At 43.2% G+C, this 71,701-nt stretch overlaps 2 protein-coding genes and 2 pseudogenes across 8 annotated transcripts; 1 reads left to right on the top strand and 3 right to left on the bottom strand.

The window, feature by feature from the left end:
• The first annotated feature begins 35,861 nt into the window (after positions 1–35,861).
• LOC147911516 (methyl-CpG-binding domain protein 3-like 1) lies at positions 35,862–37,318 on the top strand (annotated as a pseudogene).
• Positions 37,319–38,463: 1,145 nt separating this feature from the next.
• On the bottom strand, positions 38,464–56,978 carry LOC147911515 (mucin-16-like). Of its 7 annotated transcripts, none has more exons than XR_015551158.1 (7): positions 56,735–56,972; positions 55,905–55,996; positions 53,384–53,419; positions 51,514–51,635; positions 51,347–51,413; positions 50,927–51,188; positions 38,464–47,282 (listed from the first exon to the last, which is right to left on the bottom strand). XR_015551158.1 is itself a non-coding variant. In XM_087428142.1 (7 exons), the coding sequence occupies exons 4-6, from the start codon at positions 51,558–51,560 to the stop codon at positions 50,546–50,548; spliced, it is 342 nt and encodes a 113-aa protein (XP_087284268.1). In that variant the 5' UTR covers positions 51,561–51,635; positions 53,384–53,419; positions 55,905–55,996; positions 56,735–56,978; the 3' UTR covers positions 38,464–47,282; positions 50,511–50,545. The 7 variants fall into 7 exon arrangements, 4 of the variants coding, with proteins under 4 accessions (XP_087284268.1, XP_087284267.1, XP_087284269.1 ...); XR_015551159.1 differs by having other exon boundaries at positions 50,927–51,057; XM_087428142.1 differs by lacking the exon at positions 51,347–51,413 and adding an exon at positions 50,511–50,578 and having other exon boundaries at positions 56,735–56,978.
• A 5,594-nt stretch (positions 56,979–62,572) lies between these two features.
• LOC147911514 (vomeronasal type-2 receptor 116-like) lies at positions 62,573–63,549 on the bottom strand. The gene is given in 1 exon segment (XM_087428036.1): positions 62,573–63,549. A coding segment is annotated over 1 exon segment (912 nt). The 5' UTR covers positions 63,485–63,549.
• A 5,740-nt stretch (positions 63,550–69,289) lies between these two features.
• Positions 69,290–71,701, bottom strand: part of LOC147911513 (vomeronasal type-2 receptor 116-like) — a 2,445-nt pseudogene continuing 33 nt past the window's right edge.

Here is a 71,701-nt window from a genome sequence, read left to right as displayed (position 1 = left end):
AGTTCAGCAAACATTTTTTACCTGACTTGGGAGAAAGAGCACGGATGAAGGTTATTTACTGCAATGTTGGAAAAGGCAATTTTCAGAATAGTCCTATACAGATACACGCAAAAGATTTTCTCCACACCTGAATTTCAATTGATGGATGTTATAGAGACCCTTTGCCAGCTGTACTGACATTTGAAAACCACTCATATGAAGATGTTACTTACAGATATTGGCCAACTGTGATAAGCAATAGTGTTCATCATGATACGTTACTGAGAACCTGAAGGCAGACTGAACTGCAGTGTAGTCCAAGTCTCTTCTCAAGATCATCCCAAACAGCTGCAAGCAGAGTTTCTCTGAAGAGTCCGCTTTCGTTGAATGTAGGGTAATGATAATCTGCACCACATGTAGTGATAGTTTGAAAGCTCTCCTAGGAGTGTTTCAAAGAGTTACTGGTCAACATCGTTGAGCAGTGGTATTTTGTCTTTCTTGTGGGAAAGAAACCTCAGTGCAGGACATGAAATACAAAGAGGAAAAGGCACTTTACTATGTGATCCGAAAAACTAAAAGGAAGACTTTTCCACCACACAGTATGTTCATGTAATGGATGTTATAGATATTCTCTCCCAGCTGCAATGGAAAGTTTAAAAGCTCTCAGAGGAAGGTGCTCTTTAAACATACTTGCAAGCAAGTTCAGCAAGGACTTTCTGGCATTACAAGGAGAGAATTCCTATGTGTAGGTCGTTAACAGCAATGATGTAAGAGGCAATTTTCAGGATAATCCTAGACAGATATAAACAAGAGATTGTCTCCAAACTGGAATTTCATTTTATGGATGTTACATATACTGTCTCCCAGCCGTACTGAAATTTTAAAACCTCTCCAATGAGGATGTTACTAACAGGTTTTCGTCACCTGTGTTAAGCAATAGTGTTCGTCATGACATGCTAGTGAGACCCAGAACGCAGATTGAACTGCAGTGTATTTGAAGTCACTTATGAAGATGACCCTAAACAGTTATAAGCAGAAGTTATCTTCACAGTGTACTTTCATTAAATGGATGTGATAGAGCTTTTTTCTGAGCTGTGGTGAAAAGTGTAAACTCTCATGGGAAGGTGTTCCTAATCGCTACTGGCAGAGTAGGTTTAGCAGTGGTGTTTTTTCTTTACATCGGGGAGGGAGCCTAGGGCAGGCAATGAAATTCAAAGATGAGAATGTAATTGACAATGAGATCCAAAGAAGCTAAAAGCAAGTGTTTTCCTCCACAGAGTACTTACTTGGAATGGATGTAATGAATAGGTTCTCCTAGCTGCAGTGAAAAGTTTACAAGCTCTCAGAGGAAGATCGTCCTTAAAGATTCCTGCAAGGCGAGTTAAGAAACACTTTCTTGCATTACATGGGATAGAGAGCCTGAGCGAAGGTCGTTAACTGCAGTGATCTAAAGGCAATATGAGGGCCGGCCCCGTGGCTTGGTGGTTAAGTGAGCGCACTCCACTGCTGGCGGCCCGGGTTCGGATCCCGGCCGCGCACCGACGCGCTGCTTCTCCGGCCATGCTGAGGCGGCGTCCCACATACAGCAACTAGAAGGATGTGCAGCTATGACACACAACTATCTACTGGGGCTTTGGGGGGAAAAAAAAAATAAATAAAATCTTTAAAAAAAAAAATAAAAAATAAAGGCAATATGAAGGCTGATCCCAAAAAGAGACAAGCCACAGATTTTCTGCATATTTCACTTTCATTTTATGGATGTTATAGATACCCTCTCCCAGCTGTACCGAAATTTTAAAACATCTCAGATGAAGATGTTACTTACAGATATAGGCCACATGTGTTAAGCCATAATGTTTGTCATGATATGTTCATGAGAGCCTGAAAGTGGATTGAACTGTAGTGTATTAAATCTCTCTTCTCAAGATGATCCTAAACAGCTACTATCAGGAGTTTCTCTGAAGATTCAACTGCAATGGAATGGATGTTAAATATAATCAGCAAAACCTGTAGTCATACTTTGAAATCTCTCATACGAAGATGTTCCTTACAGCTACTGTCAAAATTGGTTGAGCAGTGGTGTTTTTTCTCTGTATAGTGAAGGAAACATCATTGCAGACAATGAACAGCAAAGAGGAAAAGGCAATTTACCATATGACCCTAATACCTAAAAGGAGGACTTTTTCTGCACAAATTATGTTCACGGAATGGATGTTGGAGATATTCTCTCCCAGATGCAGTGAATTGTTTAATAGATCTCAGAGGAAAATCCTCCTCAGAGATACTTGCATGCTGAGTTCAGCAAACATTTTCTTGCATGTCTTGGGAGAGAGAGTCTGAGTGAATGTCGTTAACTGCAAAGAGGGAAAAGGCAATTTGCAAGAAGATTCTATATAGCTGCAAGAATGAGATTTTCTCCACACTTGACTTTCATTTTATGGATGTTATAGATACTCTCCTCTAGCTGCAGTGAACCTGAAAAACCTCTCATATGAAGATGTAACCTATGATATTGACCACCTGTGTTAATCAAGTGTTCATCATAATATGCTACTCAGACCCCGAATGCAGATTGAACTGCAGTAATTAAAAGACTCTTCTCAAGATGATCCTAAACACCTACAAGCAGGACTTGCTCTGAACAGTCAACTTTTATTGAATGGATGATAATGATCATCTGCACCACCTGTAGTGATAGTTGGAAAGCTGTCATAGGACGTTGTTCCTAACAGCTACTTTCAAACTTGTTTGAGCAGTGGTGAGTTGTCTTTCGGTTGGGAAGGGAGACTCAGTGCAGGCAATGAGCGACAAAGAGGAAAAGGCACTTTAACATATTCTGAAATTCTAACTTTAAGAGTTGCTCACCACAGAGTAGGTTCATGGAATGGATGTTAGAGTAATACTCGCCCCACTACAGTGGAAAGTTTAAAAGCTCTCAGAGGCAGATCCTCCTGTAAAGTACTTAGAAGAAGAGGTCAGCAAGAACTTTCTTGCTTTACGTGGGGAAGAATTCCTGATTGAAAGTAGTTAACTGCAATGTTGATAAAGGCAATTATCAGGATAGTCGTATACAGATAGAAGCAAGAACTTTTATACATACTGGACTTTCGTTTTATGGATGTTATAGATACACTCTCCCAGGGTTACTGAAATTTTAAATCCTCTCATATGAAGATGTTACTATCAGATACTGGCAAACTGTGATAAGCAATAATGGTCATCATGATATGCTAGTGAGACCCTGAATACAGATTGAACTGCAGTGTAGTTAAAGCCACTTAAGAACATGGTCATAAACGCTTACAAGAGGAGGTTTTCTTCATGGTGTACTTTCATTGAATGGATGTGATACAGCTTCTTTCCGAGCTGTGGTGAAAAGTGGAAACTATCCTAAGAAAGTGTTCCCAACAGCCACTGGCAAAGTAGGTTTAGCAGGGGTGTTTTCTTTTATATCAGGAAGGAAGCCTGAGTGCATGCAATCAACTGCAAAGATGAAAGGCACTTTACAATATGATCCTAAAACGCTAAAAGGAAGTGTTTTCCTCCACAGAGAACTTACATGGAATGGATGTTACAGATATTCTCTTGCAGCTGCAGTGCAAGTTTACAAGCTCTCAAAGAAGGATCCTGCTTAAAGCTCCTTGCCAGCTGAGTTCAGCAAGTAGTATCTTGCCTTACATAGGAGAGAGAGCCTGAGTGACGGTCGTTAATTACAATGATGGAAAAGGCAATTTGCAGGAGGATCCTATAGACATACCAGCCAGAGATTTTTCTGCACACTTGACTTTCATTTTATGAATGTTACAGATACTCTCTCCCAGCTGTAGTGATAAGTTTAAAAGCCCTCCAAGGAAGAGCTGACTTACAGCTACAGGGCTGTTGGGTTCAGAACGGGTCTTCTTTCATTATATTTGTGGGAAAGCCTGAGTGCAGGCCATGAAAATCAATGATTGAAAAGTTCACTCATCAAGATGATCCTCAACAACTAAAATGAGTTTTTTTCCACCGTGTATGTTATTTCAATGGATGTTATGGATATTTTCTCCCAGCAGTAGTGAAAAGCTTAAAAGCTCTCTTCGGAAGATCTTACTTACAGCTAATGGCAACCTTTGCTCAGTAAGAACATTCTCTCCTATACTGTGAGAGAGAGCCTGAGTAAATGTCGCGAGCTGCAATGTTTGAAAAAGTACTTTCCAGTGCAAATGCTAAATAGGTACAAGCAAGAGTTTTTCTCCACACTGTGCTTTTCATAAATGGATATTATAGATATTCTCTTCCTTGTGTAGTGAAAAGTTTAAGCCCTCTCATAGGAAGATATTCCCAACAGCTACTGGCAAAGTGAAATTAACGAGCACATTCTTTCGTTCCATGTAAGAGAAAGCCTGAATGAAAGACGCCAACTGCAACCTTTGAAAAGGGACTTTTCAAGACGATCATAAACAGATTTAAAAAAGGAGTTTTTCTTCAGACTGTACTTTCATTGAATGGATGTTACAGATAATCTGTACCAGTTGTAGTGAAAAGTATAAAAAGTCTCATTAGAGTATGTTCCCTAGAGCTACTGGCAAGCTGAGTTCAGCAGAAATGCTCTTTCAGTACATTAGATAGAAGCCTGAGTGTAGACTATTAACAGGTTATGTGTGATATCAGTCATGTGTCCTTTGTGAGATTACTCATATATTTATGTGTGAAATCACACCCATTGTTAAGAGTGACATCACATCAATAGTGACATCACTCCCACTGCTCTCTAAGTGACATGTAAATTGTGACATCACTCCCATTGTGTGAATGTGATATCACACCCAAAGTTATGTGTGATGTGACACACTTGTTTATGGGTGACATCACAGCCCTTTGTGTGTGCCAACATCCTCATTGCATGTCACATCACATCAATTGTGAGTGACATCAACCTTAATTGTCATATGATATCAAACCATTATTATGTGCAGTGTCACTCCCAGTATTATGTATGACATTACACCACTTGATTGTGACATCACTCTGATAATGTGTATGACATCACTCCAACAGTGTGTGACATCGCTCACATTTTGTGTGTGATATCATTCCAATCGTTATGTGTGACATCACACCCATTTTGAGACATCACACACTTTGAGCAGGATAAAACTAGGTTAGCCTGTCACATCTCTCAAATTGTGTGATATCACTCCCGTTGTGTGAGGGCAGTCATATTGTTAACTTTGATATGACATCCACAGTTTGTATGAAATCACTCCCAGGTTTCTGTGAAATCTTTCACATTTTACTCTGACTTATATCCTTATTGTGTGTTTTATGTAACTCTCATTGTTATGTATGAATTCACACTCATTTTCCTTAGAGATACCACTCCAAATGTCCATGACAGCACCAGATTGGTGTGTGCTTTCACACACTTTGTGTGTCTGACCTGACTCAATGTCTGTATGACATCACACCAATGGTGTATGTGTGATAGTGCTCACATTTGTGTGTGAAAACACACACAATGATATGTCTGACACCATTCACATTTTTGTGACATAATTCACATTTTTATGTATGACATCACACCTATTGTGTGTGTGTGACAACATTCACATTTGTTGACATCACACCGATTGTGTGTGACATCACTCGAATTTACCATATGAAATGGCTATTGTTAAGTGTCATGTCACTCCCAATATTCTGTGTGATGTCACATTAATTCTAGAGGACATCACTCTACTAGTGTTGTGACATCACTCCCATGGTGTTTCTGTGACTTCACTCATATATTTTGTTTTTTTTTTTTTTTTTTTTTTTTTTGTGGTACTAATACTTACATTTTAATTTTTTGTTTATTGCAGTAACATTGCTTTATAACATTGTAAAAATTTCAGGTGTACATCATTGTACTTCTATTTCTGCATAGATTACATCATGTTCACCACCAAAATACTAATTACAACCCATCACCACACACATGTACCCAATTATCCCTTTCACCCTCCTCCCTCCCCCCTTCCCCTCTGGTAACCACCAATCCAATCTCTGTCCCTATGTGTTTGTTTATTGTTGTTATTATCTACTACTTAATGAAGGAAATCATACGGTATTTGACCTTCTCCCTCTGACTTATTTCACTTTGCATCATGCCTTCAATGTCCATCCATGTTGTCACAAATGGCTGGATTTCGTCGTTTCTTATGGCTGAGTAGTATTCCATTGTGTATATATACCACAGCTTTTTTATCCATTCGTCCCTTGATGGGCACTTAGGTTGCTTCCAAGTCTTGGCTATCGTGAATAAGGCTGCAATGAACACAGGGGTGCATGTACCTTTGCAAATTGGTGTTTTCAAGTTCTTTGGATAAATACCCAACAGTGGAATAGCTGGATCATATGGTAGTTCTATCGTTGATTTTTTGAGGAATCTCCATACTGTTTTCCATAGTGGCTGGACCAGTTTGCACTCCCACCAGCAGTGTATGAGAGTTCCCTTCTCTCCACAACCTCTCCAACACATGTTGTTTCCTGTCTTGTTAATTATAGCCATTCTGACGGGCGTGAGGTGATATCTCATTGTAGTTTTGATTTGCATTTCCCTGATAGTTAGTGATTTTGAACATCTTTTCATGTGTCTGTTGGCCATCTGTATATCTTCTTTGAAGAAATGTCTGTTCAGGTCTTTTGCCCATTTTTTAATTGGGTTGGTAGTTTTTTTGTTGTTGAGATGCATGAGTTCTTTATATATTTTGGAGATTAAGCCCTTATCAGATGTATGGTTTGCAAATATCTTCTCCCAATTGTTAGGTTGTCTTTTCGTTTTGTTGATGGTTTCCTTTGCTGTGCAGAAGCTTTTTAGTTTGATGTAGTCCCATTTGTTTATTTTTTCTATTGTTTCTCTTGCCCGGTCAGATGTGGTGTTTGAAAAGATGTTGCTAAGACTGATGTCGAATAGCATACTGCCTATGTTTTCTTCTAGAACTTTCACAGTTTCAGGTCTTACATTCAAGTCTTTAATCCATTTGGAGTTAATTTTTGTGTATGGTGTAAGGTAAGGGTCTACTTTCATTTTTTTGCATATGGCTATCCAGTTTTCCCAACACCATTTGTTGAAGAGACTTTCTTTTCCCCATTGTATGTTCTTGGCTCCTTTGTCAAAGATTAGCTGTCCATAGATGTGTGGGTTTATTTCTGGGCTTTCGATTCTATTCCATTGATCTGTGTGTCTGTTTTTGTGCCAGTACCATGCTGTTTTGGTTACTATAGCTTTGTAGTATATTTTGAAATCAGGGAGTGTGATACCTCCAGCTTTGTTCTTTTTTCTCAGGATTCCTTTAGCTATTCGGGGTCTTTTGTTGTTCCATATAAATTTTAGGATTCTTTGTTCTATTTCTGTGAAAAATGTTGTTGGAACTTTGATAGGGATTGCATTGAATCTATAGATGGCTTTAGGAAGTATGGACATCTTAACTATGTTAATTCTTCCAATCAAAGAGCACGGAATATCTTTCCATTTCTTTGTGTCTTCTTCAATTTCTTTCAGCAATGTTTTATAGTTTTCGGTGTACAGATCTTTCACCTCTTTGGTTAAGTTTATTCCTAGGTATTTTATTCTTTTTGTTGCAATTGTAAATGGGATGGTATTCTTAATTTCTCTTTCTGCTACTTCGTTGTTAGTGTACAGAAATGCAACTGATTTTTGTATGTTGATTTTGTATCCTGCAACTTTCCCATATTCGTTTATTACTTCTAAAAGTTTTCTGGTGGATTCTTTAGGGTTTTCTATATATAAAATCATGTCATCTGCAAATAGTGACAGTTTCACTTCTTCCTTTCCAATTTGGATCCCTTTTATTTCTTTCTCTTGCCTGATTGCTCTGGCTAGGACTTCCAATACTATGTAAAATAGGAGTGGTGACAGTGGGCATCCTTGTCTGGTTCCTGTTCTTAGAGGGATAGCTTTCAGTTTTTCACCATTGAGGATGATATTAGCTGTGGGTTTCTCATATATGGTCTTTATTATGTTGAGGTACTTTCCTTCTATACCCATTTTATTCAGAGTTTTTATCATAAATGGATGCTGGATATTGTCAAATGCTTTCTCTGCATCTATTGAGATGATCATGTGATTTTTGTTCTTCATTTTATTAATGTGGTGTATTACTTTGATTGATTTGCGAATGTTAAACCATCCCTGCATACCTGGAATAAATCCCACTTGATCATTTTGTATAATCTTTTTAATGTATTGTTGTATGCGATTTGCTAGTATTTTGTTGAGGATTTTCGCATCGATGTTCATCAGTGATATTGGCCTGTAATTTTCTTTTTTTGTGTTGTCCTTGTCTGGTTTTGGTATCAGGGTAATGTCAGCTTCGTAGAATGAGTTAGGGAGCTTCCCCCCCTCCTCAATTGTTTGGAAGAGTTTGAGAAGGATAGGTATTAACTCTTCTTTGAATGTTTGGTAGAATTCACCAGGGAAGCCGTCTGGTCCTGGACTTTTATTTTTGGGGAGGTTTTTGATTACTGTTTCGATCTCCTTACTGGTGATTGGTCTATTCAAATTCTCTACTTCTTCTTGATCCAGTTTTGGAAGGTTGTATGATTCTAAGAATTTATCCATTTCTTCCAGATTGTCGAATTGGTTGGCATATAGTTTTTCATAGTATTCTCTTATAATCTTTTGTATTTCTGAGGTGTCTGTTGTAACCACTCCTCTTTCATTTCTGATTTTACTTATTTGTGCCTTCTCTCTTTTTTCTTGGTGAGTCTAGCTAAAGGTTTGTCTATTTTGTTGATCTTTTCAAAGAACCAGCTCTTGGTTTTATTAATTTTTTCTATTGTTTTTTTGGTCTCTATTTCATTTATTTCTGCTCTGATTTTTATTATTTCCCTTCTTCTACTGATTTTGGGCTTTGTTTGTTCTTCTTTTTCCAGTTCCTTTAGGTGCATTGTTAGATTGTTTATTTGAGATTTTTCTTGTTTGTTGAGATAGGCCTGTATTGCTATAAACTTCCCTCTTAGAACCGCTTTTGCTGTATCCCATAAATTCTGGCATGTCGTATTTTCATTTTCATTTGTCTCCAGGTATTTTTTGATTTCTTCTTTGATTTCTTCATTAACCCAGTCGTTGTTCAGTAGCATTTTGTTTAATCTCCATGTATTTGTGGCTTTTCTGATTTTCTTCCTATAGTTGATTTCTAGTTTCATACCTTTGTGGTCAGAAAAGATGCTTGGTATTATTTCAATCTTCTTAAATTTATGGAGACTTGTTTTGTGGCTTAATATGTGATCAATCCTGGAGAACGTTCCATGTGCATTTGAAAAGAACGTGTATTCTTCGGTTTTTGGATGGAATGCTCTGTATATATCTACTAGGTCCATCTGTTGTAGTGTGTCATTTAAGGCCAATGTTTCCTTATTGATCTTCTGTTTGGATGATCTATCCGTTGGTGTAAGTGGAGTGTTAAAGTCCCCTACTATTATTGTGTTACTGTCTATTTCTGTTTTTATGTCTGTTAATAATTGCTTTATATATTTAGGTGCACCTACATTGGGTGCGTAGATATTTACAAGTGTTATATCCTCTTGTTGGATTGTTCCCTTGATCATTATGTAATGCCCTTCTTTGTCTCGTTTTACAGTTTTTGTTTTAAAGTCTATTTTGTCTGATATGAGTACTGCTACCCCAGCTTTCTTTTCATTGCCATTTGCGTGGAGTATCTTTTTCCATCCCTTCACTTTCAGTTTGTGAGTGTCTTTAGGTCTGAAGTGTGTCTCTTGTATGCAGCATATATATGGGTTTTGTTTTTTAATCCAGTCAGCCACCCTATGCCTTTTAATTTGAGCATTTAGTCCATTGACATTTAAAGTAGCTATTGATAAGTATGTACTTACTGCCATTTTTTAACTTTTTTTTTTTTCTCAGTGTTTTAGTAGTCCTTCTCTGTTCCTTACTTCTTCTATACAGAATTGATGGTCACTTTAGTTTGACCTGTGTCTGAAAGCTGTACTCTTTAACTACCCTCCTCCCTCCTTTTATGTTTTTGATATAATATCCAACCTCTTTTTTGTGCATTTGTATCCATTACGTTCTAATCGTGGAAATAGATAATTTTTCCTATTTGTGGTCTTCTCTTTTCCCCTTAAATCAGTCCCTTTAACATTTCTTGTAACACTGGTTTCTTGGTGACAAACTCCTTTAATTTTTGCTTATCTGGGAAAATTATGATCTCTCCTTCCATTTTGAATGATAACCTTGCTGGGTAGAGTATTCTTGGCTGTAAGTTTTTTCCTTTTAGCACTTTAAATATATCATGCCATTCTCTTCTAGCCTGTAAGGTTTCTGCTGAGAAGTCAGCTGATAGCCTTATGGGGTTTCCTTTGTATGTAACTTGACATTCTCTTGCGGCTTTTAGGATTCTCTCTTTATCTTTAATTCTGGACATTTTGATTATGATGTGTCTTGGTGTGGGCCTCTTTGGGTTTATCTTGTTTGGGGCTCTCTGTGCCTCCTGTACCTGGATGTCTGTTTCCTTCCTTAGGTTAGGGAAGTTTTCATCTATTATTTCTTGAAATAGATTCTCTGCCCCCTTGTCTCGCTCTTCTCCTTCCGGGACACCTATAACACGGATGTTAGTGCGCTTGATGTTGTCCCAGAGGTCCCTTAGACTGTCCTCACTCTTTTTAATTCTTTTCTCTTTTACCTGTTCACCTTGGGTAATTTCTTCTAGTCTTTCTTCCAGCTCACAGATCCGTTCTTCTGTATCCTCTACTCTGCTTTTGAGTCCCTCTAATGAGTTTTTCATTTCCAGTATTGTATTCTTCATTTCTGATTGGTTCTTTTTTATATCTTCCATTTCTTTGTTGACATTCTCACTGAGTCCATCTATTCTTCTCCCCAGATCAGTGAGCATCCTTAACACTCTTAGTTTGAACTCTCTGTCGGGTAGGTTGCTCATTTCTGTTTCATTAAGTTCCTTTTCTGGGGTTTTGTCCTGTTCCCTTACTTGGAATGTATTCTTTTGCCTCTTCATTTTGCCTCTTTCCCTGTGCTTGTGTCTACGTATTAGGTAGGTCAGCTACGTCTCCTGCTCTTGGATAGGTGACCTTATGTAAGTGATGGCTTAGGAGGCTTCCAGTGTGCTTCCCTCAGTTCTCAATGTTCCAGGGGTGACCCCTATGTGGGCTACGTGTATCCTTCTGCTGTGGCCTGTTTGCTCTCCCTGTAGGCGCCCAGGGAGGCTGAGTTATGCTCCTGGCCAGCTGTTGTAATGCTCAGCTGCTTGTAGTTGTTGTGGGCCCTTCAGTCTCTTTATCAGGTGTGGGGAGCCCCAGCACAGTTGGCTGCAAGTTCTAATACCACATTTGTGTTGCAGTATTTCTTTTAAGTGAGTAGGCCCCCACCGTGGCAGGTTGTTAGGCTCAGGGCCTTAGAATTGCTGTAAACCTCTAGCCTATTAGGTCTCTTGTCAGCTCTCTGAGGATTGCAGCTGGGTGGGGCTGGCCTCAGGCACAGGAGCACCCAATTGTTTCAGGTTTTGGAAGGTGGGGCAAACCTCCTATGTGGGTCTTTGAGAAGTACAAGTCTTCTGTGGCTGAGAAGCCCTGCCGCCCACAGGTCCACACACACAGTCAACACAGTCCTGCCCCGTGTGAGCGCCCCGACCTCCCCAAGTGGACCCAGTCTCTCCAGGGCGGGAGCCCCACACACTCTGCCACAACCCGACACTCTCCACCCGCTCCTTGTGCACACCCTGCCCCGCTCAAGTCAGCTCAGTTGCCAGGCTGCAGAGAATCCAGTCACCAATCTATGCAGGCCCACACGTTGCCTGAGGGCTTGTTGTTGGGTGGGGCTAGTCTCTAGGGTGGGCTGCCTGCCCTGGCTGAGCTGGATTAGATGGGCGCTCTAGCGGGTGGAGCAGACCCTGGGCTAGCAGGCCTCAGGGAGAACTCCAATGGCGTCTGTGTCAGCACGCTCACACCAGGCCACAACAATGGCCGCCGCCAATGTCCCAGTCCCTGGAGAGGTCTCACCCCTCACCGAGATGCACTCAGGGCCTATTAGGTGAGTCTCTTGTCACCGAAGCACTGTGCACCTTTCTTTCTGGTGATTTTAGGATGCTTTCTGGAACGGGTGAGTTTGTGCGCGGGCCCTTTAAGAGCCAGTTTTAGTTTCTTTGTGAACCGGGTTTTCTGGGGGTGCTACCCAATGCTTTAGTAGCAGGCAAAGTCAGATATTATGCTGCTGGTCTCAGTTGTGCTGGGTCCACAAAATGCCCACAGCGGGGGCGCTCCCCGGCTCAGGGCCCCGCGCCTCCAGGGAGGCTGCGTACCTGTGAGCTGCTCCCGGCGGCCGTGAAGCTGGCGGCTTGTGAAGGCGGCGTTTTTCCTCTCCAGAAGGGAGTCTCTGCCTCTTCTACCCCAGTTAGGATTGTCCGTTGTTGCAGGAGTTCCTCTTATCCAGTTTTCAGTTCTGTCTCAGGGGTAATTTTTCCACGAGTAGTTGTAAATTGGCTGTGTCCACGGGAGGAGGTGAGTTCAGAGTCTGCCTACGCCGCCATCTTGACTCCGCCCATCTCACTCATATATTTTGGATGACATCTTTCTGTTATGTGTGATATCACGCCTGTTGTGTTGTATGACATCAGACCAATAGTGTGACATCACTCCCACGTATGTGTGACATCAGTCACATGTCCTTTGTGATATTACTCACATGTTTATGTGTGAACTCAGTCTCATTATGTGTGACATCACATCAATAGTGTGACATTACATCCTCTATATGTGACATCAGTCACATGTCCCTAGTGACATAATTCACATTTTAAAGGGTGACATCACTCCCATTGTGTACATGTGATATCACTCCCACTATTTTGCGTGGCGTGACCACATGCTTCTTGGTGACATCACATCAATTGTTTGAGTGTGACAACATCCTCATTGTGTGTCACACCACAACATTTGTGTGTGACATTAACCTTAATTCCCGTATGATATATGAACCATTATTATGTGTGGTGTCACTCCCAGTATTATGTATGATATCACACCAATTGAGTGTGGCATCACTCTGATAGTGTTTGACATCGTTCCAATGGATTGTGACGTGTTTCACATTTTGTGTCTGACATCACTCCAATCGTTATGTGGGACATCACCCCCATTTTGGGACATCACACAACATGAGTGTGCTAAAAATAGGATAGACGGTCACATCTCTCAAATTGTGTAATATCACACCCATTGTGTGTGATGGCAGCCATATTCTTAACAGTGATGTGCCACCCACTGTTATGTATGACATCACTTCCAGGCTTCTGTGAAATCTCTCACATTTTACTCTGACATATCACACTGGTGTGTTTTGTGTAACTCTCATTGCTATGTGTGAATATTCACTCATTTTCCTTAGAGACACCACTCCCGTTGTCTGTGACATAGCAAGGTTGGTGTGAGCCTTCACACACATTTTGTGTCTGACATCACACCAATGGTGTACTTGTGACAGGGCTCACATTTGTGATTGAAAACATACCCAATGATATGTGTGACACCATTCACCTTTTTTGTGACATAATTCACATTTTTATGTATGACATCACACCTATTGTGTGTGACAACTTTCACATGTGTTGAAATCAAATCAATTGTGTGTGGGTTAGGGTTAGTGTTAACATTAGGTTTAGAGTTTTGGTTAGGGTTAAGGTTAGGGATAGGGCTGGGTCTAAGGCTAGGGTTAGGTTTAGCATTAGGCTTATGGCTAGGGATAGGGTTAGGGTTATGGCTAGGGTTAGGTTTGCAGATAGGGTGAGGTCTAGGGCTATGTTTGTGTTTAGGGCAAGGCTAGGGTGAGGGCTAGGTTTAGGGTTATTTCCAGGGTTATGGATAGGTCTAGGGTGTGTGTTAGGGCTATTATTAGGGTTAGTTTTAGTGTTAGGTTTAGGGCTAGGGTTAGTGTTAGGGTTAGGGCTAGGGTTAAGGTGAGGGTGAGGGTTAGAGTTAGGGTTACTGCTAGGGCTAGGCTTATGGTTAAGTTTATTGTTATGGTTAGAGTTAGTGTTAGGGATAGGGTAAGTGTTACAGCTGGGGTTATGTCCAGGGGTAGGGTTAGGATTAGGTTTAGTGCTAGGTTTAGGGCTACGGCTACTGTTAGCTCTAGACTTAGAGTTAGGGCTAGTCTCGGGTTAGTGTTAGGTCTAGAGCTAAGTCTAGGCATAGTGTTCTGGCTAGGGTTAGCCTTAAGTTTACAGTTATGGTTAGGGCTTGGTCTAGGTCTAGGTCTAGGGGTAGAATTAGGGCTAGGGTTAGAGTTAGGTTGAGGGCTATGGTTAAGGTTAAGTTTATGTTTAGGGTTAGTCCTAGTGTTGGGGTCAAGGTTAGGGCTCTTGTTCGTGTTCAGATTCAGGTTTGTGTTCGGGTAAGGGTTTGGGTCCGTGTTTGGGTTCTGGTTCGGTGAGGTTTAGGGTTAAGCTTATGGCTTAGGGTCAGTTTTAGGGTTAGAGTGAGGGTTAAACTCAGGATTAGGATTAAGTCTGTGCTATGGTTAGGGTTAGGTTACAGATTAGGGTGAGGATTAGTGTTAGCTTTAAGGTTGTTAGTGATAGCGCTAGGGCTAGGCTTAGGGTTAGGTTTATGGATAGGATTTGGGTTAGCGTTAGGATTAATACTCCATTTAGGGCTAGGGTTACACATAGTGGTAGGTGTTGGTTTTGGGCTACAGTTCGGTTTACTGTTAGTGTTATGGCTAGGTCTAGATTGAGCATTAGGGTTAGTGCCATGGTACAGGTTAGGGCTAGGGTTAGGGTTAGAGTTAAGTCTAGGTCTAGCGTTATGGTTAGGGCTATGGCTAGGATCATGGTTCGGTTTAGGGTCATGGTTTGTGTTAGACTTAGTGGCAGGGGTACTGTCAGGTTTAAGGTTAATGGTTGGGCTATTGGTTGGGAATGGGAGAGATCGGTTTAGGGTCATGGTTAGGGTTAGGATTAGCATTAGTCTTGTGGCTACAGTTAGGGATAAGGTTAGGGTTAGGGCCAGGGCTCGGGTTAGGTCTGGGGTTAGACTTAGGGCTAGGGATAGGTCTGTGCTTAGGGTTAGTGTTAGGGCTAGTGTAAGGGTCCGGTTTAGGGCTGGGTTAGAATTAGGTCTAGGACAAGTGTTAAGGTACCGTTACACTTAAGGTTAGGATTTGGCATAGGCCTAGGTTTAGGCTTAGGGTTGTTTTAGGCTTAGGATTGGGATATGGGTAGCGGTTTTGGTTGGGGTTGGGGATAGGGTTACTGTTAGGGCTTGGGGTTGGGTTAGGAACAGAGTTCTGGTTAGTCTTAGGGCTAGGCTTAGGGCTAGGGCTAGGGTTAGGGTTAGGGTTACGCTTGGGGTAGGTTTAGTGTTTGGATGATGGTCAAGTGTCTGGTTAGCATTAGGATTAGGTTTTGGGAAATGCTTAGGTTTAGGTCTAGGGTTAGAGCTAAGGTTAGGTTTATGGTTAGAGTTCAGTTAGGTTTATGGTTATGGTTAGTGTTAGGGCTAGGTTTAGTGCTAGGATGCTGGTTAGGGCTAGGGCTGCGGCTGGCTTTAGGCTTATGGCTATGGTTAGGATTAGGGTTAGTGTTAGGGTTAATGTTGTGTGTGTTAGAGTTTGGGTTATGGGTAGGGTCAGGGTTAACTTTAGGTTTATGTGTAAGGTTAGGTTTTTATTTAGGGTAAGCGTGGGGCCGGCCCTATGGCTTAGCGGCTAAGTGCGCGGGATCTGATGTTGGCGACCCAGCTTTGTATCCCAGGTGCACACCCACACCGCATTTCCTGCCATGCTGAGGCCATGTCCCACATACAGCAACTAGAAGGATGTGCAGCTGTAACATACAACTATCTACTGTGGCTTTGGGGGAAAAAAATAGGGTAAGCGTTAAGGTGATGGGTAGGAGTAGTGGTAGATTTAAGGGTAAGGTTAGAGTTGGGTTAGAGTTAGGGTTATGGTTGGGGTAGGGTTAGGGTTTGGGTTAGGGCTAATGTTAGTGTTAGCATTAAGGTTAAGGCTAGGGCTAGGGTTAGGGCTATGGTTAGGGCTAGAGTTAGGCTTAGGTTTAGGGTTAGCATTATTGTTAAGGTTAGTGTTAGGCATAGGGTTAAGGGTAGGGTTAAGGTTAGCACTAGGTCTAGGGATAAGGCTAGGGTTAGTGTTAGTTCTAGGGCTAGGTCTAGGGTTACTGTTAGGGTTACAGTATGGGTTAGGGCTAGGCTTAGGGTTAGGGTTAAGTCTATGTTTAGGGTTAGGCTTATGTTTAGAGCTAGATTTATATCCGTGGTTAGGGTTAGGGTTAGGACTAGGACTTGTGTTGGGGTTAGGGCTAGGGCTATGATTAGGTCATGGTTAGCATTAGGGTTAGGGCTACTGCTGGGTTACAGTTAGGGTTAGGGTTGTGGTTAGGGTCAGGTCTATGGCTAGGGTAGAAGTTAAGCCTATGGCTAGGGTTATGGTTAGTTTCATGGTTACAGTCACGGTTATGGTTAGAGGTAGGTCTCGGGTTAGGCTCAGGTCTCTGTCTAGGGTTTGGCTTAGCCCTAGGTCTATGGCTAGGTTTAGGGTCAGGGTTAGGTTTGGGGTTAGTACTAGAGCTACGTTTAGGTTTACGTTTAGGGGTACGGTTAGAGTTACTGCTAGGTTTAGGGTAGGGTTAGAGTTAGGGCTAGGGTTAGGGTTTGATCTATGGTTATGGTTAAGGTTATGGTTGTGTTAGGTTTAGATTTAGTGCTAGATTTACGGGGAGGTCTAGCGTTAGGATTACTATTAGGACAAGGGTTAGTGTTAGGACTAGGTTTAGGCCTTGGATTAGCCTTAGGTTTAAGCTTAGGGTTTGGGTTAAGTTTATAGCTACATTTAGTGTTAGGTCTAGAGTTAGTGCTACAGTTAGGATTAGGGCTAGGGCTGGTCTTCGGTTTACGGTTAGGGTTAGGGCTAGGGTTTCGATTACAGTAGGGTTAGGGTTAGTTTTGGGTTAGGGTTAGGACTAGAGCTAGAGCTAGGGCTATCATTAGGGTTACGACAAAGTTAGGGATAGTGTTAGGGCTAGGGCAATGCTTAAGATAAAGGCTAGGGTTAGGATTAATGTTATGGTTATTGTTAGGGATTGTTTAGGTTTTCGGTTAGGGGTAGGTGTAGGGTAAGGGTTAGGTTAGGATTAGGGCTAGTATAGTGGTAAGTGTTGGGTTAGGGTTAGAGTTAGAGGAGTGGTAGGCTTAGGGGTAGGGTGAGGGTTGGGTTCGGGTTAACGTTACGATGAGTGTTAGGGCTGGTGGTAGCATGAGAGTTAGCGTTAGGGCTAGAGTTAGGGTTAGGGCTAGGATTATGCTGAGGGTTAGGGTTGGGCCTAGCATTAGGAGTAGGGTTAAGAGTAGGGCTAGGACTAGCGTTATGGTTAGCATTATGGGTAGGGGCAATTTTAGGGCTACAGCTAGGGTTAGTGGTAGGTTACGGTTATATTTAGAGTTAGGGTTTGGGCTATGTCTAGACTTAGGGTTAGTGTCAGGTTTAAGGTAGTATCATCTTTAGGAGTAGGATTAAGACTAGGGTTAGGGTTAGGGTTTGGACTTGAGCTAGTGTTGGCATTAGGGTTAGGGGTAGGATTAAGACAGAGTTAACGTTAGGGTTAGGGTTAGTGTTGGGTTATGATTAGTGTTGGGTGATGGTTAGTGTTAGCATTAGGGTCACCTCTAGGCTAGGGTTGGGGTTAGGCCTAGAGCTAGAGTTAGGATAAGTTTTAGGTTTAGGGTTAGTCCTAGAGCTAGGATTAGGTTTACTTTTAGTGGTAGAGTCATTGTTAAAGGTAAGTTTAGTTTAGGGGCAGGGCTAGGGCAATTGCTGGGGCTCTGTTTTTGTTAGGGACAGAGTTACGGGTAGTGTTAGTGATCAAACTAAGGTTAGGGCTGTGGCTTAGACTAGGGTAAGTGTTAGGGTCAAGGTTAGCCTAGGGCTGAGTTAGAGTTAGGGTTAATGTTAGGCTTAGGGGAATGGGTAAGATTGGGGTTAGAGATGGTTTAGGATTAGGTTTAGGGATAGTTTTAGGGTTAGGGTTAGTGATAGGGCTAGTGTCAGGGTTACGGTTAGAGCCAGGGCTATGGACAGGGTTAGGGTTAGCGTTAGTGCTAGGACTAGGTCTAGATTTATGATTAGGGTTAGGGTTAGGGTTAGAGGTAGGGTTAGTGTTAGGGTTCGAGTTATGGCTAGGGCTAGGGCTAAGTTTAAGGTCACATCTATGGCTAGGATTTGTGTTGGGTTAGGGCTACCGTTGAGGGTTAGGGTTAGGGATATTGTTAGGGTTAGAGTCAGGTGTAAGGGTAGAGTTTGGCATAGGGTAGTGTCAGGGTTTGTGTTAGGGTTAGGACTAGTGTTATGCTTAAAGGTAGGTCTAGGGCTAGGGCTAGAGTTAGGGTTAGTGTTAGGGTTAGTGTTAGGTCTAGCACTAGCGTGAGGGTAGGTCTAGGGCTAGAATTAAGGTAAGATTAGGAGTTATGGTAGGGTAAGGATTTGCTTTAGGGTTAGGTGTAGTGCAGGGTCACGGTTAGGGCTAAGTTTAGGGTTAAGGGTATGGTTAGTGTTAGGGGTATGGGGATGGGTTTATAGTGGGGAATGGGGATGGTTTTTTACTGTTTGGTTAGGTTCAGGGTTAGTATTAGTGTTTGTGCTAGGGTTGTGGATAGTGTTAATGTTAGGGTTAAGGTCAGGGCCATGGCTAGGGTTAAGGATAGGTCTAGATTTAGGGCTAGGGCTAGACCTGGCTTTATGGTTAGGACTAGGACTATGGTTAATTTCATGTGTAGGGCTGGGTTAGTGTTAGGTCTAGGTCAATGGTTAACGTTAACCTTACAGATAGGGTTAGTGCTAGGGTTAGTGTTACGGCTAGGGTTATGGTTACTGTGAGCGATTGTGCTAGGGTTAGGTTTAGAGTAGAGGTTGGGTTGTGGTTGGGTTAGGGTGAGAGTTAGGGCTCAGGGTGGCGATGGAGTGTTAGTGCAATGGTTAGGGTAGGACTACGGTTAGTGCTAGGTTTAGGGCTAGGGTTAGTGCTAGGTCAGGTTTAGGGCTAGGGCTGTTGGTTTTATGTTTAGGGCTATGGCTAGGATTAATGTTGGCATACGAATGGGTTAGGGTTAACGTTAGGGGTAGCATTATGTGTAGAGCTGGGTTAGAGTTCACGTTAAGTTTAGGTGTAAGGGTAGAGGTCGGGGGGTTAGGGATCGGTTTGGATTAGGGTTATGTTTAGAGTTAATAGTAGGTGTAGGTGCAAGGCTTGGATTAGTGTTAGGATAAGGTTTAGGGTTAAGGTTAGGTTTGGTACAGAGTTAATGTGAGTTTTATGGTGAACGTTAGGGTTATGTTTGGGGTTAACCTTGCGTTAGGGTTAGGTTTAAGCTTAGGGTTGGGGTAGGGTTTGGATTAAGATTAGGGGAGGTGTAGGTGTAGGGATAGAGTTAGGCTTAGGGTTAGGGTTTGTGTTAGTGCTAGGACTGGGGTTAAGGTTAGTGTTAGGCTTGGCTTAAGGTTAGGTTTAGCAGAGCGGTACGTGTAGGGATAGTGTTAGGGTTAATGTTAGCGTTAGGGTTAGGTGTAAGTTTAGGGCTAGGGCTAGGTTTAGGATTAGGGCTGGGGCGAAGGTTAGGATTATGGCTATTGTTAGGAATAGTGTTATTATTAGGGATGGAGTTGGGGTTAAGTTTGGGTTAGGGTTAGGGTTAGTTTTATGGTTAGTGGTAGGGTTGGGGTTAGGGTTGCATTCGAGTTTGGCCTATGGTTATGGAGGGGCTAGGGTTTCGATTAAGGTTATGGTTAGGGGAGGAGTAGGTGTAGGGATAGGTTTAGGGTTAGTGTTCGGGTTAAGGTCAGTGGTAGTTGTAGGGCTTGGGTTAGGGTTAGTTATAAGGTTAGGGTTAGATTTAGGTTTACGGCTAGTGTTAGAGTTGGCATTAGGGTCTAGAGCCATGGTTAGGGTTAAGGGTAGGTTTATGGTTAGGGGTAGGTCTGGGGTACAATTAGGGTTAGGGTTTGGGTTTGTCTTAGGTTTAGGGTTAGGGTTAAGGCTGGGTCTAAGGCTGGTTTTACAGTTAGGGCTAGGGTTAGGGTTAGGGTTAGTGCTAGGTTTAGGGCAAGGGTTTGGGTTAGGGTTAATGCTAGGATTCGTGTTGGCGTTAGTTTTGTGGTTGGGTTAAAGAGTTAATGTTAAGGTTCAGGGTAGTATTAGGGGTAGGCCTAGGGTTAGTGTTAGGGTTAGCGTTAGAGTTAGGGTTAGGGTTAGACTTAGGGGTAGGGGTTATCTAAGATTTAGGGTTATGGCTACAGTTAGGCATAGGGTTAGGGTTAGGTGTAGGGGTAAGTTTAGGGTTATGATTATGCTTAAGATTAGTGTTAGTGTTATCACTAGGGATTGGGTTATTGTTAGGCTTAAGGTTAGGGTTAGGGTTACGGTTAGGTTTGGGTTTAGGGTTGGGTTAGTGTTAGGGTTCGTGTTACCTTAAGTCTTAGGGTCTGGGTAGAGAGTGTTTTAGGGATAGGGGTAGGGTTACAGTTAAGGTTAGGGGTAGTGATACGGTTAGCTGTGGGAATTGCATCAAGATTAACATTAGGGCCAGGGCTAGAGTTAGGTCTTGGGTTAAGTTTATGGCTAGGGCTTGGTCTAGGGCTTAGACTAGGGTTAGGTTCAGTTTTACTGTTAGGTTTAGTGTCAGATTTAGGACTAGGCATAGGGCTGCATTAGTGTTAGTGTTCGGGGTTGGGCTAAGTTTTATGCCTAGTTTTAGGGTTAGGGTTACAGTTAAGGTTAGGTCTAGGGCTGGGGCTCGTTTTAGGATTATGGATATCATTCGGGTTAGTGTTAAGGCAAGGGATAGTGTTAGGGGTCAGGTGAGGACAAGGATTATGGTTAGGGTTGGGGCTGGGTTTAGGGCTAGGGTTAGTTCAAGACTTGGGTCAAGGTTAGACTTAGTGGTATGGTTAGAAGTAGATTTAGGTTTAGGGTAAGGGTTATGGTTAGGGTTAGGGTTAGTGTTAGGGTCAGGTTTATGGCTATGGCGAGGGTTAAGGCTAGGTTTAGTGTTAGTTCTAGGTTTATGGCTATGGTTAGATTTAGAGCTAGGCATTTGTTTAGGGTTAGTCACAGCGGTAGGGTTAGGTTTAGGGTTACGTAAAAGGTACAGTTACAGTTAGCATAAGTTTTAAGATTAGAGGTAGGCGTAAGGATAGGGGTGTGGTTGGATTAGGGTTATGGTTATGGTTAGGTTTTGGGTTAGGGTTAGTGTTCGTGTAATGGTTAAGGTTAGGTCTAGGGACAAGGCTAGATTTAGAGTTATGACTAGTGTTATGGTTAGTGTTAGAACTAGGGCCCTGGTTAGGATTAGAACTTGGGCTAAGATTAGTGTTAGACTTAACATTAGGGTTGTGTTATGCTTGGTGTTACGGATATTGTTAGGGGTAGGGGTAGGTGTTTGGCTAGGTTTAGGTTTAGGGGAGGGGTTGGTGTAGGGGTAGTGTTTGGGTTAGTGTTGCATTAGGGTTAGGGTTAAAGATAAAGTTAAGCCTAGAGTTAGGGTGAGAATTACGGTTCAGGTTAGGGTTAGGGTTAAAGTTAGAGTTAGGTTTGGTTAGGGTTAGGGGTATGGTTAGGGTTAGTATTGGGTTAAGTTTTGGTGTGGGGTAGTAGTAGGTGTAGGTGTTGGGTTAGTGTTTGGCTTAGGGTTAGGGTCAGGGTTAATGTTAGGGTTATGGTGAGAGTTAAGGATAGGTTTAGTGTTAGAGTTAGCATTAGAGCTAGAGTTCAGGTTAGGGTTAGGGCTGATAATAGGCCTAGATTTATGGATAGGTTTAGGACTAGGGTTAGGGTGGGTTAGTAGAAGGGTTTGGGTTAGGGTAGTTTTAGATCTACAGTTAAGGTTAGTGCTGCGTTAGAGTTATAGTTAAGCTTAGTGTTTGGTTTAGGGCTAGGGTTAGGGTTAAGGCTAGTCTTATGTCTAGGCTTAGTGTTAGGGTTAGGACTAGGGCTAGTGTTGGGTTTAGGGCTATGGTTAAGGTTAGCCTTAGTGTTAGTACTAAGTTTAGGAATAGTGCTAGTGTTAGAGTTAGCGTTAGGGCCAGGGCTATGGAAAGGGCTAGGGTTATCATTAGGGCTAAGCCTAGGTCTATAGTTATGGTTTGGTTTAGAATTTGGCCTAAAGCTAGGGTTAGGTTTAAGGATATGGTCATGTCTGGGGCTAAGTTTAGGGTCAGGTCTGGGGCTTGGATTTGTGTTAGTGTTAGGGCTTGTGTGCAGTGCTATGGTTAGGTGTAGTGTTAAGTCTAGTGCTAGGGTTAGGTTTATGGTTAGTGCTAGCTTTAGGGTTAGTGTTATGTGTAGTCCTAGCATTTTGGTTAAGCCTAATGTTAGACTTAGCAATTGGGTTAGGCTTAGGGCTGATATTAGTGTTAGGGTTAGGTGTTAGAGTAGGTTTAGTGTTCAGGTTACCATTATGTTTCGTGTTTAGGTTTGGCTTAGGGTTAGGAATAGGCTTAGGGTTAGGGCAAGAGTTTGTGTTAGGAGTCTGTCCAGGATTAGGTTTAGAGTTACGGCTGGGTTAGACTAAGTGTTAGTGTTAGGGTTAGGTTTAGGGCTATGACTAGTGTCTGGGGTAGTGGTAAGTGTTGGCTTAGGGTTAGGGTTAGGGTTTGGGTTAGGGTAGGGCTAGGGTTTGTGTTAGGTTTAGGGTTAAGGTTAGGGATAGGGCTTGGGCTAGAGCCAGGTTTAGGGTTAGGGCTTGCATTAGGTCCAGGTTAAGCGTTATTTCAAGGCTATGGGTAACATTAGAGTAGGATTAGGGTTAGGGCTATGGGTACGGGAAGGCTAAGTGTTTGGGTTAAGAGTAGGGGTAGGGATAAGGTCACAGTTAGAGTTAGGTTTAAGGTTAAAGTTGGGGTAATGTTAGGGGTGGGTGATGTCTAGTCTTAGTGTTATGGTTAATATTGGTGTTTGTGCTAGCATTAGGGTTCTGCATATGATTTCTGTTAAGGGTAGGGTTAGGCTTAGGCTTCGGATTGGATTAGGGTTAGGGTTTAGGTAGGGTTAGAGTTAGTTTATGGAGAGAAGGAGGGGTAGGGTTGGGGTTAAGGTTGCATTCGGTTTAGGGTTAAGATTAGGGTTCGGGTTCTGGTTAGGGTTAGGGTTAAGGTTAGGTTTAGATTTCAGATTAGGGTTTGTGTACTGTTTTGGTTTAGGATTCCAAACAGCAATCTGTGCCAAATGTTTTTTAGGTATTATGTGATCCTTACTAGCTGGAAGGAAGGGAGATGGGGTATGGATTTATTTCCAGGAATGGGTGCTAGACATGATTTGGCTCAGCTCTACTGTGGATTCCTGTCCTATACAAACCTGTGCCCAGGTTTAAGGATAGGGTTAGGGTTAGGTTTCGGTTACGGTTAGAGTTAGTTTTATAGAGAGAAGGAGGGGTAGGATTGGGGTTAGGGTTGCGTTAGGCTTGGATTTAAGATTAGGGATAAGGATAAGCTTTGGGTTAGAGTTACGGTGAGGGTTAGGGTTAGGGCTAGGGCTAGGGTGGTATTAGTGTTAGGGTTATTGTTAGGATTAAATTTAAGTTTAGTGTTAGCCTTAGTGTTTAGAGTTAGTGTACTAGAGTTAGCATAGTGTTAGGGTTAGGGTTAAGGTTTGGGCAAGGGTTAGGTTTAGACACAGAGGTAGGGTTATGGCTAGTGTAAGGTCTGGATTTTAGGGCCAGGGCTAGGGCTAGGATTAGTTTCAGCTGTAGGTTGGGTTAGGGCTAGATCTAGGGCAAGGGTTAGGGTTAGGGTTACAGTTAGTGTTAGGGTTAGGGCTAGGGCTAGTGTCAGGGTTAGGGTTAAGTCTAGGACTAGGGTTAGTGTTAGGGATAGGGCTAGGCTTAGGCTTAGTGCTAATTCTTTAATTATTGTTATTGTTAATGTTAGTGTTGGGGTTGGAGTTGTGTTGCAGTAAGGGTCAGGTATAGGGTTAGTGGTAACCATAGGTTTAGTGTAGGGGTAATTGTAGGTTTAGATTTAGGGTTAAGGTTAGGGATAAGGTTACGTCTAGGGCTATGGTTAGGGTTAGGGCTATGGTGAGAATTTGGGTTCACGTCCGGATTAATGTTAACATTAGTTTTAGGGCTAGGGTTGGGGTTTGTATCATGAATCCTAACCCAACTTTAGCTCTAACCCTAAACCTACCCCAAGCCCTAAAACTCCCCCTAGCCCTAACCCTAATCATATGCACACTCACTGTAACTGTAACCCTAAGCCAACTCTAACACTAACTTAAAACCTAGTCCTAGCCCTAGCCCTAAAGTAACCCTAACCCTAGCATAACCCTAAATCTAACCCTAGTCTTAAGCGAAACCCACACCCTACGCCTGTTCCTATACTTTCCATTGTCCCCACCCTAAGGCACACACGACACTAACGTCAGACCTAACCCTAATCATACCCCTAGCCCTAACCTCAAAACCCGCCCCGTCTCAAACCATAAAAATGAATCTAGTTATAAACCTAAAGAGAATCCTAACCCTAAATGTAATAACTAAACTTAACCCTAAGCCCACCCTTAACGATAACTCTTGCCATAACACTAACACTGTCACTACACCTACTCCTAACTCTCACCATAACCCTACATGTAATCCAACACTAACCCTACCCATAGTCCTTGCTGTAGCCCTAAACCAGTCCTAACACAAACACTAGCCCTATTCCTAATCATATCCCTATTGCTAAACCTGACCTTAACTGAAACACAAACCACCTCACCTAGCCCTAACCCTAAACATAATCCAGCCCTAGCCCTAAGACTAACACTAACTCTACCCCAACCCTAACCCTAACCCTAATATGAACACTAACTCTAACACTAACAGTGAACCTAACCCAACCCAACCCTAACCTTAAAGCTAGCCTTAAGCATAAGCCGAACCCTAAATTGGGCTCCAAATTTAACCCTAACTCGAAACGTAATCCGACACTAAACATAAACCTAATCTTATCCTGACCCGAAACCTAAACCTTACCCTAATCAGAAGGCAAACCTCAAAATAAAGCTAAGCCTAAACCTCACAATAACCCTAATCCTAATCCTAACATGAACACGAATCGGAACCCTAACCCTAAACAGAACCCTAGACCTAAACTGAACCAGAACCCAACCCTACCCCTAAAACTAACCCTAACGTGAACACTAACCCTAACCCGAACCCGAATCCAAACTCTAAACCTAACTCAAACGCTAACCCGAACCCTAACCTGATACCGACACCAAACACCAACCATAACCCTAAACCAAACACTAACCCTAACACTAAAACTAATGCTAACCCCAAGCCTAACCTGAACCAAAACATAACACTAACTTGAACTCTAAGCCAAAACCTAACAATAACCCTAACCCAAACCCTAACCCTAACCATAACGTTAAGTCTAACACGAAAAATAACCCTAACCGTAACCCAAATCTGAATCCTAAACCTAACCCTAACTCAAACCCAAACCCAACCTGAACCCAGTCCTATCCCTTATACAAAACTAACCCGAACCCCAGCCTTAACCCTAAGCCTAAAGCTAACCCGAACTCTAACAATAACCTGAACCCCAAACTTAACCCAGACTCTAACCCGAACTTTAACCCTAACCCTAAAACTATCACAAACACAAAGCCTAATCCGACCCTAACACTAACACCATCGAGAACCCAAACCTTAACTCTAATCCTAATCCAAACACTAACCTCACCCTAAACCTTAACATAACCTTAACAGTAATCCTAATCCTAACCGTCCCAACAAAGCAAAACATAACCCTAACCCTAACCAGAAAATGAACTCGAACCCTAGCCATAACCCTAACGCAAAAACAACCCTGACCTTAAACCTAACCCAAAACTTAACATGAAAATTAACCCTAACCATATCAGCACTCCTAGCCTGAACTGTAACCCTAACCCTAAACCTAATCTTAGCCCAACTCTAACCCTAACCCTAAGCAGAACACGAACCTGAACCCTAAGCCTAACACTGACTCGAACACTAGCCCTAACACTAAAACTAAACATTACCCTAACCTGAACCCTATTGCTAAGCCTAACCATAACCTGAACTCTAAACATATTTCTAACCATAATGCTAACCCTAACCCTAATCCAAACCCAACGTTACCTCTAACCCTAACCCTAGCCCTAAACCTAACCCTAACCCTAACAAGAAACCTAAAGCTAAAGCTGAGCATTTTTCGAACCCGAAATCTAATAATAACCCTAATCCGAATACTAACCCTAACCTCAGCCTAACCCAAATCCTAACACTAACCCGAATGCTAACCTGAATCCTAACCCTAACAAGAACCCGAACCCGAACCCGAACCCTAACACTAACCCGAAGCCTAACCCAACCAGAACCCTAAGCCTAAACTGATATCAAACCCAAGCCCTGACCCTGACATTAACCCGAATACTAACACTAACACTACACCTAACCGTAACCCTAAATCTAACTCAAACCCTAACGCTAACCCCAACGCTAAACTGAACCTGACCACTGACCCTAACACTAACCCTAAACTCTAAAACTAACCCTACACGTAAAACAAATCTGTACCAAACCCAAACCCTAACACTAACCAGAACCATAACCCTAATGCTAACGATAACCCTAACTCCAATAGTAACAGAAACCCTAACACTTACACTAACCAGATGATAATCCTATGCTAACTGAACCCTAACCTTAACCTGAAATCTAACCCAAACCTGGCAATCAACCATAACAATAACCTCAACCCTAACCCTAACACTAACCTAAACTCAAACATACCATTAACGCGAATCATAACCCTATCCCTAACTAGAACTATAAACTTAACCCTAACCAGAAACATATACCTAAATATAAACCTAACACAAACCAGAAAACTAAACCAAACCATAAAACTGACAGTAACCGGAATCCAAACATAACACTAACGCAACACTAAGAGTACCCCAAGAAATGGCTCTGGGGAGAAAAGCATGACGAAGGACATGTGTGACGCCTTCTGTTTCAGTGCAGAGGTGCCAGGCAGAGGGCGACAGGATGGCTGGATCGGCTCACCTGCTTTCTCCAAAGGAGGCTGGACAACCAGCCAAACATCCTACCTGGGCCAGGCCACTTCCAGAGGGGACAAGTTCAAGAGGACATAGCCCTGGGGATGGCTGCCAAGTTTCCTGGGGCATGTGCTGGGCCCCGTCAGAGGAGAAAGCAGCCTGGCAACGGGTGTGCCAGACATGAGATCAGGACGCCTCCCACAACCGGGTCCCTGTCCTGCCCAGGCCTCACGAGGGAGGACGATGGTCGTGGCAGTGGCGAGTGGGGTGGGGCTGCTGGCTAGCCTGCCCCAGGATGTCCCGGGAGAGGGCGCCTGGGGATGGGCTGCCACTGGAGAGGCTTGAGGGACCGACCCAGCTTGAGGCAGTCAGGGCTAGAGAGAGAATCCCACTCCGCCCTTTTCCTTAAGTCTCTTATGGCTTGCCAAACCATTAACAAGACAGGTTCGCAAGAGAAAATCATACCGAACTGAAGAATATGAGTGCATGGCAGAAACCCGGGAAAATGAGTCTCTCCACACAAAGGCAGAGATTTTCATCTTGCATCCTCTCCTGAGCTTATGAGAAAGGAGGATGTTGGGGGAGGACATGTGGAAGTCAAGACTGGAAGAAGACAATTGTCATGCAGAGGGACATGTAATGTCTTGTTGGAACATTTTCCCCTGCACTGGGGTCAGGTCCAGAAGGGACAGCACGAAGGTGACCAGCAACCCTCCTCTCTGTGGTGGCGCTGGCCCCGGGGCGGGCGTGGGTGTGGTAGGTGGAAGCGGGATGGCGTGTGAGTTGGTACCAGCGGTGGAGGCAGCGATTCAGAGGTCAGGGATCTCTCTTTCTCTCTCTCTCACTCTCTCTGTGTCTCTCTCTCTCTTCTCTCCCTCTGAGACCTGAGGAGAGTAAGGTGGGGCACCCTACCCACCTCGCCTACCTATTCCATGGTCCCTTCTTTCTCTGGCAGCTCTCGGAACCATGTGGGCTTGGGTTCAACCCCCTCAGGCCAAGGGTGCATGCTCGGCCACCCGGGACTAGGGCTGGCCTCGGGGGTCCTCAGGGAAGGCCCCATCCTCCCACCAGGATCTGACTGGTTGGGGCATCCCTTGGTGACTACCAGCTGCAGCTGAAGGAACCCCACCCTTCTTGACTTGGCTTCAGGTGCTGTCTCCCTCACCTCCCACAATACCTCACAGATCTCAGGCCTCATCACTTCCTTGGAAGGGTGGGTCTGTCCAGGGTGGCCACAGTCAGACTGGGGTTTGAGCTCAAGGTACTTCCTAGGCCAGTTGTTTTGTCCTGGGGCTCATTTCTTTCTGGAAAGACAAAGCCATGGCCTCACCCCACGCCTAGACTTGGCAACTGCAGCCAGGTTGAGGAAAGGCTCTGTGGAGACAAAAGGGCCAAGACAGGCATATGGCAAAGCAGGAAGTGCAGCGCCAGCAGCCCGTAGGCATTTGGGAGTCTATGCCAAACTGGGCAAGCCCTTCCGGGGTCAGTTCCCAGCCTCCTCTCTGGCGTCGGGAAAGCCTGGCCTTCCTAGGGCCCAGGCCATGGTTCTGGGGAGAAATCAGCGATGGAGGGCACTCGTGAGGCCCTCTGCCTGAGGTCGCATGTGTCACGCCCAGGGCAACTGCAAGCCTGGCTCTGCTTGCCAGCTTTATCAAAAGAAGTCTGGCCAAAAATCCGAACCTGGCACCTGGGCCAGGCCCCTTCTGAGGGGACAAGTTACGGACGACATAGCCCTGGGGACATCTGCCAAGTATCCTGGGGCGTGTGCTGGGCCCCGTCAGAGGAGGAAGCAGCCCAGCAAGTGGTGTGAGAGACCAGAGATCAGGCAGCCTCCCACACCGAGGTCCCTGTCCTCCCCAGGAATCCCAAGGGAGGACGATGGTCTTGGCAGTGGCGAGAGTGCTGGGGCGGGCGCTGAGCCTGCACTTAGATGACCCAGGAGAGGGCGCCAGGTTATGGGCTGCCCCTGGCCAGGTCTGAGGGACCGACCCAGATAGGGGTTGTTGGGGGCAGAGAGAGAATGCCCCTCTGCCATTTCCCTTCAGGTTCTCATGGCTGGCCAAATCATTAACAAGACAGTTTCAATGGTGCAAATCAGACCCAGCTGAAGAACAAGTGTCCATGGGAGAAACCCGGGAAACTGAGTCTGTCCACACAATGGCAGAGACTCTCATCTTGAATCCTCTCCTGAGCTAATGACAAAGATGGATGTCGTGGGTGGGCCTGTGGGAAGGGAGAAGGGAGGGAGACGATTGTCATGCAGAGGGACATGTAAAGGCATGTCTGAAGAGTTTCCCCTGCAATGGGGTCAGGTCTGGAAGGGAAGGCATGGAGGTGACCAGTAACCGGCCTCTCTCTGGTGGGGCTGGCCCCGGGGCAGGCGTGGGGGTGGTGGGTGCAAGTGGGATGGCGTGTGAGTTGGCACCAGCCAGCGGTGGAGGCAGCGACTCAGAGGTCATGGATCTCTCTCTATCTCCCTCTCTCTCTCTCTCTCTCCCTCGGGGACCTGAGGAGAGGAAGGTGGCACGCCCTGCCCACCTCGCCTACCTCCCCCATGGGCCCTTCTTTCTCTGGCCGCTCTGGGAGACCTGCGGGCTTGGGTTCAACCCCCAACATCCCCACACAGGTCAAGGGTGCATGCACGACCGCCGGGGCCTAGGGCTGGCTGCAGGGGTCCTCAATGAAGGCCCCGCCCTCCCTCCAGGCTCGGACCGGCGGGGGCGGACCTCTGGTGCCACCCTGCTGCAGCTGTTCCATCGCCGCCATTCTGGACCTGGCTTCAGCTGTTGTCTCCATCCCCTCCCCCACTCCCACTCAGATGAAGGCCGCTTCCCTTCCTTGGAAGCATTGCTCTGGCCCTGATGGCCACAGGCGTACTGGGCTTCAAGCTCAAGGCTCTGCCTGGGCCAGCTGCTTCGTCCAGGGTATCATTTCTTCCTGGAAAGACAAAGCCATGGCCTCACCCCATGCCTGCACTTTGCGTCTGCAGCCAGGTCAGGTGTAGGAAAGGCTCTGTGGAGTCAGAAGGGCCGAGACAGGCAGATGGCACCACAGGGCTAGGGAGCCAGGACCAAACTGGGCAAGCCCTTCCGGCGACAGGTCCCAGCCTCCTCCCTGGAGTCGGGAAGACCTGGCCTTGCTGGTGCCCAGGCCACGGCTCCGGGGATAAATCCGCCATGGAGGGCACGCAGGAGGCCCTCTGCCTGAGGTCGCAGGTGTCACGCCCAGGGCACTGCAAGCCTGGCTCAGCTTGCCTGCTTTACCCAAAGGAGGCTGGCCAAGCAGCCGAACCTGGCACCTGCGCCTGGCCCCTTCCAATGGGACGAGTTCCGGAGGACATAGCCCTTGGGATGGCTGCCAAGTCTCCTGGGGCGTGTGCTGGGCCCCTGTCAGAGGAGAATCAGCCTGGCAATCGGTGTGCCAGACCTGAGATCTAGCGGCCTCCCACACCTGGGTCCCTATCCTGCCCAGGCCTCCCGAGGGAGGACGATGGTCGTGACAGTGGTGAGTGGGGTGGGGCTGGTGCCGAGCCTGCCCTTGGATGCTCCGGGAGAGGCACCGAGGGATGGACTGCCCCTGGGCAGGTCTGAGGGACCGACCCAGCTCAGGGCTGCCGGGGGCCAACCACAGCATATCCACAGCCCTCTCTGCAGATCCAAGCACCAGACAAGCACCTGCCATGGCTGATCCCATTAGTCCCTACAAGATCACCATGAAATTTATCCTCTCCACCCCAACTTTTAAGAAGAGCAAACTGAGTCTCAGAGAGATGTGGGTATTTGCCCAAGGTACACAGCTGGCAGTGGGCAGAGTCACCACTGTGCTGAGGGGTGAGTGGCTACTCACCTAGTAAACAGCTGGTCCAGGACCCGGTGGCATGTGTCTGAGGCCGAGTAGTTGACCATGAAGGTGGTGAAGCTGGAGATGTTCCTACTCAGGAAAGCTGGTGTAATGGACTCTGTCAGCTTCTCCATCATGCCTGCCTGGAGGCCACGCATCCTGCAGGCCTCATTTAAATTCACAGTGGACTCATCCTCACACTGGGGGAGAGGAGGAGGAACATACAGTCAGTGACATCATGGTGAACCACCAGGAGGAATGGAAGCACAGGAAGCTTCCATCCTGTGTAGCTTCTGGGGAGGAGTGGAGGTCCAGATTCCTTTGGGAGTGGGACTGTGGGGCACTGTAGCGAGAAAATTCTGGGACAGTGGTTCCCAGGGGAATCTCATATTTGAGTCTGGATTCTAGTACTGCCTTGATCTTCTCAGGGTCCTGGGTGTGAAGACACCTCTGCACCCACATTAACCTCAGAGCAGCCCTGGTCATTGATGTACTGGTGCACCTGTGTCCACTCCAGGGAGATGGCAAACTGGAAAGCATCCACCAGCTCCTCGACCATCTCCTGGGTGCAGCTCTGCAGTGACAGTGCCCTGCAGTCAGGCAAGGAGGGATCAGGAGCCTGCCTGGACTTTGCCACAGTGGGAAACTCCACCACAAATCAGGCACAGAGGGGAATCTGCATAGATTCCACCAAGGAAGGAATGCGAGGACACCTTGAGGGCCTAGCATTCACATGCGGATAGAGGAGCTTGGTCCCCAGCACTCACCTTCCTCTCCTGCAGCCAAGATCTTGAGTATGAACAAGACACACTGCCCGACTCCCACCATCTAGCTTCCTGCTCCTGCCCAGGCTGGGTCCTCCTCATCCTCAGCTTCCCTAACTCCACCTCCCCCCCACACACACAATGAGTGTCAAGGGGTGTGGGGCTGTCCTTTTGGGATCACATTTCTGGCCTGACCTAGAGTGGTCTGCCCTGGCCTACAGTGTTACCTCATGGTTCCTCCTGCCAAAAGGCCACAAACATTCGCAGTGAGGGCTGAGCCAATGTCTAAAGCGACTTAACACGCTCTCTTCCTTGGCTTTCCGGGGAACAGAGCCTCGGAAAGTCACGGGACAACACGAGAACATCCTGCTGTGTCGAGTGTCTCCACTCAAATGAACTGGACAGGAAGCTGTGATTACAATGTGGGTGCCTGGTAACCAGAGTTCTAAGTTCTGTTGGGTGCTGTCACCAAGGAAGTGAGGTCACTTCTTCAAGGTTCTATTACTTGGCCCCATCCTTCAATCAGACCCACTCAAAGCCCCCGCTAAGCTGTTGGCTGGTCTCCCTCCTTGTCCATGTCATCTCCATCACTGTACACAAATACCCATCACCACCCTCCCCACAGCTCCTTGGGAGTTTATCCAGGCCCCAGCTTTGAGGAGACAGAGCTGAGATCAGACCTCTTTTTTCCTACCAGTTCTGTGTCCTGGAAAAGCTGCTGTGCCTCTCAAGATCTCCCCAGTCTCCCAAGCTGCACAATGAGGATTGGGCTAAAAACAGCTTCCTAGGGACCTCATCAGGTGTATATGTAATAATACGTACAACACCTGTGGGCTGGTGTCACATGTGTCTAATGCACACACTTAGAGATGGAGGAAGTACAAGGAGTAGGACATCACATAGAATACCAGTCAGAACTTCTCTAAGTCCCAGATGTGTCATCTTTGGTGAGTCACTGCCGCTCTGAGCCTCATTTTCAGGTCTGCATCTTGAAGGGGTTGAAATTAGAGGAAATTCAGACATTGTGATCAACTGGCATTAACCGTTCCAGGGTCCCCTGTTTTACTCAGAATCAGTCCCTAGAGGCTCATCTTGGCCTATGTGGTGGGAGCCTCCACAATGTTCCCAATGTTCCCTGCCTCCTGGAGTGCACATCCTTGTGTCACCACTAAGTGGTCAGTATCTGGCTTCTGAACAACAGAACACAGCCAAGGTGATGGGATGTCACTTCCAAGTTTTAATTACAAAACGTCTGTCACTTCCCACTTACTGGCTTACTTGGGTTCCCTACTTACCTCCCTCCTTCTGTTTCCATCTCTCTCTCTCTCTCTTGCTCGCTCTTACTCTCGCTCTCACTCTCTATCAAATCACCAGAACTGGGAGAGCAAGTGCTGATGTTTTCAGTTGCACTATGTAGAGGTTCCATAGGAGAGAACTGAGGGAGTGTCCAGCCAACAGAGCTCAGACTCTCAGTCCAAATGAAACCTGACAAAACCCATGGGAGTGAACTTGGGTGGGAATCCTCCCCTATTTGAGCCCTGTTGAGACCACAGCCCCTTCTTCACAGAGACTTTGAGGCAGAGGCACCCAGCTAAGCCATGCCTGATGCTTGGCTAACAGAAATTGTGAGATGTTAAATATTTGTACTTTATAGGTGGCAGGATTTGGAGTAATGTTGTCACAGAGGAACAGAAAGTAACAGTCTACCATGTCCCAGGATCCAGCCTGATCACCCTCCTCTCTCCACTCCTCTCTCTTCTCAGGCTCCCTCCAGCCACACTGGCCACATTTCTAACCTTCCCTAGCCAAACTCGCTTCTTCCTGTGAGTCTCTGCACCAGGGAGCCTTCTCCTTGACCCACTAACTGTTCCCAGACAGATGCAGGGGTGCTTACACTTGTCATTCTGGTCACAGCAATGGTCTGAAATGCCTCAGAGAGGCCTTTCTAAACCTCCTACCACAGTCTCTACCATCACAGATCTCACATCCAGAAGAGCATAACATGATTTCTTCCTCCTTCCTCCCATTGAGATAAAATGAGTGCATGAGGAAGGGCTGTCTGCTTTGGCTGAAGCAGAGGCAACACCTTCTGGTTATAGCAGGCACACGACTGTCTCTTCCAGGCCAAATTTTTCTCACCACGAGTCCATTGTTTAAGGAAATCATCATTCCCTCTCTTTCATGGGTCTGTTTTCCCCAAGAACACAGTGAACAATCCCCTCTCCCTGTGCTGCATCACCATAAACCCACAGCCAGAAGATAAGCACCAGGTTAAACACCACCAGATCCTGAATTCAGTCACTGCTGAGACCCTCCCATCAATGTTGTCCTTCAATCATGACTCCTGAGGACACCTTTCCCCTGAGACCCACTCCCAGCCTGGCCTCAGCTTCTTACAGTAACACTGACATTTCCTCAGAGTCCTCCCAACCTGGTCAAGAAACATTCTGAAATGTTCTCTTTATGAATTTTCAGGGACTGGGGATAATGGTAGATGTAATTTGAGTGTGTATGTGCAGTAGTTTCTATGCACGTATTCTATTTTTCAGACACAGATAAAATAGTGTGGCTACTCAGTGCACCAAGAAAATGAATAACTGATCAAATTTTTTCATGATGTGAAGTCTTTAGAGAGTAAATGTCATGGTTAAGAGCACAGACTATGGAGCTAACTCCTCACGTCCAAATTCCAGCTCAATCCCTTATTAGATATTTGTATTGACTGAGTTATTTACCTGATTGGTGCCTCAGTTTCTTCATCTGTCAGTTGGCAATAATGATCAGCATACATATTTTGTAGGTTTATGGAGAGTATTAAAGGAGTTAATGTTTGAAAAATGCTTGGAACACCTAGTGTATTACCAGTGCTGTACCTATATATTAGAAATAAAATTTAGAAATTCTTCTGACACTGCCTGTGAGTCCCAGAGGGTGAGACTGTTGCCTGGATGTATGTAGAAAGCACTCCACGACATACGATGAATAAATGAGTGAACAACAATGGCGAATGCATTACCAATGTCACCTATGTCACCCTACAGACATTCCCAAGCCGAACCACACACAGACATTCCTGCTCTGTCCTGCATCACAGTCCCTGGAGGAATGACTGGGGTTTCTTGGACTCTGGTAACCGTGCCCACTAAAGGTTCTTTTCTGCCAGCAAACCCCAGTCTTTGTCCAATTGCTGCAGCTCACAGGGTCTGCGCTCTGATCCTTGTCTTCACTAGAGGGAGAAGTGCCAGCTCCAGAGATGGGCACACGCAGAGCCTGAGCCTTGGAGAAAATGATTCCCTTGCCCTGGGGCAGGTAGAAGAGCGCAGGGACAGAGTGGGATTTGGGAAAAATCCTCCAGGTGTTGTCAGAAGGGATGGAGGCAGGGAATGTGTCAGCAAGGACTGGTCTGGTTGGTGGGCCTTGGTGGTTAAATAGTAGAGGGGCTGGGAAGTTTCATAGCTTCTAGCATAATACAATCAATATGACGGTCATGAAATCAGAATCAGCCTAATTAAGGCCAAATCAACCCAATGTCAGCTGTTCCCTGACTCTCTAATCCAGTAGTGACTTATAATAAGGGTATTCGTGATCTATCATCTCCTTTTCATTGATTGGCTAGAGTAATTATTCTTTACATAGCCTGTCTATTTTTACATAGTAAAGAAAAAGTGAGTTTTAAAACAACCCTCCTTGGAAAAGTCTCCCTTACATATTGAATTAATAACAGAAGCCAGGACAGGAAATTCACCACTTATCTTGAGCTTTAGTCTCTGGTTTTAGATCTTCCTAACTGGTAATTTACCTAGACTTCTGTCTTCTTTCTTGAGATTAGTCCACTTAGGACTAAGTAAGAGTGCAACCTCAAACCATGTGAGAAGTGGTGGGACTCTAGGAAGAAGTTTGTTTCATTCTGTCAGTGTGTGTGTGTGCGTGTGTGTGTATGAGACTTCTTGCTGCATCTGGCAGTGTGGGCCAGTGTAGACTCCTTTTCTAGGGAAAAATTTTCCCTAATCACTTTCTCTGGGCTTTCTTTTCACTGATGGCTTCACCAGCACTGTCCAATAGTAACATTAAGCACTCTATATTATGGAATTTAAATATTTTTTAATAGCCACATTTTAAAAAATGAAAACAAACAAGTGAAACTAATTTTAATAGTATATTTTAACCCACTATAACCAAGATATTATCAATGTGGGTGCAGTCTATACAAAACTTAATAATGAGAGTTTACATTTTTTTCCTGAGTTTCATAAATCCAGTGTGTACTTCCCACTTACAGTACAATCTCCATTTGTAAGTTGAGTTTTTTCAGACATACATTCTCTGCACTGAGATTTAATGTTCACAGTTTTCAAATAAGAGTCACTAGGAGTGGGGTGGATGATAATTTCACTACTGATTTAAGCTCTAATGGAGCTATGAACACCAACTGGTCAATGGGTTAATCAAATGAATAGTCATATAGTATAGAAGAATGGTATGATTTGGGATTTAGAAAAAGACTGGGGACCATGTGCCCTGACAGGGAGCACAAAATATTTTGTTGTTGAGAGTGACAAGGACAAAAAGAGAATAAAGTCATACACATGAGTGTCTAACAACATGGGGGGAAGAAATGACCTGCCGTAGTCCTGAGTTTTGACCTTGTGGTTTCTTTTCTTGACCCAAATCTCTTTGATGATGTCCCAGGACATAGGTTAGATTAATCTCTACAGGGAGAGAGGGAGAGTAGAAGTACAAGGCATCTGACATAATTGTCCTGGGAAGGCAGGCTTCATTTGCAACTCTGATCCACTTTCACAATTTATTTTTATAGGGTAAGAGGAAAAGAAGTATGATGGTCCAATCATCACAGAGGAAGTGAAATGATTGTGGAAAGCAATCTAAACCAAAGCCTGGTTTGAGCATCTCCATCCCTTTGAGAATGTACAGTTACATATTCAAAAGGCCAGTTACTAAAATCACATCCTATCCTGGCAATGAGGTCAGATGTCAGCAAAGGGCGGAAACCTTGGAGCAGCCCCAACAACTCTGCTGGCAGAAGAGACTGCAAGGTCTACAGGCCTGCAGAGTACAGGAGAACTGTTAAGTGCTTTGGACCTTGTCAAAGCCCTGCCCAACCTTACACCTAGTAGCACAGGTGTATCCCTGCCAGGTGAGCTCGCAGGTGTTCTGAACTCCAGTCCCATGCCCACCCCTGCCTGGTCTCAGATTTGGCAGAGATGATCCCAGGAGCTGGTCTGTACATCCCACAGCTCCTTTGCAAACGGCTTCTGGTGACTGAGGAAGATATCAGGAAACAGGAAGGGAAAGTGAAGACGGAAAGACACAGACTGGCGGTAGCACTGATGCAGACACACTCGCTAGCGAGGCAGGGTGAGTGAGGGGCCAAGAAGGACATCCCGACAAACAAGATGAAGAAAACAGAAGACGGCGCAGATGACATGGAGCTCACACTACATTAATGCCTCTGCAGGGGTCCTGATGTCTTCTTGCTTTGAGCTCTTGAAACTTTAATACATACCAATAATTTTCTTTTCTTTGATTTCTTTGCATGACAGAGAATATACAGACAGTGATCCTTCGGAGGTGAGAGATTGGGTTTGAGTTGAGGAGAGAAAGGAGATCTTTCCTTCTCATTTTGTTCTCTCATTTTCCTTTACTGAGTGTTATCTATTTGTATTTTAAGACCAAGAGTTATCACAATCAGGGATTCCTTAGAGATTTGCCCTCACAGTCACAGAGAAAACATACGTAGTCCAAATGGATTGTCCTTTTTGTGTAATATTGCAATAGATTCCAACATAACATTTCACTAAAGAGCTGTTATAGCTGTCTTCTCAAAAAGATACCTACTTCTGGGTCTCTATTTTTCTGGTATTTGTTGCATGTTGAATCACAGTTGCATATAATGAAATACTGGATTGTCCCTGTTTTTAGATTTATATGTGTTGGAAATTTGATTCATGAAAATTGATATGCCATTGTGGCATCATGCTGTCAGGAGAACGACTGTTTTCAGCATCACAAGTCTCACAATAAGCCAGTGTGTTGGGATTTGTCTATTTGTCTGATCGAGTATGTTGCACTCTTCAAATCCTCTGTATCATTACTTACTTTTGTCCCACAGATTTATCAGTTTCTGAGAGCAATGTGTTAAACAATAATAGAGTATCTTAGTATTTATATCTTCCCTAAAAAATGAGTTACCTTTTAGCTAAATCTTCTCTCCTCTATTCTTCCATGTGGTAATCATCTGGAATTTTCGCTCGAATGTGTTTTTAATGTCTTGTTTTAAAACTAATACTAAATTAGACAGACGTTTTTTCCTTTCCTCATGACTCCTGTTATGTTTTCCTGGGTTCACATTTCTTCTTCCTGATGTACATTCTTTACCGGTTCTTTCACTGCAGGCCTGTGGGAGGTCAACTATGAGTCTGTTTGTAAGTCAGAAAACGTCTTTCTTTCTTTGACACATAGTTTGAATAGGTGTTTAATTTAGCTTTGTAGTAATTTTTTTCCTTCTTTGTCAAGTTATTTAATATTTCTGAGCCTCCACATCTTTAGCTTAAAATGGGAATAAATCCCTAAAATTGTGACTGTAACTGAGATAATACACGCAGAGCTTTCCAGTCATGTTGCTTAGAAGAAATTAGTCAATAATGATAACTATTGTCAAACATTATAATGATATTATAATAATAAATATATAATAATATATTAATGTATAATGATAATTATACATTAATTTATAATTATAATGTACAGTATATAAGGTATAATGTATGCAATGTATAATAATAATATATTAATATTATTAATCATTAGAATCTTCAGAGTGTGCATTCTCAGAGAATCTCTGCTTCAGATTGAGAATGTGAAGCTCACACACAAAAAGTCTGAGAGAGTGCCATGACTGTGACTTTAATTCTCAGCCCTTGAGTATCTTCAGCTGTGGTCGTCTGCACAGTGTGTACAGATAATGTAATCTGTTCCCACAGACCCACTGCAGGACAGCGCAGCCTGCCTCACGCCTGGGATGCTCTGGGCTGCTTGTTGGGGAGCCTCTGCTGTGAGGCTAGTTGGACTCTGTACAGAGAAAGATGAAAAAGACACTTTCTTTTCCCTCAGAATTCTCCCAACGAGTATTATTCACTTTTACATCCAGAGCAGATACTCTCTTCCCAGAGCCTTGGTGTTACTCTGGGATTCAGGCTTCCCAGACACCTAGTCATTTCAGCTCCCAAGGCCCAAGGTGACTGCAGAATCATGTCTCACCCACTCCTCCCATCTTGGCCTGTTTCCCGTCATGGAGGACCCATGAGTAGGGAGAGGATCCATCGAGGGAGATTGATCTGGAAGTCCTGGTGAATCTGAGCTTCAGAGAATGAAGCAGAAAAGCGGAACCTGAGACTGCCAGTGCTTCAGTGGGGGAGGAATATGGAGGAACCGAGAGGGGTGTGATGGCTGCACAGAGTCAAGGGGAGGGATGTTCTAAATTTTCCTAAGAAGGGAAACCTTGCACTGAAGTGGGGATTCGATTTTACATGATGGCAACATTTGTGCTGGTTTCACCAATTCTGGTGTCCCTGAGGGATGAACTGCTGTGACACCACAGGACAGAAGTTGCAGTCACTTTCAGGACTTAAGGAAGGTGAAACCTTTCAGCTTAGTCCCCTGTGAGCCAGTCAGGGGCCAAGTCTAGAAAGGCTCAGAGCCTGTGTCCGTCCAATGTGGTTTCTTTCTGTTCCAGTCAAGCTCCTCTGGACCCCAGCTGGGAAAAAGGGACCTCAGATCTAGTCATATCTATTCATCACAGCTTCCGTAGGTCGCCATGAGGCAGGTAATAGCCCAGGCGTCATCACTGGACCTCATAGTCACCCTCCTTCTTCCGCTGGCAGACAGTGACTTGTGAGGTGTGGAGAGCGCATCAGAATGGTCCAGTCAGCTGCCCAGTATGGGAGACTCCAGGGGAAGGAGATGCCAAAGCCACAGAGACCCGATGCCTCCTGTGTCTCCCTCTTCCTTTTTTACACTTAATTTTCACCCTCAGTCCTTCTTTTCCTTGCCTTTTCCCTCATTCAGCTCTCTCTCCCTCTCTTTCCCCTACATGTTCTAGCTTAATTGAGGTATTAACGACATACAGAAAACTGCAAACATTTAAAGTGAACAATTTGATACAATTTTGATTATAACTTATTGAATCATCACCACAATCAAGAAAAGGAATGCTATCTTCCCCAAATTTCCTCATGCTCATTTTAATTCCTCCTTCCCTGCCATTTGCAAACACATTCTCATTCACAGGCAACGAGTGATCTGGTATATGTCCCTATAGATTTTACAAAAATGTTTATAAATGGGATCATATACTATGTACTCATTTTTTACTGGCTTCTTTCACTCAGCATAAATATTTTGACATTTATGTTTCTCATTGCATGTACTATGAACTCATTCCTATCCCCAATCCTTCCTTGGCAGCACTGTGCACACACCCGAGCACATCCCATGTTGGTGTGAGAACAAATAGTAATGCTGCATCCCCAAAAGTAGGAATGCGCCTTGGTGCAATTCTGGGAGGGGTTGGCAGGAGCCCTGGACCTGCACATGAATGCTTTCCTGGATGGTTGGAAAGCGCACCGTGCCACTGCAGTCCCAATGATTGGCCAATGCTCAGAACCCATGAAGAAGCCCTACCCACCAAACACAGAGGCTGGCACGAGCATAAGTAAAGGCAGCAGCAGATATACACGCACATGCAAATGCTTTCCATGGTGGCACAAATACCCATAGTAGTGCTGTGGTCTCACAACTGTGCACGTGCCTCCAGGTGGCGGCAGCTCTGAGCCCAGTGGGAATGCTTTACCAGCGAGTGGAAACACCCACTGTACCCACGCAACTTTCAGCATATGGGGTGGGATCAGAAACACAGCTCATGCTTCCCCCACAGCGGTAGCAGGTGGAATCTGCGAACTGATACTACCACAAATACACAGGCAAAAGATTAGTTCATCAAACACCATAAGAAACTACAGTAACAATTCAGGGCAGAAGGAAATGACAAATCTCCAGAAACGAAACTTGAAGTCACAGAAATTTACAATCTAAATGACAGAGTTCAAAATAACTGTCATAAAGAAACTCACCAAGTTACAAGAATGTTCAGACAGTTCGATGAACTCAGGAATAAAATTAATGTGGAAAAGGAATACTTCATCAAAGAGACTGAAGCTATTAAAAAAAAACAAGCAGAAAATCTGGATATGAAGAACATAATTAAAAAGATAAAAAAGAATCTAGAATCCTTAAAAAATAGAGCTGATATTATGGATGAAAGAATTAGTGATTTAGAGGATAGAAATATAGAAATTCTTCCAGTAGACGAGGAGAGAGAACTCTGATTTTTAAAAAAGGAAGGAATTCTTGGAGAAATATACGACTCAATTATAAAAGCAACATAAGAATTATACGTATTCCAGAGGGAGAAGAGAGGCAGAAAGGAGCAGAGAGCTTGTACAAAGAAATAATAGCTGAGAACTTCCCAAACCTGAGGAAGAACCGGACTTACAAATACATGAAGCCAACAGAACGACTAATAACATCAACAATAAAAGACCTTCTCCAAGGCATATAATAGTAAAATTGGCAAAAGCCAATGACAAAGAAAAAATATTAAGGGAAGCAAGACAGAAGAAAATAACCTACAAAGGAACACCTATCAGGCTTTCAGCATATTTCTTGGCAGAAACTTTACAGGCAAGGAAAGAATGGAATGATATATTAAAAATACTGAAAGACAAAAACTTTCAGCCAAGAATACTCTATCCGGTGAAATGATCCTTATGATACAATGGAGAAATAAAAGTTTTCCCAGATAAACAAAGGCTGAGGGAGTTCAACGCCACTAGATCTCCCATACAAGCAATGATCAAGAACGTCCTCATACCCGAAATAAAAAGAAGGCATATGTCTACAAAGCTTTGAGCAAAGAGATAAATAGACAGACAAAATCAGAGAGCTAAAGCTCTGTTTCACAACAGGGTAGCAAATACTTAATTATAACTTAAAAGAAGAAGGGAAGGAAAGCATCAAAAGTAACTATAAACACTTCAACTTAGTCACAAACTCACAACACAAAAATGAATAACTTGTGACAACAATAACTCAGAAGGAGAAGAGGAAAGCGATGGAACCTGCTTAGGCTAATGGAGATAAGAGGCTATCAGAAGATGGACTATCTCATCTATGAGTTCTTCATACAAACCCCACAGTAACCAGCAAACAAAAAATCAGAGCAGAGCCATAGATCATAAAAAAAGAGACAACCTCCATGAAAACCCACAAAGTGAAATGGTAGTCAGAAACACAAAGGAAGAGAAACAATGAAAATATAGATTAGGTGGGATTAAGCCCTCAAGTATCAATAATCACTCTAAATGTAAATCGCTTGAATTCTCCAATCAACAGACACAGAGTGGTGGGGTGGATTAGAAAACAAGACCCAACAATATGCTGCCTCCAGGAAACACATCTCAGCTCTAAAAGAAAACAGGCTCAGAATGAAGAGATGGGAGTAAATACTCCAATCAAATGGCAAATAAAAGAAAGTAGGTGTTGCCATAGTTATATCAGACAAAGCAGACTTCAAGATAAAAAAGACTATGAGAGACAAAGGGGGCAGTATATAATGACAAAGGGGACTTTCCACCAAGAGAACATAACACTTATAAAAATATATGTACCTAACACAGCAGCACAAAAGAATATAAAGCAACACTTAATAGACACAAAGGGATAAATTAACAGCAACACAATAATAGCAGGTGACCTGAACAACTCACTTACATCCATGAATAGATCATGCAGAGAAAGGCAACAAGTCAATAGTGGAATTAAATGAAACATATGATCAGATGAACTTAATCGATATACATAAAGCATACCCTCCCAAAACAGCAGAATACACATTCTTCTTAAGTGTACATGGAACATTCTCAAAGATAGACCATATGTTGTGAAACAAGGCAAGCCTGAATAAATTTAAGATTGAAATCATATCAAGCTTCTTTTCTGACCACAATGCTATGACACTAGAAATCAACTACAAGAAAAAAGATGGGGAAGTCACAAATATGTGGAGACTAAAGAACACACGACTGAAGAAACATTGGAACAATGAGCAAATCAAAGGAGAAATCAAAAATACCTGAAGACAAACGAAAATGACAACAAAACAACTCTTATGGGATGCAGCAAAAGCAGTTAAAATCATAGCAATAAAAGCACACCTCAACAAACAAGAAAAATACCAAATAAGTAACCTTAAACTACACCTAATAGAACCAGAAAATGAAGAACAAATGAAGCCCAAAGTCAGCAGAATGAGGGAAATAATAAAAATTAGAGCAGAAATAAATGAAATAGAGACTAAAAAAAAACAGTAGAAAGGATCAATGAAACAAAGAGCTGGTTCTTTGAGAAGACTGAAACAAAATTGACAGACCCTTAGCCAGACTCACTAAGAAAAATGAGAGAAGGCTCAAAGACATAAAATTAGAAATGAAAGAGGAGAAATTACAACAGATACCACAGAAAACCAAAGGACAATAAGAGAATACACTGAACAACTTACATACCACCAAATTGGATAACCTAAAAGAAAGAGATAAATTCTTAGATTCACACAACCTCCCAAAACTGAATCAAGAAGAAAGAGAGAAAATGAACAGAGCAATCACAAGTAAAGAGAATGAAATGGTCATCAAAAACCTCCCAAATAACAAAAGTCCAGGACCAGTTAGCTTCTATGGAGAATTCTAACAAATATTCAAACAAGATTTAATACCTATGCTTCTCAAACTATTCCAAACAGTTGAAGAAGATGGAACACTTCCTAATTCATTCTATGAGGCCAACATCACCATGAGAGCAAAAGCAGGCAAGGATAGCACAAAGAAGGAATATCACAGGCCAATATCGCTGATGAACACAGATGCAAAAATCCTCAGCTAAATATTAACAAATCGAACACAGCAATATATTAAAAGGATCATATACCATGATCAAGTGGAATTTATACCAGGGATACAGGGATGGTTCAACATCTGCAAATCAATCAATGTGATACACCACATTAACAAAATGAGGAATAAAAATCATATGATCCTCTCCACAGATGCAGAGAAAGGATTTGAGAAGATCCAACATCCATTTATTATAAAAACTCTCAATAAAATGGGTATAGAAGGAACGTACCTCAACAGTATAAAGGCCATATATCACAAAGCCACAGCCAACATCATACTTAATGGTGAAAAACTTAAAGCCATTCCTCTGAGAACAGGAAGAAGACAAAGGTGTCCACTCTCGCCACTCCCATTCAACATAGTACTGAAGGTTTTGGCCAGGGCAATTAGGCTGGAAAAAGAAATAAAAGGAATCTAAATTGGAAAGGAAGAAATGAAACTCTTGCTGTTTACAGAGGACATGATTGTAAATATAGAAAACCCTAAAGAATCCATCAGAAAACTATTAGAAATAATCAACAACTACAGCAAAGTTGCAGTGTACAAAATCAACTTACAAAAATCAGTTGCATTTCTATACTCTAATAATGAACTAACAGAAAGAGAACTCAAGAATACAATCCCATTTACAATTGCAACAAAAAGAAAAATGTTTCTAGGGATAAATTTAACCAAAGAGGTTAAAGACCTATACAATGAAAACTATAAGACATTATTGAAAGAAATCAGTGATGACCTGAAGTAATGGGAAGATATTCCATGCACATGGATTGGAAGAATAAACACAGTTAAAATGTCCATATTACCTAAAGTAATCTACAGATTCAATGCAATCCCAATCAGAATCCCAATGACATTCTTCATAGAAATAGAACACAGAATCCTAAAATGTATATGGAATAACAAAAGACCGTGAACAGGCAAAGCAATCCTGAGAAGAAAGAACAAAGCTGGAGGCATCACAATCTTAACTTGAAAATATATTACACAGCTATACTAATCAAAATGGCATGGTGTTGGCACAAAAGCAGACTCATAGATCAATGGAACAGAACTGAAAGCCCAGAAAGAAAACCACACATCTGTGGTCAGTTAATCTCTGACAAAGGAGCCAAGATCATACAATGGAGAAAGGAAAGTCTCTTCAATAAATGCTGTTGGGAAAACTGGACAGCCACATGCAAAAGAATGAAAGGAGATCATTATCTTCCACCATACACAAAAATTAACTCGAAATGGATAAAAGACTTGACTCTAACACTTGAAACCATAAAACTCCTAGAAGAAAATATATGCAGTGCAGTCTTTGACATCGGTCTTAGCAGCATCTTTTCCAATACCATGTCTACTCAGGCAAGGGAACGAAAAGAAAAAATATACAAATGGGACTACATGAGACTAAAAGGCTTCTGCAAGGCAAAGGAAACGATGAACAAAATGAAAAGACAGGGCCGGCCCCGTGACTTAGAGGTTAAGTGCACGCGAACCTCTACTGGCGGCCTATGCTCGGAACCCGGACGCTCACAGACGCACCGCTTGTCCGGTCATGCTGAGGCCGTGTCCCCCATACAGCAACTAGAAGGATGTGCAATTATGACATACAACTATCAACTGGGACTTGGGGAAAAAAAAAAAGGAGGAGGATTGGCAATAGATGTTAGCTCAGAGCCGGTCTTCCTCAGAAAAAAAGAGAAGGATTAGCACAGATGTTAGCTCAGGGCTGATCTTCCTCACAAAAAAAAAAAAAAACGAAAAGACAATCCACCAACTGGGAGAAAATATTTGCAAATCATATATCTGACAAGGTGTTAATCTCAAAAATATATAAACAACTCATACAACGCAACAACAAAAAAACAGATAATCCAATCTAAAAACCGGCAAAGGATATGAACAGACATTTTTCCAAAGAAGATATACAGAAGCCCAACAGGCACATGAAAAGATGTATAACATCACTAATTATTAGGGATATTCAAATCAAAACTACAATGAGAGATCACCTTACACCTGTCAGAATGGCTATAACTCCCAAGACAAAAAATAACAAATGTTGGAGAGGATAAGGAGAAAAGGTCACCCTCATACACTGCTGGTGGGAATGCAAACTGGTGCAGCCACCAGGGAAAACAGTATGGAGATTTCTCAAAAAATTAAAAATAGAAATACCATACCTTCCAGCTATCCCACTACTGGGTATTTATCCAAAGAAACTGAAATCAACAATTCAAAGAGATTTATGCACCCCTGTGTTCACTGCGGCATTATTCACAATAACCAAGACATGGAAGCAATCCAAGTACCCTGCTACAGATGAACAGATAAAGAAGATGTGGTATGTATTATATACAATGGAATACTACTCAGCCAGGAAAAAAAGACAAGATCGTCCTGTTTGCAACAACCTGGATGGACCTTGAGGGTATGATGATAAGCGAAATAAGCCAGACAAAGACAAATAGCATTATTTCACTCATATGTAGAAGATAAACATATCCAGGGATAAAGAGAAGAGATTAGTGGTTACCAGAGGGGAAGGGGGCTGGGTGTTGAGTGAAAGAGTTAAAGGGGCACATATGCATGGTGATGGATAAAAGTTAGACTACTGCTGGTAAGCACGATGCAGTCTATACAGAAATTCACAAATAATAATGAACACCCGAAATTACACCATGTTAAAACCCTTTATAATTTCAATAGAATAAGTGAAAAAGAAAAAAAATAATTCATTCCTCTTTATGGTTGAATAGTATCCCACTGTGGGGATATATCACACTTTGTGTATCCGTTCACCAGTAAATGGACATTTGGGTTGTTTTCCATTTTTATCTACTATAAATAGGTTGTTATCAACATGTGTGTACAAGTCTGTGTATAGACATATGTGTTTATTTCCCTTAGATGGATTCCTAGGAGAGGAATGGCTGGGTAGACGTATGTAATTATTAAAGACGCATCCAAGCTATTTTTCACCAGCACTCGATGAGAGTTTCAGTGACTTGACATCTTCAACAACACTTGCTATAGTCAGTCTTTTTAATTTTAGCCACTCTTAAGTGTGGTGGAATCTCATGATGACTGTCACTTACATTTCCCCAATGACTCATGTGGAAGAGGAGAAGGCAAGCCACACACAGACTGGGAGAAAACATCTGCAAAACATATCCCTAGAAAAAGACATGTATTTATAATATATAAAGAGCTCTTACAACCTAATAGTAAGAAGACAAGCAACACGTCATGTCTTAACAAGACACAGCAGATCAGGCCTGTGATGAGCACCAGGAGTCCCGCCAAGCAGATGAGGATGAGGGCCCAGAAGGGGAGATCTGGGGAGACATGTGGTGGGGTAGCCACGTCCTGTCATTGCCCCAGGGCTCCTGGTGACCCCACTGTGCCTCAACCCTCCTTGACAAGTGTTGGCCAACTTTCCTCATCATCCAAGACCCTGTGCACATGGTTCTGTTTGATGAGGCACAGCATCAAGATACTCGCCCCGTACCATGGGCTGGGGCTTCCTGCAGGTTTACCAGGCTTCTGAGTCAAGGCATCATCTCTGTTGGGAGAATACTCTGGAAGTGAATGAAATGGAGAATGCATGTGAGTGTGTTTCACTCTTTTTAATAAAACTTTTTAGACACAGAAAAATAAAGGGAACAGTCTCATAAACATCCATCATCTAGATTTAACCATGTATATTCCATCTAATTAAAACAATATTGCATCAATGTATAAATTATTAACACTTGCCACCCTTGATTCATCCCATGTTTTCAATGAAATATTAAAGTCAAGTAGACATCATCATGTTTCACCCCATTTTAGTTTCCATCCCTAAAAAGTGAGCACACTTTGCTACAAAATCCAAGACCATTATCACAGAACAAAAGTGTAATAAATTAAACCAAATTCATACCTCTGGGCACAGAGGACTGAATTTGGGCTGGACTTTCTTATGACAGCCGGGGGCAGAATGGGTCATCACAGTTGGCAAGCCTATGGGATCTCTCTAAATTTGTAAAATCCAACTCAAAAGTGTTCTTCCGTGCCTAGAAACACATCAGCCCCTTCTCCTTTATCTATTTGCTTAATATTCATTTTCTAGGCTTAACCTACAATGTAATATCCTGCAGGGAAGTCTTCTCTGATTACCACCTCCAAGTATGAGTTTGTTCACATCAAATAATTGATGTTTCAATTCTCTATTCTTGTTATTCCCAGCTACAAGATAAACTCCAGGAGGGTAGGACACACAGCACCCAGTGGGCATGGGGGGAGGGGTGCAGGTCCCTCTACTTGTACCTCTACCCAGACAACCTCTTAGAGGTGTGCTGTCTGATATGGAGCAGCTAGAAGTATCTTTTGAATTAAAATTAATTTTAGGTAAATAAAATAGAAATTCTAGTACCTCAGTAACATTAAAAATCAGTAACAATAAAGACCAGTCACAATACCATCCTTCGAGTACTCAACAGCCACATGCGGCTGTGCACTGGACAGCACAGATATAGAACATTCCACCACTGCAGAAAGTTCTAGCGCATTGGTGATCATCTAGAGTGGGACTTGGCAAACTATAGCTTGTGGATCAGAAACTACATCCACCCCCAAACCTGTGAGTCTGCTTCACACACAGCTGGAGGCCCTCACTGACCATCTGGCCCAGTTGCTGTCAGTGCAGAGATAAGGAAACAAAAGTCCAGAGAAGGGAGGTGACTACCTTTAGGTCACAGAGTTGTCTAGGAGAAGGTGAGGGCCTCCTATATTACTCTGGTTTCCTTTTCTCTCTCTCAATGGTGGGGAAAGACTGGGGGACTACGCCACCTCCTGCCAGCCTGAGAAAGTTCAATGCTCTCTAAGCCCCAGGCATCCAGAGTCCCCGGAAAGGCCTCACTTTCTTTCCCAATGACCAGGGAGCCGTATCATCCCCAAGGACACTCTTCCTGTCCAGGGTCAAGTTCTGCAGCTGGGTACCATTCTGGGTCAGCCACAGGAATTCCTCATAGATGGCAACTCTGTCCAGTCTCTGTGCCAAGGTGGCAAGGTACACAGGGAGTCCACTCCAGTGTGGTTACTGTGGGGGACAGACCTGGAAGGGCACAAGGGATGAACAAGGGTGTCTGGAATTCTACCCTGATTCTAGATTCCCTGCTTCAGGGTCCTGTCCAAGAGAACTTTCTGCAATAATGTAAACATTTGTCTGCACTACCAAATACACTCATTATTAGCCCCATGTTGTTATCAAGCACTTAAAATGTGGCTAGTGTGTGTGAGTGAGGAACTGAATTTCTCACATAATTTCATTTTAAGTAATTAATTTATAAATAAATAACCACCGGGAGAACATTTTGGAAACTTTGGAGTAAGGACTTCTGCAAATGCATAAAAACAATGAGAACACTGGTAAAAATGGTCAAAATCAACTTTTCAGAAGTCTAGAAATTAATCGACGGCTTGTAAGAATCTGAGGAGGGTTTAGTGAAGAAACATGGTGGAATCTTGATAAAGGGAGCCAACTTTGTGGCACTATAACTTGCACTATCCCATCCTGCTCTCACAATATCCTCCATAACTTTGAAAACTGTCATTCTCAGAACTATAGTGGCTGAGACATCCAGCAGCCCAGCAGCCATAATGGGTTTGGAGCTCTCAAAAGACCCATCCCCACCGAACTGTCACTAGCTGACCTGCCTGGCAGCTCCCTGAAAAAGCCCCATGTTCAGGGCTTGTAGTTACTTGACTCAGAGCTTGCCCAGGGAGGAAAGTCCAAACCCAGGGCACTTGCTAAAAACAATCAGGGCTAATTGTTTTCTATTGTAGTTGCCTGAGGGAGTGATATCAGCTGAGGCAGGCAAGAGGTGAGCCAAATCTTAGAAGAAAAATTGGGAGAATGAGATGTCCACAGGGGCCTTTGAAAAGCTGCAGTGTATTTGCGGGCATCTAGAAGGCCACAAGGGCTCAGGGCTGTGGCATGCCAGGGAAAGACTTGAGAACATCTTAATCTCTCACCTCTAGTTGAAGGGTTGGCTTAATATCTGAAAACTTGATTATGTAATACACCATATTAATAGAATAAGGGCCAATACCACGCAATCTCGACCACATATACAGAAAAGAATTTCACAAAATACAACGCCCTTCATGTCAAAAAAAGTAAACACTCAACAAATTAGGAATAGAAGAAAACTTTCTCAACCTATAAACAGCATCGATGAAAAACCCACGGCTAACACCATATTCAATGGTGAAAGACTGAAAATTTCCCCCTAAGACCAGGGACAAGACAATGATGTCTTCCCTTATCTCATATGTTAATCACAGGTACTAGAGGTTCTAATCAGGGCAATTAGGCAAGGAAAAGGAATAAAAGAAACCCAGATTGGAAGGGAAGAGGTAAAACTATTTGTTTTGCAGAGGAGAAGATATTGTATATAGAAAAACCTAAAAAGTACACTTCTCCCCCCACACAGTATGTGATCCCTATCGAAATAGGTGTATAAAAAATTTAAATTGCCCCATGTGCTTAGTGGCTCCACTACTGGAGAACACTGTTAGACTGCTGATATTTGTTGAAAGTCTCCAGAAGAGGAAGAGGAGGAGGATGCTGGAGGTTGGTGGCCCCAAATGTTAATGCTTTTCTCATTCCCCAAAAACTTATGGAAGGAGATGGTAGGATTAGCTGACAAGGATGTGGGGCAGAATGGGCACCATGTCAGTGACATCCAGATCAAGGATGTGTCACTTGAGCTCAGAGTCATTAGCCACCAGCTCAGCCAATGCTTCCAATCTCCTCAACCTACATCAAGTTGGTGACCAGGCAGGAGTGGAATATGTCTCACATCTGGCTGCCCTTGTAGAGCTTGGTGACCTAGAACAAACGCGAGGGAGAGTGGGTGAGATGGAGTTCTCCTGGGGATGCAGGGCGCCACTGGAGCCAGTGAAAGATCACAGACCTTGGGCAAGGGAGACCTGACTTCAAATCCTGGCTCTGCCCCTAACTGACTGTGTGACCCTAGGCACAATACTCCCCTTTCTGAGCTTCAGTTTACCCAAGTGGGAAATGGGCAAGGCAGCTAGGACATCACCTCTGGACACTGAGAGAAGCCACACATGCAGGGAAAGTGAAGGGGTGAAACAATCACGTAACAAATGTAAGTCAGGCAGAGGAATGACGCTGCCCTCAGGGCAAGGGGAGACGGGAGAGGGGAGACCCCACCTGGTCCTGGGTGTCTCTCAGCAGGGCGGTGTACTCCGAGGATGTGGGCTCCAGGTTGCTGAGGTTCCCGACGATGATGTGGAAATGTAGCTGGTGCTCTCTCTGGATGGATAAACTCTGGGCTGCAGAGCCTGGAGCCACCGAGAGGAAGAACAGACAGGTGGAGACTCTCCGCTCCCAGCACAGAGGGACGGTGGCCCACGGGATCAGGGTGGTGGGTGCAGACGGCGTCACACTGGTGGCTGCCCCATCCTTCTCAGGCCTGGGGAGAGAGGGATGTGGGGACTCTAGAGAGAGGTCCTGAAACCTCTGGGGGTGGGTGCCAGAAGTGGAAGGAGGAAATGGGAGGACAGTGGGGAGACAGAGAGGGGTGGTCACAAAAGTGGTCATTAGGGGCAAATGCTGAGGGGAGGGTCTCACCTGAGGGAGACCAGTCTGCAACTCGAGTAGAAGGGACCCAGGCTGCTCCTCTTGAACAAGGATCCAGCTGGGGAGGAAGGAGGAGGAGGATGAGCAGGAGGGACAGGGGTTAGGGGAGGGGCTCGGTGGGATTTAACCCACCAGGAGCTGCTGGGACAGGGTCTCACCAGGCTCTGCAGGACCCTCTCAATGGAGTTGAACGTGGCTGAGCCATTGCTCCTGTCTGATGAATACCAGAGGGTGGAGATGGGGAAGGTGACTGTGAGGGTCTTCAGGTTGTGCCCCAAAGCTGCAAGAAAAGAGGGAGAGCGATGGCCATCTCTGAGAGCTGGCCTGAGACCAGACCAGAGTCCTGCACTCATTATCATCTGTCGTCTTCTCTCACAGTGGCACCACCACCCACCCGTGTCGTCATGCAAGTCAGAACCAGCATATCTGCTCAGCTCCTCTTCCTTCCCAGTAACACCCATTCACCTTGCACACTGGTCCTCACATATACTCCATCCCTGTCCCAGCTCAGGTCTTAACTTCTTTCACCCAGACCAACACCCCAGCAGGCTCACTGGATGCTCTGTCTAAAGGATGTTCTACATGGACCACTAGAAGAATCTTTCTGAAATGAATACCTCACTAGGGCCACCACTGCTCTAGTACCACCCATGGCTCCCTATGGCCTTCAGTGTTTAGTTCAACCTTCTTGACCTGGCACTCAAGGCTCTACTCAATCTGGCTCCTGCTGACCTTTCAGTCTCATTTTCTCCATCTACTGCGGTTTAAACTTCATGCTTCATGCAAACCAAATTCGTTTCAATTCTCCCCTTACAGCATGTTGTTTCTGGCTGGAGCCTCTGCTCATGGAATTCACTCTGCCAGGACAACCCTTCATCCTCTATTTGCCAGGGTCCCTCCTATTCATTCTTTTTTTTTTTTTTTAAAGATTTTATTTATTTTATTTTTTTCCCCCCAAAGCCCCAGCAGATAGTTGCATGTCACAGCTGCACATCCTTCTAGTTGCTGTATGTGGGACTCGGCCTCAGGATGGACGGAGAAGTGGTGCCTCGATGCGCACCCGGGATCCGAACCCGGGCCGCCAGCATTGCAGCGCGCGCACTTAACCACCAAGCCACAGGGCCGGCCCTCCTATTCATTCTTAAAGACTCCATTCTGGTGAAACTTTCTCTAGCAAGCTCTTCCCCTCCAAATTATGCCAGGTGCCTCTCCCTGAAACATCCCACATTGTATTATAATGGTGTGTTAATTTAACAAGACTAGGGGCTCTCTGAGGGCTGGCCTTAGACTGAATTGCTGGTATAATCTTTGGGATCAGCATGATTGCCCTAAAACCAGAGTTTCACACCCTGGCTTCCCAGCTCCTGGATCACAACTGGCTGGTGGAGGATTGGGGCCGGAGAACTTCTCTTGGAAAAGAAAAGTGGCCCCCGATACCTGTGGTGGCTTCTGGTAGCACAGGTGATGTTCAAGTATGCAGGGACGTGGTGGCTGGCTCAGGAGCTGTGGCGAGGGTTCTCTTCAGGGAGGGATAGAGTGGGAGGAGTCCCCAAGTTCACCCGGGCTCCAGCAGTGGCTGTCCCAGGACCACCATTCACAGATGAAGCATAAATGAGAGTGAGGGGACGGGTGACTGTGTGAGTAGAGAGATGAGAAAGCCTGTGGATGAGAGGAGCCCAAGAGAGAGAGATAGGTGAACAAGAGAGACTGAACTCGGAGGAGAGACAGATGGATGGGCAGAAAACTGGACAGACGGATGGGATACCTGGAAAAGGAGGACCAAGGGCGGCGCTTTAGCAGAATTAAAGTGTAAACCACGTGGGGTCAGAATGTGTGGAGAACATGTCTCTGCCTAAGGCTTTCTCACCCTGGGCTGGGACTCTCCACCAGAACGCGGGAGGGAGAGAAGGGATGAATTAGGGCCCTTCCAGGTCCTTCCCTCACCAAGGACAGCAGGTGTAGGAGAACATGTGCTCCCCATCCCCAAATGCGGACGGGACCTAGGAGATCAGGGCCAGGAATACTCACTGTTGGTTGTCGGGGCCACGGCTCCATAGGTGTAACCTGTGGAGAGAAGGCAAGACGAGCTGAGCAAGAGTTGGGGTGAACATAGAGGATTAAGGAGAGGGAGGATGTAGGGACCTTTGTGGGAAAAGCAGAGGGGAAAGCAGAGGGGAAGAGGGGAGAGTTGTTCAGGGGGGAGGCAACGAGATGGAAGGTGGCTGGACCCAGTGATCACACAGTGATGAGAAGTCTGAACCCAGACCGGGTGGATAGAGAGATGGATCATAGCTCACTTTAGAGCAAAGGAAGTAAGACAGAACTCCGACTGGGAGAGACAGCATGGCTGTAGCACAGCCCTTCACCACTGATGTAGAGGCTGTCCCCGTCCAGGGTGAAGGAGCCCAGGTGGGAGACGCCCTGGGTCTCATGGCTCAACTCCCAGTAGAGTCACTCTCTGTCCAGCCCTGGACCTGTGTGGGTCAGAGTGGAAGGTGCAGATGATGTCCACCCCAGTGGCTGCCCCACCCTTCTCAAGCCTGGGGGAGTAAGAAGATGGGGTTGTGGAATACTGAGCAGGGGTCCTTCTGGGTGTGGAAGGCGAGAGAGGGGAAGGGAGGAGGCTGAGGGAGATGCTGAAGGGGCTGCTCTGATGCTTGCAGGGGCTCTCCTAGGTGTCTCCCGTGTGAGACAACCCCCTCACAAGTAAGGCCTGACTTCATTTACGATGTGGAGGGGGGCACGTGAGTGGCAAAGAGGGGTGAACACACAGACCTGTGCGAGGGGGCACCTGCAGGTCTGCACAGACAGCAGCGAGGAGCACAGTCAGTGCCCTGTGCCATCTGACACATGCAGGCAAGAAAGTACCATTACATTCTCTCGGTTCTACACTCCAAGGTCTTTTCTTTCTACTTATTTCTTGCTCCACAGCCATCAGCCAGGTGTAGGGAACAATCATCTTATTCCTAATCTTATTCCCAGCACATCCCATCTTGCCTCTTAAGTCTTCATTCTTAACCATGAAGTCCATTTTAACCCCCGTGTTTAGACCAAACACTAATTACATAATCCTTCTACTCGCATCTCTCCAGAGTCTTCCCACTGGTCTTAGAACAGAGTCCCAAGTCACTCCTGACCTGGTCCAGCCTGTCCCCCTCGCTGGTCTGGCTCACACCTCTCCCCCTGTGTTGACTTGGCTCAGCCATCCCTCTTCTCAGTTCATGGACACACCAGGCTCTCTGCTTCAGGGGTGTCCTCACGCGGGTCCCTCTGCCTGAAACACTTTCGTGAACACACTCCCACACCCTCACTCCAGTCTAACCCTCCAACTAGCTAAATCCAGTCCCAAATCTAGCTCTCAAGCTAAATATCAGTCCTTCTCAAGAGGGCTTCCCTGCCCCCTCAGGTTGAGTCCCCTTGTGCCAAACTCTCACATCACTCTCATCATTAACTGTCTAAAATCCAAATACCCAAATACAATATAAATTCCATGGAGGTGGTACAAGGTCTCTCTGGTTCTCCAGGTCCCCATGCATGTGTCCCAGGGCCTGGCTCATGAGATGAGGAACCATCCCGGTTTGTCTAGGACTGCCCTGGTTTGAACACTAAACGTCCTGTGTCCTGGAAAACCCCACTGTCCTAAATAAACGAGGATGGTTGGTCACCATTAATTATACCCTCAGAGACTATCTATTGCATGACAAGCACACATTCCCCTCAAGAACATCACAGGAAAGCTAGAATGAAAAAGGCACACACACATACACACACAATTAGTAGAGGCCAACAACTAAATACAAAATTACTTAACAAGATTCTCTGCAACGTGAATCACCAGACCGTTATTTCAGAAAAGTTTCAAGAAACAAAGTTAATTCCCTTTAGAAGGCAAGGTGGAGAGGACAGTCTTTTGGAGACTAGCACCCTTCCCTTCAATCTACAGTGTTGCTTAGTACTCCTCCAAATGATTTGAAATGTCATAAAGAAAAAATGCTCAAAATAAATCTGGCTACTGGCAAATTCAATTTTAAATTTGTTATTAATACAAAGAAGTTCCAATCATCTTTTTCCCTGAATGTTCCTTTATTTCAAATTTATGTGGAGGATTTATAGGACTTTAGAAATCAAATTGAATGGGTCTAAGGAATGTTGCTGAGTATCCCTGCTAATATTTCATGGGATGTCTTCTAATACTACATACACACGGAAAACATTTCTGTATTTATATTATATATAAATCCTGACTTTTGAGTATTATGCAATGCAAGTAAATCTATATTTTCTACTATAATACACATTTGCAGTTATTGAGGTTTGTTTCATGTGTTTTTATTTGCATATAACTGTACTTACTGAAATATTTACCACACAGAACCACACACAGCTTACCATCTTTCCATCCATCAAATATCAATAATTTTTCTCAAGATACCTTCACTCTCAGTAACTCCAGGTGGTGACAACCTGAGCCCAGGAAAGCTCACTAGCAGGTCTTCTGCACAGTGGAGGCTGCCGGAACCTCTTGGTACCAGGTCCACAAGGTACTCACCTGGTCACACAGAAATCCATGGATCAGCAAGGACAGGTGGACCCTGAGCCTGGTTTCACCTCAAACTTGAGCTCCACGGATGCTTTTCGTGTCTGAGGGATAAAAAGCGCAAACAAGCTTTTGAGGACTTTTATAGGGTGTTGGATGGAAAGGACAACCCCATTCACTCTTCTATTTTTGTATTTACTGATTTAACTGTAACTGTTGGCTGTGGTGGATTTTCCCGATTCCTATCTAGCCACCTGCTGCTCCCCGAGATGGGAGAAAGCAGCTTCGTGCTGTGTGCACTTGAGTCACTCAACTCACTTGCCTGGACAGAGACTTTTTGGTGACTCTGGACCCTTTAAACAAGCTTGTCATTTAAGGACCCTGTAAGTGACTCGCTGACTTGTCAACAATTTCCACACTTCATTCAGGGCTCGGGAGATTTTTCAGGCCCTGGAGCAGGTTTCCCAACCTTGGCACAACTGACATTTGGGGCTGGATAATTCTCTGTCGGGCCGTCCTGGGCTCTGGAGGATGCTGAGCAGCATCCCTGCCTCCCCCCCTAGATGCCAGGAGCGCCCCATTTGTAACGACCCAAACATCGCCTCCAGAAGTGGCTAAAGCCCCCTGGGGACAAAATCACAAGGAGGACGGTGACGGGGACTCAGAGGAGGGGACGGCGGTGCCCGGAGCCAGGAGGAACAGCAGCCTCGGGGGCCCTGAGGGAACAGCCCGGGGGAAACGGGGCTGCAGGGGGACGGAGAGACGCCGAGCCCTGACAGGGCTGCCCACGGCCCAGGCCCCTCCCTGGACCGCAACTGGAGCCGGGAACGCCCGCCGCTCACCGAGCCCCGCCTCTGAGGGCGAACGTCCACAGGAAATCGGTCGGCAACGAGAAGACGGAATACACTGCACAGAACGCCCGCTCCATCCAGAGCGCCGCCCGCGCTTCCGGTTCCGGTCTCGGGCGGGCGTTCGGGGAGGATGAACTTTGGGGGCTGCGGGTTGAGGCGGTGGGTGGGGCGAGGCCGTGCACCCCAGCCTCGGGGGAGGTGTCTAGTTTCTAGAGTGAGTGAGAAGCTGGAAAGCGGCCTGGGTCAGCATCAGGGACAGGGACAAAATCTAGGGGCGGGGCAGTGTGCGGGAACAAGTTCTAGGGGCAGGCTGTGGGCGGGGACAAGGCTGTGAGTGACAGCAGGCCGGGGAGGCAGTTCTATGGGCGGGAACAAGGGTGCAGGCAGGGCAATGAGCCGGGACCAGGCTGTGGGCGGAGGCAGGCCAGAACGTTGTGGGCTGAGACCAGTTCCAGGGGCGGCAAGAGGCGGGGGTGTGGCTGGAATAATTCAGGCAGACTTTACAGGGGGAGGAAATCAGCTCCAGGGTCTTGGCTGGAGGCGAGGCTTTCCGTGGACCCCTAGACTGTACAGGTAGCTGGATGTTGAACAGCTGTTCTTCATTCCTTTCCCCACCTTTACACAGCCTCATAGAATGATGTGCCCATATTTAGAATTCTAAATTTTTTGTGCATTTCCTGTTCTTAATTTCGTTAAAAAATCGGATCATATATTCATATTTCTCTACAACTTGCTGTTCCAAGCCAGTAGATAAGGATATAACGCTATTTTAATTTTAAAAATCTGGGGGGAGGAAGGCCTACGTCGTAGGTGCACGTATAAGAAAACTTCAAATATTCTCACTCTACCACTGTCTCCCGGTACTTTTGCACAGAGATAAATATCCTTTCCTCCTCTATCCTTCCAGACATACTGTGTATATGAGGGACTGTGTATATGTTCAAGCCCAAGAGGGATGTCCCCAAGCAAAACCTGAAGGCCATGAATTGTCTTATGCATCAGAAGTTAATGAGAAGAGATTTAATTTTCTGGTAGGAGATGAACCAGTGATGAATCCATAGGAAGACAACAAAGAAACAAGAGAATTTTACCATTTAAAAAGTCAAAGGAAAAAGTGAGAAAGAAAATGTATTCATACTATCTGACGTAGCACATTTCTGGATAAGATTCGTATGCTATAAAATGGTAAACACTGATGTCATAAAACAGTAGACATTGAGTTTTGATTTATCTTAATTCATTAAATAGTTATATTGGGCAAGGGGAATTATGTTTTTAACATATGTAAGAACTCTGTGCTGATTTTTTCAGAGAAGAAATAAACTATAAATAGTCAAAAGCTGAAAAATGAAAAAGCTGTATGAGTAGCTAATTTAGAAATATAGATTTTCAACCAGAAAATTAAAGAAGTTGTTTTTGGAACCAGAGTCAAGAGTGGGGAAAGTAGCTTTTCATTATAAGCCTTGGAGTATTATTTGAGAGATGTGCGTATACATACACACACACGCACACACTCGGAAGCCTGAATTAGTTTTCCAAAGGGATCATCTAACTCTACAAAGAATTTGTAAAAAGGATTCACTTTACAAGAGTAGAACGTATTTTGAAAACTACAGACTTCAAGCATTAAAAAAGCTGTCATCATCCCGGTGGAAAAATGAATGGGGCATCACTTTCCAACCCACATGTTGATAAGCATTTTACATACATTACTCTTGAGTATTCTCACAGCAACCCATAAGGAAGATGGTATTATCTATCTCCATTTTGCAGATGAGGAAATTGGTGACAGCATATTGCTAAAATTTTCATATAAGTTCTCAATAGATATTGTTTTATGTTAAAATTGTTTATTGAATTTTCTTTTCATTAATAAAATGATATGTGTCACTCTTACAAATAAGCAAAGGCTGTGTAAAAACAATTTAGCAAAACTACAGTTTTCTTTTGATATAATTAAATATAACAATCACTTTATTATTTTTCTGCTGTCTGCCTCACATCTACGAAGATGCTTCCTATCCCAAAGGCTTACTAGAAAAATCTACTAAAAATCAAGAATCAGAGAATACCCATATTATGCAAGGTTCCTGAATACATGCAAAAAAAGCCATTATAACAATTTTTTGTACAAAAATCTTAGATCATTCATGAACTGATAAAGACACAAATCATGATTGGGCAAGGTATTTCTGTAGAATGACAAATATTTAAACTTTAGACATTTAGAAAGGTAATTCATTACAGTAACTAATGTGTATAAGAATTTTTTCAAACTCACTAAGTGCCAGGAAATCATTTGACAAAATGCACTGCAATATTATTCACAATATCCAAGAGATGGAAACTGCCTAATTGTGCACCCGTGGGTGAAAGGATGAAGAAAATTTGGGGCATCTATACAATGGAATATTATTCAGCCTTAAAAAGGAAGGAAATCCTGTATTCAGAATTGCTTGCCTGGATCATTTCAGTAGCCATGTGCTTTCTTCCTCAGTCCCTTCTGATCCATTCACCAACCAGGAACCAAGGTGATCCTTTTACAATGTAAGCGCCACAACATCTAATGGCTCCCTAAAAGAGATTTTGGAGGTGGACTGCCTGGGTACCAGCTGTGTGACCTTGGTCAATTATATAACCTCTAATGTTCCTCATCCATACAATAGAGGTTAATAGTATTGTCTCCATGGCATTGTTGTGAGGATTAAATGAGTGAATACATGTGAGATGCCTAGAAAGTGCCTGGCACATGATAAGGCATCATGAAAAATTTAACTGTAATTATAATCAAATTAAATATTGTGATGACCTATTAATTAAGTTGAACCACATATGAAATTTCTAATATTCAACCATTTTGACCCATTATTATTGTTGAATAAATGATAAAAGTCTAGGCAGGTTTGTTAGAGTCAAAAAGGATTGGATAAATGAAAATATTATTAGAAAAAATGAGGTGAAATAGATTGCTTTGCAATTTACAAAGCAGTTTCTCATACTTTGTTTCATTTAATCTCTATAGAATGCTTTTCAGGGTATTATTACCATTGTCTCTGAAGGAGTAACTGACTTTCCCCAAATCACACCACATTAAATAACACAATTAGAGTGGAAACATCATTTCAAGTATAAATCCCATATGATATTTTTTCCCCTTTCATAATATCATTGGTCCTCTCAAGAAAGTGATGAAATAATGCTGATTCCTAGGAACTTAGTCTTAAAGAGACATACTCTCAGATGATAAACACTATGTCTTTGAAACAGGGGTGTTGTGAGAAGAAACTTGGGACCCATGCTTTCTGGGTTTTCAAGTCCATGATTAGACTTCTGGTAAACAGTCAAAGAAGGGAAAGGGTGAATAATAGTCCAGAATGAAAAAAGTTTGATGTATATGTAACTTTATTGATCACCTCAAGGTTCTCTTTTTGTTTATGGTCTGTGTCACCCTACTAGAATATAAATGCTCTTAGGGTAGATCACTGCTATCGTGCAGCAAATGGAAGGCACTGAGTAAATATTTATTAAAGGAATGAAAGTGGCCTTGAATACATCTGCTCTTTACTCACCAGAGAACAGCCCCATAGCAGGCAAATGGCATCATTAACAAAATTTTAAAAATCATATCCTTTTTAGCTCGTAACCATGGATACAAGGCTCCCATTTATTTCATACTTTCTAAGTACTTAAGCATTCTGGTGTATTAGGGAGTGTTTCCACAGCCTTGCTGTAACATAAAGCAAGAATTTTTGGCCCATTGATTGCTGTTTCCAGCCGGGCCCATCTCTATACTTACCTCTAAACAATTAACTATAGATTTGTTATCCCAATGAACAACGATTTGGTATGGAACCTGTTTTATCAGTGTCATGCAAAAGTAGACATTTGATATGTCTTTAAGGGGTGAAATGGATAATAATGTTGATGCAGAAGAAGACAACTAAAAATTCTCTCTGGTCTTTGTCAAGTGCATCTGGGTGAAGGGTATCTTGTTGTCACTGGATTTCAGAACTCAAAAAGACTCGTCCAACTCTTCATGTTACAGGTGAAGAAACTAAGGTCTAAAGAGGTTGAGAGATTTGACCAAGACTAATTCCTGGGACTAGAGAAAGATCCTCTGATTCTCAGCTGGCCACATTGTCATAAGATCTCCAGCTCCAAACAGCCAAGAGAAGCAAGTCTGTTGATTTCCAGGTAGAAATGATTCCCCTTCACGTTTTTACTTTTTCTCCCTTAGATGCCTGCTCTGCCCTGACAAGGAATTTATCTGATGTTTACGCTAAACTTAAGAAGAGGAAAATGCTCCTGGCAAACACTTGTGATTCAGTGTGGCAATACAGAGCACAGTCATGAAAAAATGAGAATCAAAAGAATAAGAGGTAAATAATATTATAGAAGAAGAGAAAATCTATTATTTTAGTGGGACATAACTTACAAAATTTAGAACTGGTAAATAAGTGCAGTAATGTATAAGGAAGCTAGATTCCTATATCAAACATCGAAAATACTGTTACATGAGCAAGAATTAGTTTAAACATGTAAACAATTATTCCATTCCTAAGAGCAATGAATTATTTAAGATGAGTAGTTAAAATAATTGGAACTACACATTAGTTATATGAAGAAGATTATAAAGAGATACAAAGCGTGTAAAAGCTCTGATTAAATGCAGAGATATACTATACTTGTGATTGAAAACAGTGTCTCAAAGATATCAATTTTCCAAACATTATTCAGATTCCATGTGCTTCAAATCAACTTTTAAAATGATGTAGTGTTTGCTTTATAGACTAAAAGATATCCATTTGTAAAATAAAACACTGGACCATCAACTAACATTATTCACAAGTAAATCATTCCAAATGGATTATAGGGCTAAAATTAAAAGTAAAAATCCCCCGCGTATAACAGTGGTGGATGACAATATAGAAGAATATCCATAATCTTAAAATTAGTGAAGATATTCTTAATATATATGCTTAAAGATGTCTGGTTGAAAAGAGGAAGGAGAAAAAGTAAAATGGAACGTGATATGGTCTCTGATTTTCTTTCAAAGACTTAATCTAGAGAAAAATATTCCAGTCTACGATATTGGATAAAGAAATAGAAATCTGTGATAATTACACAAATAATGAGAGGACATATATAAATGGTAGCATAATGTATCAGTTAGCTTCTGCTGTATAACAAACCAACCTAAAATTTGGTGGCTTCAAATAAGAATAGATTATTTTTTCTCAAGATTCTGTGGGCTAACTGGGCAGTTATTTTGATCTGGACCTATTGGTGGCTCAGCTGGGATTGGCTGGTCTAGGACGGCCTTACTCACATATCTGATTGTTGACTTGAAGTCACCTGGAGTAATGGAGATGTGCAGTCTATCTAGACTCATTCACATATTGATGGCCTCAGGCTTCCCAAGGGCAGACAGAGAAGGACAAGTAGCAACAATGAGCAAGTGGTTTTCATGCCTTTGCTTATGTCATTTGTTAATGTCCCATTGGCCAAAGCAAGTTACAAGGCCACGTCTACCCAGAGGCAACGTGGGATGCTACGACCAAACAGACAGTGGGAGAAGACTAATGTGTGGCCATTTTCGCAATCTTTCACACATAATTTTAGAGGAGAATTAGTATGAATGTTTTTGTATTTGTTCATTTGAATGCCCGAGGAAAATTGTACAAAGCCAAAACAAACGTAAAGCAAAAAATTAAGTGGAGATGTAAGGTAAGTTTAGTTGGTACTTAAAGTAGATCTGCAAAAATGTGGTAGTTTATTTTTCAAGTGTATGCAAGGTCTTGTGACCTATGAAAATAACTTACATTTCGATTATTTTCTCGCTGAATGTGTTTTATTCGTTAACACATTTGATGTGTTTCTCTCTGTCCTTAGGAAAATAACGTAGCACTTGGGAGCAAAGATGCAGCCTAATAGCCCCACACTGGATGCCAAGATGGAGCAGACATCCACGGCCACCATGACCTTGCCCTTGGTGCTGTGGTAGATGGGGAGGAAGGTGACCCAGACACTGCAGAACACCAGCATGCTGAACGTCAGGATCTTGGCTTCATTAAAGGTGTTAGGCAGGTACCGGGCCAGGAAAGCCACAGTGAAGCTGCCCAGGGCCAAGGAGCCCAGGTATCCCAGGACACAGTAGAAAGCAGTGACCGAGCCCTTGTTGCACACGATGAAGATGTGGCGGTGTTCAGAGCGTGCATCTGTGTCAATGAAGGGAGGAGAGGTTCCCAGCCAGATTCCACAGAGACTCAGCTGGATAAAGGAGCAGATGGGAATGATGAAGTTAGGTTCCTCTGACACCAACCACTGCCTCATCCTTCTCCCTGGTGCAGTGACCTTGAAGGCCACTGCCACAGTCATAGTTTTGGCCAAGACAGTGGAAACAGCCACAGTAAATACAACTCCAAATGTGATTTGATGAAGACTGCAGGTGGCTGTCTTGGGACGACCAATGAAGAGTAAGGAGCAGAGGAAGCAGAGGGTGAGGGAGATGAGCAGGATGTAGCTGAGAGTCCGATTATTGGCCTTGACTATGGGAGTGTCTTGGTGCTTCAGAAAGACCCCCAGGACCACAGCTGTGAGGACAGAAAAGCACAGAGCTGTGCAGGCCAGGGCCATCCCTAAGGGGTCCTCATAAGCCAGAAAGGTCACAGCTTTTTTGAGGCAGCAATCTCACCCTCTGTTGGCATACTGATGATCTGGACACTTCACACACTGATCCATGTCTGGGGAGAGATGCAAAGTGTCCTCAGCCCAGGTTCAGTCACTCTCTCTTATTCTCATGCCCCCAAAGAAGGCATTGGGTAAGTTTAGCCAATAGTCTTCCTTTGTTGCTCCAGGCACCAAATAACAGAATGCAATCCCAGTTAATACTGCCCATTTTATTTATGGTTAAGTAAACAAAGCTATTATCCTTCTCAGTATTTATCTTGCATATTCATGAAAGCACTTTTTTCTCAGCAGAAAACCAAATGTCCTCCCTGTCTCTCTGAGTTATACCCCTGTAATCTATGGCCTAGATTTACTCATTCAATGAGCAAGCAGTTATTGGAAAACCTCCATGAGCCAGATAATATGCTACATTCTAGGGAAACAGAGATGACCAAGTCATAGACCACACTCCTCGGGAGTTTCAAAATGAGACCATTTCTACCATCTAAAATGACCTCCAAAACATTTCACCTTGATTTCACTTCCACCACTTCTGTTAAGATTTTAGTCACTTCTCTCCTATATTACCATAAGATCTTTTTACTCTGGTTCCCTGCCCTTGTCCTGCATCACAAGTGATACTTCTACATGTAAGTGGGATCATGTTTATCATCCATTAAAAAATCTGACAAACTCTTAGGAAGACCAAAAAGACTGTATATCCTTGGTCTTGCCTACCTCTACTACCTCTGCTCTGATTTTTAAGATTCCCAAATCTTCATGTGGTTCTGAAACTGTACCGTGCCCACTCATCCCTGCAGGTATCAATACATGCTTTTTCCTTCTACAGGGGCATTGCTCCTTCCTCTTTATGTCCCTTTAAATTCTCTCACTTTTCACGTTTAGAACCACAATCTGCCTGATAACGTTTTCTGTGGATGGTGTGAGTTAAGGTTGGCGAGTCATTGTCTTCTTCATGAAGACAGCCAATTTACCCAACATGGTTTATTGAAAAGTCTTTCATTTTCCCACTCCTCCTCAGTGTTTCCTTGTAAATCAGACGTCTATACGTGAGTCCCTATACGAGCAGCTTGTATCTGAACTTACTATTTGGTTCCGTTGATTTTCTTGTTTATCCTCTTGTTGAACCTCCTCTATTGTGATGCTATAATACTTGATGTCAGGTAGAGTAAGTCCTCCCACTCTATTCATTGTCTTCAAGATTTTCTTAGCTAAGTTTTTCCTTTATCATTTCCATAAGAATTGTATCAATTGTAATTTCCACAGAATGGGTCATCATTTTAGCTGCAATTTTGTGGAAGCTGTAGATTAATTTGAACAGTTTTGATATCTGTAGAATTTTGAGTCTGTTTAGTCACGAATTTGATTTATCCCTCCACTTCTTTCAGTCTTCCTCCATTTTTCTAAATGCTGTTCTATAAATTTATGGACAGAAATCTTTTGAAAGTCTCATTAAAGTTATTTCTAGGTACTTCATACTTTAAGATGTTGTAAATGTCATTTTGTAAAATTTTAATTTTGAATGCTTATGACGGGTAGATGGAAGCAAAACTTTCTATATTAACCTTGTATTCAGCCACCAATAAACTCAGTTAATACCTTAATTTATATGGATTTTACATTTATACCATAATAGCATCTGAAGATAACATCAATTTTACTTCTTCCTTTGAAGTAAATTATTCCTTTTATTTCTTTTCCTGCCAATATTGTATCAGGCAAGACCTCCAGCCTAATGGCTTATAGAGGCAGTGATGTTGAACATTCTTCTCTTATCCTTGCTTTCAACAGTGCACCATAAATTTCCATTCTGTGAATACTGTGTATGGGAGTAAGAGAGTTTCCTTCTGTTTCTGATTTGGTAAGTGTTGTTTCTGTTGTTGTTGTTTGTTTTAAAATATGAATAGGTGTTTAATTTTACTAGTTTTTCTTACAGTTATTGAGATTATTATTTCTCTTTTCTCAGAGATTAGTGTACTGAATTACATTGCATGAACCTAATTTGGTCATGATATGTCCTTCTTATAAAATATGGCTAGATTTGGAACCTTGATTTGATTTGATTTTTTTTTAGTATAAATGAATTTAATCCAAGAAAGAGAGTGGCCTGTAATTTCCTTTCCTGCAATGATTTTGTTAGATTTTGGTACCAATGTTAATCTATTCTCTCAAAGTGAGTCAAAAAGTTTTCAGTTTTTCCTATTCTCTGGAAGAGTTTGAGTAGATGTATATTATTTTTTTCTTGACTATTTGGGCAGATCCATCAACTTTGTACCAAATAAATAGCTTACAATAAAATTTTGTAGAAATGTTTTAAAGGATGGTCTCAATTTCTGTAATAGGTATGGCAATATTCAGATTTTTCATTTTTTCTTGAGGCAGTTTGGTAACTTTTATTTGCCTAGAAATTTGTGAATTTCCTCTAAATTTTCATTGTATCAACATGATATTTATGTTTTCTTCATGTTAAAAATTTTCCATATGATCTGCACAGATTACTCCCTTTTCAGCCTTGGTATTATTTGGTTGCAATTTTTCTCTTTTTTTGAACACTAGTACTAGGATTTTATTGAGAATATTTGTCATTTATTAGAATCTAATTTAGTTTTATTTATCCTTTGATGTCTGTCTTTTATTTTGTTAACACTTCCTCTAACATTTATCATTTTTTGTTTGCTCTTTTCCTTGTGTTTACTTTTCTGCTCTTTTTCTAGTTTGTGATGAATGCTTAGAACTTAGAAATTCAACCTTTCTTTATTTAAATATACAAAATAATATATAAATATATATAATCTAGGATTATACATTTCTCTTTAAGGATAGATTTAATTCCACCCCATAAGATTTGATGAATAGTATTTTTAATTGGAAATACATGCTAATTTCCATCATAGTTTACTCATTAATCATCGATTGTTTACAAGTGTATTTATTAATCTCCAAGCATGTAGGAATTGAAGTTAGTGGATGTAGTGTTCTTTAGATGTGCATATGGAACATATACCCAAACTTACCACACGCCAAATGTGCACGTGGAAGCTTTATCCAAATTGACAATATGCCAGACTATATCATCAATCTCAGTACATTTCAAAAAAATCGAAATTATACAAAAGATGTTGTGAAATTAAGCCTCATATCAATCACAAAAATAAAATTAGATAATGCCACCATTGGGGGGATTCCAGCATTGCACTGTTTAATATCATAAATCTGAGTAATTCCAAGATGTTAATTATTGTATGAAAAATCTTCAGTATTGGTTTTCTGTCCCTCTTCTACTTCATGACCCAACTCCCAAACCCACGTTGTCTGGGTTCTAGTCATGTTGAACCTTTTCTCAGCTCCCTAGAATATTAAATGCAGGGCTAATTTGCCAGTTTCTGCCATTTCTAAGAATTCCAGCAAGAATTTAATTCGCCTTCATTAGTCTGATATGATACTAATGCTACTGCCTCTATGAAGAAGTCCATGACACTTCCCTCCCAACAAACATATATACTATCACTTATTTCATCCCATGGGTCTCTGCGTACCTATATTGCAGCCCTACGTCACCACCTTGAATTCACATAACTGCATGTTGTCTCCCCTACTCACCTGTGAACTCGAGGAGATCAGAAACCAAGCTGTACCATAAGCTCATTGTACACCATGGAAATACTTACTTCTTAAATCAAACACAACCTTTCTGATCTCCTGCTCTGTGCCAAGAACAGCACCAGACACTGGAAAAATAAGGATTTGTTCAATGTGATCTAAATGTAGCTTTAAAGAAGATGAAAAGTGAGGACTTACAATACCATGTGTTAGATTCCATGAGAGAGATTTAAGTTCGTTACTGTGGAGTGGTCATAAAGTGTTTCCTTGAGATCATAATGCCTGCAATGATGCTAAAATGAGACAAGCAAGCTAGTTCAAGGTAGAGAGAGAGAGTATCATTTTGGGAGGAAATATTATTGGCTATAAAAGTTAAATTACTAAATGGAGGAAGGCAACATTTTGACCCTGCACTCCTCATCAGAGCTTTTCCGTTTCTTTGGGAGAACCGTGCATACAAAAGAGAGGTGGAGAGCCAGCCCTGATAGCCTAGTGGTGAAAGTTTAGTGCTCACCACTTCGGTGGCCCATGTTGGTTTCCTGGTCATGGAACCACACCATCTCTCTGTGAATTGCCATGCTGTGGTGGTGGCTCACATAGAAGAACTAGAATGATTTACAACTAGGATATACAACTATGTACTAGGGTTTTGGGGACAATAATAAAAGAGGAAGATTGGCAACAGATGTTAGTTAGCTCAGGACAAATATTTCCCTTCAAAAAAAAATAGAAGTGGAGAATGTCGCTGCAAGGCATATACTCACCTATCTAATTGGAAATCACATTCTCTGGGCTGGGAATGCAAGCAAAACAACAGGCAACATTGCTCTCTTGAGGGCTCTTCCTGAATCCCAGACTGCAACTCTCACTGCATGCAGAGTGTGGAGTTTGGAGAAAATCAGATAACACTTGGTAACAGCTGTGACTTTTACCTAATTTTCAAGTAACTAGAGTGTTTTAGAGTATTGGGCCTTAACAAACTTAATCTTGAAATACCTAAATCCAATTCATTGGTTGGACGCCATGCTTATTGTATGATATAAAACACTGGTACACCTCAGAAATACTGTGGGTTTGTTTCCAGAGCACAGCAATAAATCAAATATTGCAATAAAGTGAGTCACACCAATTTTTTGATTTCCTAGTGCATAAAGAAGTTATGTTTACACTATACTGTAGTGTACTAAGTGTGCAATAACATTATCTCTAGAAAACATGTACATAACAATTTAAAAAAAAAAATTATTCCTGAAAACTACTAACCACTTTCTGAACCTTCAGCAAATTGCAATCTTTTGCTTATGAAGGTCTTGCTTCCATCTTGGATTGTTGGTAAATGAAAAAATTACTTCAGTTGGAAGTGAATTGTTAAATTCCCATATGTGGCCCTTTATGAAGCTATGAGGGGACACAAAACTCCAACAAGATTTTGGTTATTCATGTGTGGTGTAAGTAATTGTGATTGGGTTGAACCCACCTCAGTAATTCCCGTGTCCCATTCAATCACCTCCTCAGATAAAGACAATTCTTGACCACGTGGAGCATGTTGGGAATATTCTCCTACTTTCACCTTAAGTCCAAGACCTTCTGGAAAATTCCAAAAGTTGAGAATGGTTTACTCTGAATATGATTTTCCTTCATCAGCCAAATTCACTGAGTCACCAGCAGGATTGTTAAATTCTATGTTCCTCAGAAAGGGGTGCAGCTAAAAGAGACACATCATCCTGTGGTGAAGTGGGCCAGGGTGTTAAAGAGAAAAACCCTGAATTGGGGACAGCCTTTCATTGTCTGTAATCCTTGCTTCATAATGTACCTTTATTACAAGTATCCAATGAAGTAAAGCAAATGAAATCATATGGAGAACTACAATATCATAATGTTTCTAAAATATCAGTTAGTTTCAAGAGAAAATGCCTAAAGACAAGAATATCAAGATGATAAGTGGTGATAGGATTCAGACAAATCTCGAGTACAAAGTCCAATCTAGCCACCCTCATGCACTCTGTGAATTTTCCCAGACCATCAATCTGCAAAATGATGTTAGCAATACCTAAAGTTGTTGCAGAATTAAATGAGATCATTTATGTAAAGTATTCACTATGAGGTTCAGCACCAGATAGGCACATAAAGGACAAGTTCTCTTCTTCTTGTCATTGAGGAGCTTCATGGGAGAAGACAGGATATTCCCTATTGAAACATTAGGCAGGCAGGATATTGGGATCCTTTGTAACACAAAGCATGGATATTGACTCATAGCTCACTTCCTCGTTGCCACTAGAACCTTCTTGTAGATGACTTACTACCCAGGACTAGATATACCTCCTAGAGAGTGAAACAAGTATAGAAACTCTTGTGCTTTTCTTGGAGAAAGAATCCTAACTGCTTGGTTTGAGCACCTGTGGAACCATAAGAAAGTCACTTTTACGAGTGTACATTCTGTTAAGTCGAAGAGACTTTACCTGCCAGGGACAAAACACCAGACCTTCCCCACTTCGCATTGGCTGCATTTCTGCATGTTGAAGAAGCATCTTGTGAAGGTTCCAGGCCACAGCATACACAGCATTTTACATACTGTAACTCCATTCAGTCATGCTTGTGTCAAAAATGTGCCAAGGCAGCCATCCTAAGGAGGCATTAGGTGGACAATTCTCCAGTGTTTTACAGTAAGACTCAGAAATCGTGCAAGGAATAAAGGGAAACCACAACATAGTGAGGTAAATGTCTTCTGGATATTTGGAAGGGTTAACTGTCTGGATAAAATTTTCAAAGCCAGGGACCTCACTACGGTGGTGTGAAAAAATGAGAGTCCCATGGAATGAGTCAAGGATGAAATCTCTCTCACTGTGGATAAAATCCCACTCTGATGTCGTGACCCAGACTTTCCATATCACTAAATACTCCCAAGTAGACAAGCTCAAGCTTACGAGAGAGTCGGCATCACCATAAATGATAACCACATTCCCTTCTGTTTCCTATACTTGCAAATCGTATGGCCATGTCCTTGAGCAATGTGACATTTCAGTCACAGGAATCATTTCCACAAAGGCTGCACAGATTCCATTCCGGTCCATCTCTCCTCTCAAGTCTGAGAGAAACTCAACACCTTTCTTGTCTTCCGAGATGACCAGCCCCACCCAGATCCAACTGAAATGAAGCCAGCAAAGACTCCATGCCAGTGGCTAGAGATGTGTCCCTGGGGGCCATCTAATAGAGAGATTGAAACTGCTCATCATCATTCAGGGTAAGATCAAAAGGACCATAGGTAAGCTAAAAGGAAAAGACAATTGGAAGCAATATGAGGAAGGGGATTGGCAAAAATCACACTCTCAGTCCTGAAGGCTGTTCAGCAACACCTGGAGTGGTAGAAGGGGACAATTACTCATTTCATTTTCTAATCATTTTGCACTCCCTCAAAGCTTTCTATAAAATAAGATCAGTCAGAGTTCCAGGAAACTGCTTTGTCTCCTTCCCCTTCAACCTTCTCTCTACTCCAAATAAAGGAAATGTCATACTCCATCGAGGTCCTGTAGATGGACCCTTTGAGATCATATCCTTTGAGAGATGCACAAACCCAGTCTCCTCCTCTCTTCCTTTTAAGCCCCTGAGAATGGCACCAAAGGAGACGTGGTTTCATCTCTCCCCATCCCACCCAGTCTTACCAGTGGAAATTTGTACAGTTCCAGCAGTGTTCCAATCTGGGCAGAAATTGCCCAGGTGGTTCCTGTAAGGACCGCTAGAGACTTACACTCTCTCCTGCAGTCGTAATTAGGGATGTCCTTGCCCAACCCTGAGAACCAAATCAGGGAACTCTCCAATGTCCTCCTTTCACTGGGCAGGGCATTATAGAGATCAAATCCCAGAGACATGTTGAGCAAGATATGAGGGTTCCTGTTGATTTCCTCAATGGCAAAAACCAAGGCCAGAACATACTGGTAGTTCTTGTACTGAAACCTGCATAGAGGGATAAGGATCCTTAGGGAAAATACTCAAAATGATTTCCTTCAAATGCAATACAATGACTTTATTAAGATAAATTTGCTATTGACTCGAATGTCTGTGGCAACAGATGGCACTCCTCAAGCCTTAGAATTTATAACTAAAGAAAATAACATGACTCCAGCTGTGGAACGTAATTACTGAATTCCACACTCATGAAAGAAACTGGTTAAATACACAGAAGAAAGTACAATGAATGGAAAAACAGATCACATTCAGAGTAGACTTGTAAATGGCTCTTTGGTTCAGGATCCAAAATGCTTGTTTATATGAGCACACCATTAAATGCTTCCTAGAAGAGCAACAATATTAGCATGAGATTGGAGAAAGCCCTGGGGAGGAAGAGTAATTGCAACTGAAAGATACATGACAAGCATAGACGCATGACATGTGCACGATGAGAATGGTGCAACAGAAGGCTGTCAATCAAATTGCCTAACCTCTGTCCCCTCAAACCTGTGCGTCTGCCACCATCAAAACCAGGAAACTAAGGTGATCCAATGAAGGAGGAATCATCAACAGGCAGGAACAATTGAAAGAATCAAGAAGGACTGAAAGGACTAGCAACACTTAGGAATCTAAGAGAGAGAGCATTGTAAAGTTTAAAAAGCTTCTCATCCATTTCTTATTTTAAAAATATAAAATTAAAATTAATCATTAACATCTTTAACG

This window comes from Ceratotherium simum, unplaced genomic scaffold, assembly GCF_057802395.1.
Source record: "Ceratotherium simum simum isolate JZ-2026a unplaced genomic scaffold, ASM5780239v1 HiC_scaffold_43, whole genome shotgun sequence".
NCBI classification, from domain to species: domain Eukaryota; kingdom Metazoa; phylum Chordata; class Mammalia; order Perissodactyla; family Rhinocerotidae; genus Ceratotherium; species Ceratotherium simum.
This window is presented reverse-complemented; position numbering and strand designations above follow the sequence as displayed.

Excerpts from the sequence above, each read along its gene's own strand:
- LOC147911515 (XM_087428142.1), bottom strand. The coding sequence starts at position 51,560 with ATGGCTCAGCCACGTTCAACTCCATTGAGAGGGTCCTGCAGAGCCTG. Across the intron at positions 51,189-51,513 it reads AGAGGGTCCTGCAGAGCCTG|GCCTGAGAAGGATGGGGCAG; the intron begins GTGAGACCCTGT and ends CTCTCTCCCCAG. Across the intron at positions 50,579-50,926 it reads TGAGAGACACCCAGGACCAG|GTCACCAAGCTCTACAAGGG; the intron begins GTGGGGTCTCCC and ends CGTTTGTTCTAG.